This window comes from Suncus etruscus, chromosome 7, assembly GCF_024139225.1.
Source record: "Suncus etruscus isolate mSunEtr1 chromosome 7, mSunEtr1.pri.cur, whole genome shotgun sequence".
NCBI lineage: Eukaryota > Metazoa > Chordata > Mammalia > Eulipotyphla > Soricidae > Suncus > Suncus etruscus.
In genome coordinates, this window is record NC_064854.1 from 56,114,327 (window position 1) to 56,184,976 (window position 70,650).

Genomic DNA, 70,650 nt, shown 5'->3' on the forward strand with positions numbered 1-70,650 from the left:
GTTGCCCAAGTGTAACATAAGCACCTTTCCTGCTGTGCTCTCTCTGCTCCCAACACTGTCCAATTTCACAGTGAACCCCACCTTGCTGGGATTGTAGAGTGCTTGTGTTTCTACACCCCCATGGTGGGGTGAGCATTCTTTGTGAGCTGTGGGTGGCACCTTTGCCGTCCTCGCTTGGGCACTGAGGTCAGCTATCCCTCCTGCTGTGACTGGCTCTCAATGGGCTTGATGGAGGTGTAGATAGGAGAGCTGGCTGCAATGATCATGCATGTGACATGCATGTTCAGTCCCCAGTATCACATGGTCTCTGAATGCCGCTGGGAGTGAGGAGGGAGGGATGGAGGGAAAGACAGTGAGAATGAGAATATGTATGCCCGGAGAAGGTTTCTGTACAATATATGACTAACTCAATCATAAACAGCTTTATCTGTAAACAAAAATAAATCTATTATGAACAACCTTGTAACCATGGTGTTTAAATTTAAAAAATGTATGGGATAAAATAGCAAAAAAATAAAGGCTGAGTGAAAGATGCTGAGCATTAACAAAAGGATTGTTAAGGGGCTGGAGTGCTAGTACATCGGGTAGGGAGCTTGCCTTGCATGCTGCTAATCTGGGTTCGATCCTTACCACCCCATTTGGTCTCCTGAACCCTTCAGGAGAGATCCTTGAGCAAAGAATGAATAAGCTCTGAACACTGCTAGGGGTGGCCAAAATGAAAAAAAAAAAAAAAAAAAAGGCAATAAATAAAATACTTCACTTGCCTTGTGTAGAGCCAATTCTAGTTTGATTCCAAGCACCACATATGAGTACCATTGAGTATGACCCATAGAAATATAAATAAAAACAAAAAGTAATTTGGTGTTGGGGGGCTTGGGGTGTATATCAACTACCTCAAATTAGCTCACCACTAAACCTAACTCTTGGTGTTTGGGCCACACCCAGTGATGCTCAGGGATGTTTCCAGCTGTTGGGGATTCTCCCAGAATCCTGGAGGGAGCATGATAGGGATGGAACTGGGGCTCACCATGTGCAAGGCAAACGCCCTAACCCCGATACTCCAGCTCCTCAAAGTCTAATTTCCTCACCACAGGACCTCTTTTTTTTTTTTTTTTGGTTTTTGGGCCACACCCAGTGATGCTCAGGGGTTACTCCTGGCTATGCGCTCAGAAGTCGCTCCTGGCTTGGGGGACCATATGGGACACCGGGGGATCGAACCGCGGTCCATCCATGGCTAGCGCAGGCAAAGCAGGCACCTTACCTCTAGCGCCACCGCCCGGCCCCACACAGGACCTCTTTTATTTGTCCACTCACCTTGATTGTAATCAAGCAAAATAGAAGCAATTCTGTTGTTTCTGTGAGTTCCATAAGCCAACATTTTCCCTGGGGAGGGGAATGGAAATATACATAACTGATAGCAAATATCAGGAATATCAGTCATGTGGAGTCCGACTTCTGAAGAGTTGATGAGGACTTGCAGAGACTTAATCGCTCTTTCTCTTTAAGCCACACCTAGTTACACGGAGATGATTGAAGACAAATAGGATGTAACAAATACTGTGGGGCCCGGAGAGATAGCACAGCGGTGTTTGCCTTGCAAGCAGCCGATCCAGGACCTAAGGTGGTTGGTTCGAATCCCGGTGTCCCATATGGTCCCCCATGCCTGCCAGGAGCTATTTCTGAGCAGACAGCCAGGAGTAACCCCTGAGCACTGCCGGATGTGGCCCAAAAACCAAAGATAAAATTAAAAAAAAAAACAAAAACTCGAATACTGTGGATTTATGTAAATCGGCTGATTCCCCTCCACCCATTACATCTATCCCCCCATTATTAACACATTTTTGTATCCTTTTTGTTTTGTTTTTGATTTTGGGGTCACATCCAATGGTGCTCAGGGGTTACTCCTGACTCTGTACTCAGAAATCACTCCTGGAGGCTCGAGGGACTATATGGGTTGCTGGGATTCGAACCACCGTCCATCCTGGATAGGCTTTGTGCAGGGCAAACATACTACGGCTGTGCTATCTCTCCAGCCCCACATTTTTTTATCCTTTTATCTGAAAAATAACCTGTAGTCAATCGTGTGACTATAAGAACCTCTGGAGTAATATTTTATCATGCGATAATTTGTCATTGCAATCCCCCAAATAAGATTTTACCAAATAAGATTATAGCACATGGGTTCAACACCATGTACTAATGTTAGGTCTGAGCAGATAACCCAACTCGCTGAGAATCAAAAACCACCTCTGATAATGTACAATGCAAAAGGAAGTTTTTTCAGCTATAGCTGGGTCCTTTGTCGTGGAAGGCCTTGCATGAAACTAACAGACAGTTTCTATAGAGTTAACAGCTTCAGCAGGCTAAATATTTCATTGGTTAGTACAAACAGTTTAACTTCCACAGTATACATGGTTCAGTTTTCATTTTCATTCCAAGTCTATTCCTTACACAGGTCTCTCACATCTCACAGAAGACCTAACTCCTGCCATCCCTCCCCCTTTTTATCTGATGTGATACCATTTGGGCTGAAAAAAAAAATGGCTTCCATAACAAGGAGGCCTTGGCCACCCTTTGGTACAAGCTGACATCTCATTTTTCCAGAATTTAGCCTGGGAATGCAAGAGGGAGAGCAGAGAATTATCTGAGAAGGGAAGGGAAGGGGTGAGTAAATTTTCAAGCTGCTACAGGTTTGATGCTCATTAAGGTGACTTAGAGCTTCAGGGTCTGGGGTCTAGCACTAGAAACCTCTTTAAGAGAAAGGTTATAATTCTAACTCAATTTTGGGGATTGGATGCCTCCAAATTCTACAACATGAATGGCCCATTAACACTTTAACCATGCTATGCTGTTCATGAACATTTGTTTAAAGTTTTCACCTCCTCATTCTCTATCATTTTGGGGAGGGTGGGTTGGTTGGGCCACATCCAGCAGTGCTCAGGGGTCACTGGAAGTGCTTGGGGTACCCTAGTACCCTATGTTGTGACTGAATGAGATTGGGCACAATGCAAGACAAATGTCTTAACCCACAGTATTATCTCTCTTTGATTTTAATTTTTCCAGTACTGGCCATCCTAGCCATCAGAGTCAACAGAAAGTTTAAATTCCTCTTGGACATTTTTCATAGACTCACAAAGCCCAAGACACACAAAATCCAGGGCCTCTGGGACATCTTCAATATAATGATCAGATCATGTTTCCCTCCCAGCGGCCCAACACTAAACTTTTCCGTTGAGAAACTGTGGCTGAGGCAGAAAGGTTCCGGGTGGCTGACGTGGCATGTCAGACAACAGTGTCTGCCAGCTCTGAGCCAGGGTGAACTGTCAATGTGGAATACCACAGGAGACGCTGCCACCAGTTCTGAAGAAGAGGGCGAGAGATTTAAGTACTTCATCTCACCGTGACACAGTGAGCTCCATCCAAACCACACTCAAGAATGCGAAGAAGGAAGCCAGTTTCCACCAGCGACCAGTCCACAGGAACTGGTAGGGGAAGCATTTGGCTGCAAGCCCAGTGGCCAGGCATGTGGCAACCACATGGCCCATGGTTAGACCCCCGCCACACCTCATTAGAGCAAAACCAACTTCATCTGCACAAATGACTCTTGTGAGCCCCAAATCCTTGAAATGGTACAGTGGGGGTTGTTCTCTGTGGGATGAAATGCCTGGGGAAGTTGCAAAGGGAAGTGTGGTTTTAATTTAAAGGGGAATTACAGGCAGGTCCGATTTGAGGAAGATGCAAGGAGATGTAATTGGTGGAGTTTGGGGGCATCTGTGTACTATTTAGAGGTGGCTCATGGCAAGTAGAAAATTCTGTTCACAAGCCGTTAAAGCTGACCAAAGCTGGCCTGGACCCGGATTGAGGTCCGGGGTTAGAGATGGCCAAGCCTGGGGAGGCCAGATCAGGGATGCCCAAGGTCCGAAGAAAGACCACCGTTCAATTGAGGAGACACAAACCTTGGAGGATTCAATTACACATAGGTTTATTCTTTTTCCAGGATCCTGGGGTGTCACCACAAGTCGGGAATTTGTTCTGCAGTGAGACCCCGAAAATCCAAATTCACAAACATTTAAGGGAATTCATATGATAATGAGCATGATAATGTGCATACAGGTCAAAGCATTTCATAGGTTTATACAGTTTGAATCATCCAATGATTTTTTACAGAAAAGGCGCAATTTTCTGTCTGTTTAGCTCCTTCATGACATCATTTACCCCCCAACTCCTAGGCTGATGGCATGCAGAGATATAGGTTGAACCCTTCAGGTGGTCGCCTAATTTACAGAGTGGAGAACACATCTGCTCAGCCCTTTCATGATATCACTTTACCCCATTCCCAGATTGCTGGTATGCAGAGATAGGTGCTAAACTCTTAAGGTGGTCCCCCCAATCCACAGGGTGGAGGACATATTCTCCTGGCAGCACAGTGACCAGAGCAATTAGAGGGAGCCTTGTTCATTATATCAAGTAAGCCAGGGACAGAAGCGAGAATAGTATTAAACTAGATTTTACCCTTATTTTATACCTATGTGTTATTTTATCTATGTCTGTGTTACTTCTTTTTAGTGACTGTTTGCCATTATTCCTCCCTAATCTTCAAGGGCCATTCGTCCTCTGTGGGGATCTCCTTCTCGAGGGTCGAGGTGTTCCCCTGTTGGAATGTAAGATGATTAGTTGGTTTCCCCTCCCTTCAAGGTGTCCAGTGGAAAATAAGATGTCCTTGCATTCCTTGGAATGTCCTTTGTGATTTACAGCCTGGTCTCAGGAATCAGCTCTCTCCTTGGACCTAGTCTCAAAAGTTACACACTGAAATCCAAAGTTAAAAGGCTACACCCCAAAATCAAAAGTCATCTCTTTTCCAGACTTAACATCGCTATGCAGATGCTGAGGACCCACAAAACACTCATATCATGATCCCTTTCACAAAAAGTAGCCCTTGAGATGGGAGAGATTCTACAGCTAGTGGACAGATGCTGGCTTTGAATGCCACTGTTCTGAGTTCCATCCCTGGTACCCCATTTGGTCCTCCCAAGTGCTGCTAGGGGTGATCCTTGAGCACTTCTGAGCATGCCCCCGAACTTCGAGCACCAAAAAGAAAAGTGATGTGTGTGTGTGTGTGTGTGTGTGTGTGTGTGTGTATGTGTGTTTGAACCACATCTGATGGTGTTTAGAAGTTACTTATGGCTCTGCATTTGGATCATTTCTGGTGGTGCTTGGGGGTGCCATATGGGATGCCAGGGATTGAACTTGGGTTGGCCACATGCAAGATACCTGCTGTGCTATCACTCTGACTCAGAAAAATGATTTTATATCTGCTATTTTCCATCTTTATTTTTGTTTGTGGGTTTGTGATTAGCTGGTTCTTTATTCACTTAACTTGTTTTGTTTTTGTTTTGGGGCCACACCCGGTGATGCTCAGGGCTTACACCTGGCTCTGCACTAAGAATCACTCATGGCAGTACTTGGGAGACCCTATGAAATGCAAGGTAGAATCCGGGTCAGCTGCATGCTAGGCTGGCGCTCTCCTTGCTGTCCTGTCACTCCAACCCCTATACAGGTAACTTTGATGTTCAGTTCTGTCAGATTCCAAGAAGCTGTATAAGATGCTCTCCTCCCCCTTCCGTAGCTGTGAAAGACACTGGGTCTTTAGACAACAGGGAGTGAAGTGACAAAAGGTGAGCTTATTGGGCCCCAGTTGATGTGTTGAAAGAAGGAAATCCTTTTTTATGTCCTTCTCCCTTGGGGCAATGTTAGCTACCCAGTCACTCTTTTCTAGAAATCTTTCCTTCAACAAGGACCTTTGTACTAGCCAGTGACCCCATGGTTGTGAGCCAGAGGGGACTGGGTAGACAAAGTTTGAGGAAGTTTGAAGCTTCACTTTATGTCTTGGTGGAAAGGACTTTCTTGGAAGGGTGCAGAAAAAGTCAGTCCCTGGAGCAAGTATTACTCTTGCCTCCCTGCCCCGGGTGCAGGAAATCCTTAAGAATGCAGGGAATTCAAGACTCCCATTTAGGGGAGTCTTGTTCCAGGAAACAACAAACCGAGTACCAGAGTACAGTGGGTAGAGCTTTTTGCTTTGTACAAGCTGACCTGAGTTGAATCCCCAGTATCCCATATGGTCGCCCCGCCCCATCCCCAAGCAACACCAGGAATAATTCCTGATCACAAGAGCCAGCTCCAACAGATGCCATCCAAAATCCCAAAAGAACAAAATGGAAAGAAAACATTAGCCCAAGTAAGTCCATCTCCTTGACAACCACTGCAGACAGACATGCTCAGAAAAGAACTTTCTCCCTTATCCTGTCATGCCCTTCTGTGTCCTCCAGAAATGGAAGCTCGAACTTGGGTCTTTTTTGGGCTTTCTAAGTGGCTCCTATGGAGACCGCCCTGGTGTGCAAAATCCAGCATTCCACGGGCTCTTGACTCTCCCTGTGGAGACAAGGGCGGTAAGGGCACTTCAAGCATCTGTAGGGATCAGGCCATGAACATTCAGGCTATTTCTGTTTGTGGAGTGGCAGGACAAGGGGCCCAGGACTGGAATCACCTTTCTGGATTAACAGGTGGAAAGAGGAGTGAACACAGACAGAACATACCCCATATTTTTGATTCTGTGATAAGATTTATCAGCCAGGTTAGATGAATTTACTGCCTTTGTAAGGCACCCATCATCCTTGTACTTAACATCACTAGAGGCACATGGAAGGAAATTCTTGATATTGTTTTGGGGCCACATGTAGTGGTATTTTAGGTTTCCTCCTGGCTCTGTGCTCTGGAATCACTCCCTAGTGGTACGGGATACCAGGGATTGAACCCAGACTGACTGTGTTCAAGGCAAGAGCTGTCTCCATTGTGCTATTGTTCCAGTTCCTGAGCACTGCCATTTGTATTGGATACCTGCCATGTGCAGGCAAATGACTAAGTGTCTCCTAAGTCACATTATTCATTCATTTGCTCAGCAAGTATTAGCTGAACACATATAAGACCCATGCATGGGTCATTCAGTTCCTTATCCTCCAATGACATCTTTCTGTTTTGTAATTTATATAACCTTAGTTTGTAAGGTTTCATTTTTATTTATTTGATCTATAAGCTTTTAATTGATCTTTCATTGAGTTAAGTTTGGCTTATAAGATAATAAGTATTGGTTTTAGGAGCATCATGTTATCACGCCCACCATCAGGTGCCATTATCCCCCTCTCCATCTTCATGGAACTCTCCACCAATAACCCTGCTACACCCTCATATGTTCAGTTTATATGCTTCAGTTCTGTGGTCAGAGTAGAAGTCCACGAATATTTTCCCTGTGTACTTCCCTTGAGTAGGTAGATTTTTCAGGGAGGAATTATTGGACCCTTGGATGATTCTGTTTCTTCTTATGATATTTCTTCACAGTTACTTTTATTGTAGAAACATAATTTATAAGTTTTCATATTATTATTTTTATTCATTTTTTTCCCATTTTTTTGGGCCACGCTCAGTGACTCTTAGAGGTTACTCCTGGCTATGCGCTCAGAAATCACCCCTGTCTTGTGGGACCGTATGGGATGCTGGGAGATCAAACTGAGGTCTGTCCTAGGTTAGCACATGCAAGGCAAACACCCTATTGCTTGTACCACTGCTCCCGCCCCATATTTTTCTTTTCTTTTAATTTTTTTTAAAAATAAATGTGCCAGAATGCTCAATTTTATGTATTTACTTATTTATTTATTCTTGTGGTTTGGAGCCACATCTGGCAGTGCTCAGGGGTTACTCCTGGCTCTGCACTCAAAAATTGCTCCTGGAAGTATCAGGGGGACCATATACAATGTCGAGGATCAAGCATAGGTCAGCCACGTGCAAGGCAAGCACCCTACCTGCTGTGCTATTGCTCTGGCCCCCAATATTATTATTTTATGTTTTTTTTTTCCTGTTTTTTTTGTTTTGTTTTTGTTTTGGGGTCACATCTGGTGGTGCTCAGGGGTTATTCCTGGCTCTGTGCTCAGAAATCTCTCCTGGCATGCTCGGGGGACCATATGGGATGTCGGGATTCAAACCGAGGTCCATTCTGTGTGGCCGTGTGCAAGGCAAACGCCTTACTGCTGTGCTGTCGCTCCAGCCCCCCCACTTTTTTTTTCTGCACCCATCAATGCTTAGGACTGACTCATGCCTCTGTGCTCAGGGATCACTCCTGGCAGGGCTCAGGGGGCCCGATTCGAACCAGTCCAGCCTTACCTGCTGTCCTGTCTTTCTGGCCCTTCCATATTATTTTATATTGAGTCACCTTCCTACCTCCCCTTCAGCAGACTCAGCTCCGCTGACTGACTCTCAGCACTTGGCTTGTTCCCCTGGATACTGTCCATTGTTTTACTTCATCTCTTTAGAGCTCAGTTATGAGCAAGAATGAAGCTATGAACTCTGCCCTTTGCCCTTTCTGCTTCCGACCCACTTTACTCAGCACCACACCCTCCGGTTTTATCTGAGTAGAAACAAACTGCAAGGTCCCATCTCTTTTCATTGTTAAGTAGTATTCCATTGAACTAGATCACATTATTAATCTCTCTCTCTCTCTCTCTCTCTCTCTCTCTCTCTCTCTCTCTCTCTCTCACTCTTTTGTTTTCAGGTCACATCCAGTGGTGCTCAGTTAACTTCTGACTCTATTCTGAGGGAAGTCTCCTGGGTCAGCTTTGTGCAAGGCCAGTCTCCTCCTCATTGTGCTCTCTCCACCCTCCCTCTTTTTCTCTCTCTTTTTTCACACCAGTGAGCATCAAATCCCTGTACACAGAAGTAACTCTCTGCTTGTTGAAAAGGGAATGAACAATTAGGATTTTTTTTTGGGGGGGTCACACCCAGCTGCGCTCAGGGGTTACTCCTGGCTCTATGCTTAGAAATCGCTCCTGGCAGGCTCAGGGGACCATATGGGATGCCCAGGTTCGAACCAATGACCTTCTGCATGAAAGGCAAACGCCTTACCTCCATGCTATCTCTCCGGCCCCTAGGGCATGTTTTGAATCTGTTTATAGATATTGTTTCTCCACGCCCCGTCCCTCTGTGGTATCTCTGCATACTGGGATGCTGGTACCCTAGGTGTGGTTCCCACACACAGACAGGTGTCTGGGGCGGAGGGTGTCACCACTCACTTTGCAGTTCCCAGTTATCCTGGGATTGAACTCTTTTGTGTTTGTTTGTTTTTGTTTTTGTGCCACACCCTGCAGCACTCAGGGATTACTCCTGCCCTTTGCTCAGAAATTATTCCTGGCAGGCTTGGGAGATCATATGGATGCCAGAGATGAAACCTGGGTAGGCCACCTGAAAGGCAAATGCCCTTCCCTGCTGTGCTATTGTTGTGGCCCCTGGGATTGGAACTCTTGGCCTATCAGGCATCACACTTGCAAGGCAGGAGCTGTGGCTTTGAGCCCCTCCACCTTGGGCTTCTGTGTTGCTTTGCTTCTCTCACTGGCAGCGCAAACATTGTACATGCAACACAACAGCAAGCAAGATATCTTTCGATATCTGTTTCTTCTGATGTGGGCAGGAGCCTTCTCAAGGCTGAAGAAGTAAGTGCACTTTTCTTTTTTTTCTTTTTTCTTTTATTTTGGCTTTTGGGTCACACCTGGCAGTGCTTAGGGGTTACTCCTGGCTCTATGCTCAGAAATCGCCCCTGACAGACTTGGGGAACTATATGGGATGTCAGGATTCGAACCAATGTCCTTCTGCATGCAAGGCAAATGTCTTAGTGCTTGTGCTATCTCTCTGGCCCCAAGTGCACTTTTCTTTTTTTTTTTTTTTTGGGCCACACCCGTTTGACGCTCAGGGGTTACTCCTGACTATGTGCTCAGAAATCGCCCCTGGCTTGGGGGGACCATATGGGACGACGGGGATTCGAACCGCGGTCCTTCCTTGGCTAGCGCTTGCAAGGCAGACACCTTACCTCCAGTGCCACCTACCCGGCCCCCCAAGTGCACTTTTCTAATGTCTGTCCTGTGTTAGGAAACTCAGTGCACCTCATCATCTGTTGGACATTCAAGGTTCCTTTTAGTCCAGAGCATAAGGGACAGAGCCCCCAGGGGAAGCATGAACAAAAAGAGGCCAAGCCACACTCACAGGATTTACTTCTATTTACTGGTTGATTACCCTGTTCCCACCACAGCATCAGGGCATCTAAACTTCTTTTAGGGAGTGAGGGGCTCCAGCATTACTCAGGACGTCTGGGAGTCTGAACTGTGATTCTCGGCCTCCAGTCTGGTGGGCCAGTGTAGGAGGCTCAGGACACAGTGATGTTAGCCCCTATGATGCAGGGCTCGACTTGGGCCATATGGCAGTATTGGGGCCTCCAGGGCTACACCTGGCAATGCTTGGGGGTGACCATGGGCTTCCAGGCATCAAAATCAGTTTGTGTGCAGACCAGGCATGCCCCATAACCCTTGTCCTCTCTCTGTGTCCTTAGCTTATATTTGCAAAGGAAAAGCAAATATTTCTTTGTAGCCAACTTACTTTTTTAAATATGTCTTATTTATTTCTGTGCCACATACCTAGCTGTGCTTAGGAGTTACTCTTGGCTCTGTGCTCAGAAATTATTCCTGGTAGGCTGGGGGACCATGTGGGATGCCAGGGATTGAACCCGGGTTGGCAGTTTGCAAGGCAAATGCCTTACCGCTGTGCTGTCACCCCGGCCCCTGAGCTGACTTATTTATCCACATAGTAAGAGTCAATATTTTTGTTTTGTTTTGGTTTTTGGGTCATACCCGGCAGGACTCAGGGGTTCTTCCTGGCTCCATGCTCATAAATCGCTCCTGGCAGGCTCAGGGGACCACATGGGATGCCGGGATTGAACCAATGACCTTCTGCATGAAAGGCAAATACCTTACCTCCATGCTATCTCTCTGGCCCCTTGTTTAGTTTAGTTTTGGGGCCATACCCAGTGATGCTCAAGGCTTACATCTGGCTCTGCACTCAGGAATCACTCCTTGCAATGCCCTATGGGATGCTGGGGATTGAGCCCAGGTCAACAGCTTGCAAGGCCAGTGTCCTCCTCTCTGTGCTAACACTCCAGCTGCTCCCAAGAGTCGGCCTTAATGATCTGACCAGCTAAAGGGTTTTATATCTCCTGATGGGTAGGAGAAACTTATCTCAGAGCTGGCCTGCCCCAGGGCTGCTGCTTTCCTCCTCCTTCCTGCACTTCTTCCTTGGTGGGGGTGGGGGTGTTTCTGGAGGTGGGGGTGTTTCTCCTGCTGAGGAGCCTGGCTCAGTTCAGAGGCTGGCTCCAGCAGCTTCTGAACAGGGATCAGAGCAGACACTCCCAGGCAAATGCGTGTTTGCAGCAGTCTCAGCGCCGCTGGACTTTGGCCCAATGAATCAGCACCGGGGGAACCGGCAGTTGCAAAGGTAATGACTGGTAGGGCATGGGTGGCCCGGCCAGTTGGTTGATGTGGCACCCACCTGGACTTTGATAGTTCCCAGGAGGTGAGAGCAGCCCGGGCCAGGTTCTTGAGAAGGGACAGCAGCCCTGGCCCTGGAGGAGCAGGTGAGGCACAGAGCAGGTATGAGGGGAGGGCTGGCCACCCCCCACCCTCATTTCCTGTCTGGGACGTGCAGAACCAGCCGGTGCTGGAACTCCTGGGAGCGCTGGTCAGGCTTGGCTATATAAATTGGGTTCCCCCCCCCCCAATAATGATTTGGTTTTGAGACTCAGGGGGCTTCTGGGAGCTTCTCTGGACAACACAAGATGATTATTGGCCAAGGTGGGGGTTGTCTCAGCAGCTGTGGAAGGGCAGGTGAGGTGGGTGGGGGTGGGTGAGGGAAATAGATTTATCAATGTGGTAAACAGGTTCTTTGCTATGGTCACTGTTTCCAGATGGTGACAAGATCCCAGCCTCCTGGGAAGATCTGCTCTGTCTTTCACCATATCTGGGGTTTTAAGTTGACTGGAATTTGCTGAAAAAGACCTTCATGGAGCTAGAGAGAGAGAGAGAGAGATACAGAAAGAGAGATAGAAACAGATAGATACAGAGAGACAGAGCCATAGAGCGGGGAGTGGTGGAGACCTTAGTGGGGAAGGCACTTGGCTTTCCAACTGCAGTTCAACCTATCACTGTACATGTTCTCCTGAGCCCCACCAGGTTGGGCCCAAAAAGACTATCATGGCACATGGCTTTTTTTAGGAATGGGGGCTATGTGGGAACTTGTGTGATGCTGGGGATGGAATCTGGGTCTGTGGCATACAAGGTTTCTCTGCTGTGCTCTCTCTGGTTTCTGAATCTGGAGGGGATCGTCCACTTCTGGGCCCTGCTCTTCTGGAAGGTTCTACTCCCAGCTCTGGGCTGAAACCCAAAGGCCCCTTGATATCTGAGCAGATTGAAACCTGATTTCAACACATGCTCTTTGACCTGTCTCCCACAAACTTTCCCTCTGTGAGGCCAGACATATGGGGAGTTGGGAGTGAGTTGGTTGCAGCAAAGAGTCCTTTGGGAAGGAAACACCGTGGGGTCTGCTGGGCTCATGCACTCCTGACACGAGAGATGCCTCAAGAAAGGATGGGGGGGGTCTGCACTTTCTCTTAGGAGGTGACAGAGGCAAGGCCCCTCACAGGAGACAGGTGGAGGATGATTCTCCAGCTCAGATTTGCAGAAGCTGTGTGGAGAGGTAGTTTGCTGACGGAGAGTCTTACAGAGTTTGATCTCTTTCTGTCTCTGTCTGTCTGTCTGTCTCGCTCTCTCTCTCTCTCTCTCTCTCTCTCTCTCTCTCTCTCTCTCTCTCTCTCTCACACACACACACACACACACACACACACACACACACACACACATTGATGATATTTACAGCTTTCTTCTCCTGGCTCTGCACTCAGGAATCACTCCTGGTGGTGCTTAGGAGAGCACATGGGATTCTAGGTCATATGCAAGGCAATTAACTGCTTTATCCGGAGCCACTGTACTGTCTCACTGACCCAATGTTTCTACCTTTCTTTGGTTTTAAAATCACACCCTGTGCGTGTGCAGGGCTTACTTTTAGTTCTTTGCTCAGGGGTTACTTCTGCCTGTGCTGGGGATCCAACCAGGGTCAGCTCTGTGCTAGGCAAACCTCAACTATCTCTCTGGATCTCTTTATTTTTTATTTACTCATTCATCATTACTTTTTTGGTTTGATATTTTGGGCCATACTTGGCAGTGTTGCTCAGGGCTGACTTCTGAATCTGCACTTAATCACTCTTGGTTATGCTCAATCCTGGATGCTGGGGATGGAACCTGGGTCAGCCATGTGCAAGGCCAACACCCTCCCTGCTGTGCTACCAGACTGTCTTATTTTAAAGCAATATAATGTAATTATCTCTCCTGTTCTTTATGTCATACACCTGCTATGGCCACCCCACCTCCTCCCTGGATGTCTCCAGACCATTCCACTTTGTTTCAGGGGCTTCTTATCCTCATTGGGGCTTTGCTCATGAAAACAAGTCAACTATTGGATTTGAATGTAGCACCTCATCATGTTTAACACATTTCTCTCTCTCTCTCTCTCTTCCCCCACCCCACTTTCTCAACAGGAAGATAACATCATTACGTAACTGACCCCCACACTCAAGAGAAATCCTGGGTGCCAGGGATGGAGCCCAGGGCACCCCAGTGGCCATCTCCACCACTGCGCCCGGAACGTGGCCTTCGGAGAGGTGCCTATTACAGGCCTCAGTCTTGGCATGATGGAGAGAGGGTCCGTCCCCGGCAAGACCTCCGTGGGAGCCCCCAGACACAGCCAGATGCCAGGGCCACATCCCAGCATCCTGCATCTGTGCCCAGGCTGAGGGAGTGGTTCCCACCAGTGCCTGGGGCAGATTACTATGATGCCTCTTACACAGGCCACTTATACCCACAGTAAGTCAGTTCTTTGGGCCTAGACGGGCCCATCCCAGTCCTTATGTATGGGCACACCACAGTTTCCTTCTTCCTCTTCTACTCATTTCTCTGCCTTTTCTTTTTTCTTTTTTCTTTTTCTTTTTTTTTTTTTTTGTTTTTGTTTTTGGGTCACACCTGGCAGCGCTCAGGGGTTACTCCTGGCTTCATGCTCAGAAATCGCTCCTGGCAGGCTCGGGGGACCATATGGGACGCCGGGATTCGAACCGATGACCTTCTGCATGAAAGACTAACGCCTTACCTCCATGCTATCTCTCTGGTCCCTGCCTTTTCTTATTCACCCTCCACACCCATTGGCTAAGCCCATTCCTTTACCTTTCAGTTGGATTGGGAGGCCTGACTGGGGAGAGGGGAGAGGAGCAGAGATGGCAGCCAGGTGCTTGGAAGCACTGAGGTGGCTTGAGGCTTTTCCTGAGTCTTCAAGGCTTTCTAAGGAGGCTCTTTCCTGGGGATTTCCCTTAAAAGTTTCTCGTTGTCTCCTCTCTGTGCTAGTGTGGTCAACCATAATATAAATATCAGGGATAATTCTACTCTTTGGACAGTGTTCATAGACAGATGGACAGGCAGAGAGTGGGCTGGGGAGGATGGAGGGATGGAGGGAAGGATTATGGATTGATGATGAATGGATGATGGAAGGATGATGGATAGATGGAGGGAAGGAGAGATGATGGATGGAGAGAGGATGGATGATGGATAGATAGAGGGACGATGGATAGATTGGAGGGATAACGAAGGTAGATGATGGATGTAGGGAAGGATATATAGATGATGGATAGATAGATAGAAAAGACATGAGGAGATGGAAGGAGAGATAGATGATGGATGGATGTTGGATAATGGGTGAATGGATGAATTATGGGTGAGTGAAGGGATAATAGATGAGTGGAAAGATGATGGAGGAATAATGGATGATGAAGGAAAGGATGGCTATATGATGAATGGGTGGAAAAGAGATGGAGGGAAGGAGAGAAGAAGGAAAAGATAAAGGGAGGGATGATGGTGGGAAGATGGATGGAGGGAAGAATGGATGATGGAGGAAAGGTGGAAGTATAATGGATGAGTGGCAGAAGGGCTAGGTGGAGGGAGGGAGGGCAGTTGATGGATGGATAGAGGAGATACGGAGGGCTGAATGGGAACTTGGAAAGTGTTCTATTCTAGAGCAGATAAAGCTTCAGGCTTCAGGCTTCATGTTCTGAGGGAGAAGGACCAGTAGGACCTTTTTCGGGGGCACTGAGGTTCAACCAGAGTCCTGTTCGTGGTCACAGGGCCGCTGGCTCTGCTCCTGTAATTTCCCCACTGGAGTGAGACCTACAGGCCTGTAGAGTCAGGGCTGAGAAGAGCAGTCATTACTAAGGATTTTGCTCCTGTAAAGCGCCCATGATTTAGTTCCATTCAGAGGCATTAAAGGCGATTACTGATCAATCCCCTGGGGTTGTCACTGGTGGGGGGAGGGTGTTACAGTGGTGCAGTCAGTCCCTGCCCTGTACTTGTTTCCAGAAGCCACTTCCTTTTTTTTTTTCTTTTGGGGACACACATCTGGCAGTTCTCTTGACTCTGTGCTCAGGGTTTATTCCTGGCACGGCTTTAGGGGACTCTATGGGATGCCAGGTATTGAACCCAGGTTGCCACATGCAAGACAAGTGCCCTCTCTTCTCCAAGAAAGTGGCTAGTTCTAAGGTAATGTCTGGTTGATGGTGGGGGTCAGGAAATGTGTTTTTTGGGGATAGAAAAGTGGTGGATAGGGGTTAGAGTGACAGCACAGTGGGGATGGCATTTGCCTTGCATGGGGCAACCCAGGTTCGATCCCTGGCATCCTATAGGGTCCCCTAAGCACTGCCATCAGTGATCCCTGAGCACAGAACCAGGAGTAAGCCCTGAATATCACCAGGTGTGACCCCAAAACAAAACAAATAAAAACCCCAACAACACAGAGAAAGCTGCGGCACAGGGGAGAAATAAATCTGGCCTCGGTCTCCCTGTGAGCTTCTTGTCCTGAGATAAGCAGAGTTTCTCCAAAGAGGTCCCTGCTCAGTTCCATCCTCCTGGTGTAGCAGGTGGGCCCTGCCACACCCCCTAAATGGCTGCCCCTTGGGCTGTTTCAGGCCAAGTCTCGAGACCCTGTACCAGAGCTATGGTTCTCTGAGCAGGGAAGACTATGCATACAGCGGTTACTACCATCAAGGACACCACCCAGCAGCCACAGGAGAAAAGAGGTAGGGGATTCCCTTCTGGGAACCTTTGGGGTGCTGGCTCTGACCATTCATCTGTGCCATTGAGCTCGGTAAAGAATTTTGGTTCCAGGCCGCAGCTGGCCAAGTGTCTCAGAGAACCTCCTAGAACAGGAAGGGAGGGACCATGTGTATGTTTCCTCTGAGGGTGCAGTGCTGGGCAGGGGAGCCCTTTCAGCTGGCATGAAGACCCTCGTGACCACACACACATCACTGAGCAGAGCAGCACCTCGGGGATCCGCAGAGACACTCACCTGTGAGTGTGGACAGGGGACAAGTTGGGGAATGTCGGCCAAGTACAACCAGCGGGGCAGCCCTGAGCCTGGACCCCCATATCCTGACCCCTGACAGCTTTGGTCTGAGCCCTGGGATATAGGGGTGGCCTGGGAGGGAACCATATGACTTTGAGAGGTGACCCAAGTCCTAGGGGGTACCTGAAGTCCACCCCAGAGGTGGCCTTTGCTCCCTTGGATCTCAGAGTGAGGCGTTTTTGTCGAAGTTTTGGGTGGGTCCATGGTGAGTCTATTTGGAAAGCCTGCAGACTTTCCAGTGCCCAGAGTCTGGGCTCTGTCCCCTGAACCCACAATTCTCGGGCTCAGTTCCGGTCATTTCTGGCCATCAGGCCACAGGCTCTTTTCTGTCTGGTCTGGGGGCTGTATCTGAAGCTGAACTGGGTAGAATCCTGTTTCTGGGGTGGTGGCAGAGTATGGGGCAGTGGGGCACAACCCTCCCATTTGACACCTCCTCTCAACTTGCAGACCACAGGGCTGGGACCCGTATTGGGGCAGCCCTGGACCTGGGAGACCCGGACACCTGCCTGCTGAGAGTCTACGAGCAGGGCCCCAAGGAGAGGTGAGATGAGTGGCAGCCTACAGGGTGAGGAGTCCCTAGTGCTCCCCATCTTTGCACCTGACCCATCTCCCTTCAGCTGAGGGCTTTCATTGGGCCCTTGTACAACTTAGGCTCATATTGGTTGGATCAAGAAATTCAGAGCCAGGGGCTGGAGCGATAGCACAGCGGTAGGGCATTTGCCTTGCACACGGCCAATTTAGGACAGACCTTGGTTCGATACCCAGACGTCCCATATAGTCCCCCCGAGCCAGGAGCGATTTCTGAGTGAATAGCCAGGAGTAATCCCTGAGCATCACAGGATGTGGCCCGAAAAGAAGCAAAAAAAAAAGAAAAAAAAAAAAAAGAAAAGCGAGAGAAATTCAGGGCTAGAGGATAGCACAGTGGGGACGGCATTGGCTTTGCACATAGCCAACCCAGACTCAATCCCCACATCCCATAGAGTCCCCCGAGCACCACTAGGACTAACTCCTGAGTTCCTGAGTATAGTCTTACTCTGACCCTGCAAGCTCTTTCCTGTCCAGTAGTCACTCACTCACCAGTGCCGAGGGCTGCATAGCCTTTCTCCCATGTGGGCATTACCCAGAGCCCCTATCCTCCATGCCCAGCATTCTCTGCCTTTGTGGGTCTTCATCGCCCCCTTTTCCTCCTGGTTCCCTCCCTCTCCCCCTACTTGAGGTTTATATAGAGACGGTTGGATTTGTGGCCTCAACATCTCTCCAGAAGGCTTCACTTTCTCCCCATGTGCTCCCCACTTTCTCCTTCAGACTTCTCTGCCCAGCGAGTCCAACCTTCTGGCACAGCAGGAATCAGGGCTCAGTTCCAGCGGCTTTGAGCTCAGCCAGTACATGGAGGATGCTACAGAGATGCGTGGGTCTGCTGTGGCCTCAGTCTGGAGCCCAGTGCAGGCTGGTGGGTGCCAGAGTGAGTCTGGTGTGTGTGTGTGTGTGTGTGTGTGTGTGTGTGTGTGTGTGTCCAATGGGGTGCAGGCTGGTGGGTGCCAGAGTGAGTCTGGTGTGTGTGTGTGTGTTTTTCCAATAGGGGTGCTGGGCCCTCTAAGGAAATTTGCTTGGACTCCACCTGCCCTCATTGTCCCCATGGATTGGGGATGGCTGGTTCTTTTCTTTTGGGGTGAGGGGCACATCTGTCAGTGCTCAGGGGCTACTCCTGGCTCTGAGCTCAGGGATTATTCCTTGTGGTGCTCTGGGGAACAATGTGAGTGCCAGGGATCGGACAGGGATGCAAGCCTCAAAGCCCATTGAGCCATCTCCTGGTCCTGAGAGTGACAGCTTCGGGGACACCATGACCCCCCACTTGTTAGTTGGGAGTGGAAACTCTCAGAAATGCTTTGAAGGCTCTTGGTAAGGAAGTGAAGTTCTGCATCAGCTGCATCACAAAGGGCCTGATGCAAACCTGCTTCATCCAACTGTAAGAGATGCGCCCCTTGCCTGCAAATCTGGGCCCCTAGCCTTCGAATCTGGGCCAACTCCTCTTGTGAGCCAGACCTTTTCAGGTGTTTAACTGGCAGAGATGGCCCATTTGGCTCATCCAGAATTTTTTCTTTTTCTAGGGTTTTGGGCCACACCCAGTGTGGCTCAGGACTCACTACTGACACTGCACTCAGAGTCCCCTATGGGGAGCAAGTGCCTTACCCACTGTGTTATCACTCTGGCCCCTCATCCCGAGTCTTAGCTTGGTTCCACTGGGATTCCAATAGGCAAGTATCTGGGATGTATTCCTAGATATTGTTTCTGTTTTGGGAGAGGCAAAAGGGGGTCCACCCTAAGCTGTACTTTTAGGCTACTGATGGTTTGATGCATGTGGTCCCTCCTGGTGGTGCCAAGGAGGGGGTGCCAAGGATCAACCTAGGCTCCCACATTTAAGGTAAGCACAAAGAAGTATATGAGAATTTTTCTAATGGTAACAGCTAGACAAAGAAAAAATTTTTTTTGTTTTTGTTTTTGGGTTACACCTGGTGGTACTCAGGGGTTACTCCTGGCTCTGCGCTCAGAAAGCTCTCCTAGCTGGCTTGAAGGATCATATGAGGTCCCAGGATTCAAATCACCATCTGTCCTGGGTTTGCTGCATGCAAGCAAACACCCTACCTCTGTGCTATCTCTCTGGCCCCCGAACAAAGTAAAATTAACTGTGCCCCTGTATTATTGAGCAGAGGAAGTTTCAGCTGCAGAGCCCCAGTCCCCCATGAAGTTTTATGTCCCACACACGCCTCTGAGTTTCGGGCCAGGGGGCCAATTGGTGCTTGGCTGCCCCCACATACCCAGAGATGGACAGACAGCGGTGGTGGAGCTGCACAGCATGGAGGTAAAGTGCCCAGGGACTCCAGGCATCCCCTGAACTCCCCTGTGACCTCTAACTTCCTTTACCCACATTTTCCGGCCATCCAGAAATGGGGTGCTCTTATGGGGAACTAGCCATGCACTCCATTCATTGGGGTATGTGTGAATATGTGTGTTTGTTTGTACGCACATGAGGATGAGGACTTTTCTAAAACCAATCATATTAGATTCATTATTTCTTCAGCAACTTGAGAAGTCACTTTTTAAATGGTTTATTTTTTTTTTTTGGATCACACCTGATGGTGGTGCTCAACAGTTACTTCTGGCTCTGTGCTCATAGATCACTACTGGTGGTGATTGGGGAATCATATGGGTTGCTGGGATTGAAAATGGGTCAGCTGCAAGCAAGGGAAAAATACCCTACCCACTGTGCTATCACTCTGGCCCCCAACTGTTTACTTTTTGTTTGTTTGTTTGTTTGTTTTGATTTTGGGGTCACACCCATTTGATGCTCAGGGGTTATGCCTGGCTAAGCGCTCAGAAATTGCCCCTGGCTTGGGGGGGACCATATGGGACGCCAGGGGATCAAACTGCTGTCCTTCCTTGGCTAACGCTTGCAAGGCAGACACCTTACCTCTAGCGCTACCTCGCTGGCACCCTGTTTACTTTTTTTGTTGGTTATTCTCTCTCTGTCCCCCTCCAGGGATCATGATTTAAAAAAAATAAATATTAAGATATCATAATGATGGTGATATTTTTTTTTATTGAGACGCTGTGATTTCTGAAGTTATTTCAGGCAGATGATGTTCCAACAGCAGTTCCTTCACCAGTGTCCTCTTCCCTTTGTAGGTTCTTCTTAATGATTCTGAGGAGCAAGAAGAAATGAGGATCTTTTCAGGACCTCTGATCAGGGTCAGTGATCCAAAAAATGCAGGATAAAGTTTTTGGAAACCCAGAGACATCTCCCTGATCATTCCCCCTCCATCAGAATTAAGGGGGAAATTTGGGCTTCCTTGCAAGAAAATTTTTTCCCTGTGGAGTAGAATTTTCCACATTGCAAGGTAAGAGTGAGTGAAGCTGGAGTGATTTGGACAGGTGCTTGGCTAGCTCAAGGGCAGAGAGAAAACATAAAAGTTCAAAAGTCTGCCTGGAGCCTAGAGTTGGTCTCATGCCAGGAAACTTTAGGGTAGGGTCTCCTTGTATTTAGACCAAGGCTTTCCTTTCCATGTCCCCCATATTTTGGTAGGCCTATGCAAACAATATTTGCCACTTTAATACCATTTTTACTGTGCTCTTTTGACTAACCCTTAAAAAAAACCTCTTAAACTTTTGATGTTAACTTAAACTAATATGCATGTGCATGAAAATATAAAAAATACTATGCCTTCAATGTTTAAGGAGTCACATAAATCTCATGGCTTTACGTTGCTTTGAGTACTGCTAAGAAATGTTATAATGTACTACAATCTGGGGACTTGTGGACAAAGTAATTGTACATGGGTTCTGCCTTATTTTTCTTAATGTTCTTTGACTGTAAGTTCAATATTTAGGCGTCAGCAAGGGGATTTCTTCAGAGAACTCTGTTTATGGGTGATTGTCCTTTCACTGTAACTTTACCTTGTCCTCTTTGATTCATTGTTTTCATAATTAAAAATAAAAAATTAATTAAAAAAAAAGTTCAAAAGTCTGAAATCAATTCTATTTTGAGATAGTGTGGAAGTTTTTTTAGTACTCCCTATATTAGGGGTGAGGAGAAAGCCAACAACGGCCCAGGAAATCGCAGACAAATGGGTCATAGTGGGAACAATTCTTATTTTCTGGAAAACATATGAAAAGGGTGGTTATGAAGGGGCGCCAGTCGTTCCCTCCAGGACAGAGGGAAAAAAAATGCCCAGATTTGTTTGGGAGACGTGCTCAGAGCACACCCTGCTGGGAAGAGCTGGTTCTCACCGGCTCTGTTTTGGAGCCCCAGGCTCCCTAAGCTTTCAAGCAGCCTGTTGGTCTCACCACTTAATTACTAGTTTCTTTAAGACAGTGCTTCTCACTATTTTCTGTCATGCCCCCCCTAGGAAGAAGAAACATTTTTTTGCACCCCCCACGTGACTGTAAATAGTATCTATTAAAAAAAACTTTAACCTGCAAAACAAAAAATATATAAAATAATTTGAGCTGGGGCCCGGTGAGGTGGCGCTAGAGGTAAGGTGTCTGCCTTGCAAGCGCTAGCCAAGGAAGGACTGCGGTTTTGATCCCCTGGCGTCCCATATGGTCCCCCCAAGCCAGGGGCAATTTCTGAGCGCTTTGCCAGGAGTAACCCCTGAGCATCAAATGGGTGTGGCCCCCCCCCAAAAAATTTTGAGCTGATTTTTTAATCAGAGATGATGTCTGGATTAATGACTACAATGAGCTTTGCAGTGCATAGCTTTTCGAAGCAGGGTTTGAAGCAGGACACAGCAACTCTCAGCTCCAGAGACATACAGAGACATAAACACGGGCCTTAGCTAGTTATGACAGTGTTTGCCGAGGTCAAACACGCCTCCTTTTAAGGAGCCTCGTGCCCACCCTGGGGGGAGTGCCCCACTATTTGAGAACCAGATGAAGCATGAACTGTGTCTGGTGTTTGGATAGCAGCTGAGAAGAGGCACTTTTTCTCCTCATTCATTCATTCATTCATTCATCAATGTTTTCCTAACCTGAGCCCCCAACCCCTTTCCAGATGATACCTCCACAGCTCCTCCAATAAAAGTGAAAGTTGTCTGTTGCTAGCATGAGGTAGAGTGAGGCAGGGGAGAGCTGGACATGAGGGTTCTGGCCGAAGTTGGCACGATCTCATAGAATGTTCTTCAGCAACTAATTTATCAAGTGCTTGGTTTTTGTCCCGTAATCGTTAATTCCTTTTTTGCATGTGGGAGTTTGTTTTTAAATCTTGAGGGGGGGGAGTGTTAAGAGTTTTGGAGGAGTAGAGAAGCGGCAGACAGAGTTCACCCCAGCCTTGTCCCATGTTACAGGCTAGCTCTGTGCATTCATTCCCGTCTCTGAGCCTCAGTTTCTTTCCTTTGTCAGAATACAGAAACTAGGGGGCCAGAGAGATACCACAGCAGTAGGGCGTTTGCCTTGCATGTGGCCAACCCAGGACAGATGGCAGTTCTATTCCTGGCATCCTATATGGTCCTCCAAGCCTGCCAGAGGTGATTTCTGAACGCAGAGCCAGGAGTAGCCCCTGAGCGACACAGGGTGTGATGCCAAAACAAAACAAAAACAAAACAAAAAGAAGAACAGAAACTCAGTGCTAGGTATAGCCTGCAATTCTGGGTCTCACTCTGATACCCCTTCCCTGCAGGGAGGAAGTGCACAAAGTGGATATCATGACTTTCTGCCAGCGAGAAGGTGGCACAGAGCAGCAAAGCCGACACATTGCAGAGTCCAGATTCAGCTCTGCTGTGGAAACTCTTGGGTTCTGCTCTGCCGGCAGAATGGGGTAAGCAGGGTTTGGAGTGGTGGGTGGTGGGTGCCCCTTCCCACAGGGCTGCTGGGGATTGGGGCTTTGCTGGCGTCTAAGTAAGCCTTGCTTGGACCTGCTCAAGAAAAGGTCATAAATCTAAGGGGGCCAGAGAGATTGTACAGTGGTCAGGGTGCTGTGGGCTCCATCCTCAGCACTCTGTAGGGCTCTTTGAGCCCTGCCAGGAGTGATTCCCTGAGTGCAGAGCCAGGAGTCAGTCCTGATCAGCACTAAGTATGCCCTTCTCCCAAAATACCCCATAAAATAAAATTAATATGAGAAGTATGTCCCAGCTGAGCTTGTAGCCCCAAACACAGGTTATTGTGGGGTATCAGGTACTAGTAATTTGGAGGGCTCCCACCAAGGATGAAATAGATTATTAAGCATTGCTGGACCTGGTCCAGCATGGTCCTGGCACACTCCCTTTGGTCCCCACGGGGGTCATCACCCCACAGGTCGGCTGCCTAGTCCTACCTGGGTGTTCGGGCTGACCCTGAGTACCCCCTTCATTTCTCCCTCACCCGGTCTCCACAGTCCATGGTGGGTTCAGACATCGCTGAGCTGCTTATGGAGGACTGCAAAAAGCTGGACCAGTACAAGCCGCAGCCATCGGTCGCCCAACCTCATTGGCCCTGGGTGACGAGGACTGGCCGGCGCTGAGCTCCGGAACCCCAAACCTGCTCACCGGGGAGATCCCGCCCAGTGTGGAGACACCCGAGCAGGCCGTGGAGAAATTCACCAAGTTGCTCTACTTCGGAAGGAAGAAGGCAAGTATGCCCCCCTTCAGGGGCTTTTTTCTCCCGCAGTGAGGATGCATCAATGCTCCTGTTACTCTCCTTGTTACTTCTCTTGTTTTTGGGTTACACCCGGCATCGCTCAGGGGTTACTCCTGGCTCTATGCTCAGAAATTGCTCCTGGCAGGCTCAGGGGACCATATGGGACGCTGGGATTCGAACCACCGTCCTTCTACATGCAAGAGAAAAGCGCCTTACCTCCATGCCATCTTTCCAGGCCCCCTATTACATTTTTTGACATATAAAATACCATGTATTTGTTTCTTCAAAGCTTTTTTTTTTTTTTTTTAATTGGGGTCAGAGCAATAACACAGCAGAAAGGACATTTGCCTTGCACCAGCCAACCCAGGTTTAATCCCCGACATTCTATCAGGGTCCTCCCGAGTCTGCCAGGAGTGATTTCTGAGTACAGAGCCAAGAAGCAACCCCTGGGCAACCCACAGGTGTGGCCCCAAAACCAAACCAAAACAAGCCAAACCTTTTTTATTGACAAATTAGTGTCAAATTAAATCATAAGAAATGTCATGGATAGGGCTGGAGTGGTGATGCTAGAGGTTAAGGCATCTGCTTTGCAAGCAGATAGCCTAGGGCAGATGGTGGTTTGATCCCCCGACGTCCCATATGGTCCCCCTGAGCCAGGACCAATTTCTGAGTGCATAGCCAGGAGTAACCCCTGAGAATCAATTGGGTATAGCCCAAAAAATATGTCATGGAATGAATCATTTCTTAAAGGTAGATGGCACAACAGTCACCTCAGCTGTTTTCATGTGTTGGTCAATTTTTTCCTATTTTCGTCTTTGGGCCACACTTGGCTGCTCAGAGCAGACTCCTGACTCTGTACTCAGTAATCACTCTTAACAGGCTTGGACCATATAGAATGCTGGCGATCAAACAGGTCTGCATGCAAGGCAAAACATTTCCTTTGCTGTACTATTGCTCAGACCTCCCAATGTAGCATTTTTATGTGTGTTGAATTCTTTTTCTTTGTGTGTGTGTTTGTTTGTGCGTGTGGTGCATGTGTGTGTGTGTGTGATTGTGTGATTCTGGGGCCATGCATATAGAAGACAAGTGCTTCTGAACCATATCCAGATGACGACTTCTTCTTCTTCTTCTTCTTCTTCTTCTTCTTCTTCTTCTTCTTTTCTTCCTTCTTCTTCTTCTTCTCTTTCTTCTTCTTCTTCTTTCTCATCTCTCTTCTTCTTTTTTCCTTCTTCTTCCTCCTCCTCCCTCTCCCTCCTTCTGCTTCTTCTGCTTCTTCTTTTTCTTTTCTCCGTTCTTTCTTCTTCCCCCCATATGGTATACTGGAGATTGAACTTGAGGTTGATGATGTATAAGGCATACACATCTTTCCATCCTCCATTAATTATTCATTCTTTATTATTATGATGGTTTTTGGGTCACACTCAGCAGCGCTCAGGAGTTATTCCTGGCTCTTACACTCAGAAATCACTCTGGCAGACTCGGGGGACCATATGGGATGCCGGGATTTGAACCACTGGTCCTTACTGCATGCAAGGCAAACGCAATTACCTCCATGCTATCTCTCTGGCCCCCAAATTATTATTTCTTTTTTTTGTTTTGTTTGTTTTTTGGGTCACACCCAGCAGTGCTCAGGGGTTACTCCTGGCTTCACACTCAGAAACGCTCCTGCAGGCTTGGGGGACCATAGGGGATGCCAGGATGTCGAACCAATGGACCTTCGGTATCAAGGCAAATTGCCTTACCTCCATGCTATCTCTCCGGCCCCAAATTATTATTTCTTTTTTTTTTCCCACCCACCCCCGAATTATATTTTCTTAAGACAAACATTTCCCTAGATTTGGGTCCCTAGAACACGCCGCCCCCCCCCCCCCCCCCCGCACACCAACAAAATCCCATAAACAAATTAAAATGAAAATAAATAAAATAGGTAGTTGTAGTCCAAATTGACCTTGAGGACATATTTTGTGAGCTCTGGACTTTTTTTTGTTTTTGTTTTTTGTTTTTGGGCCACACCCGGCGGTGCTCAGGGGTTGACTCCTGGCTGGTCTGCTCAGAAATAGCTCCTGGCAGGCATGGGGGACCATATGGGACACCGGGATTCGAACCAACCACCTTTGGGTCCTGATCGGCTGCTTGCAAGGCAAACACCACTGTGCTATCTCTCCGGGCCCTCCGGACATGTCTTGATGGGTCTGACAAAGGCTGAGGCCAGGGGCTGGCAACAGGCCTGTTCTGTCCACAGGATGGGCATAGCTGGGTCCTTGGGTTTTTGGGACAGGACTAATCATTTGATCTGGATGGTAGAGGCGCTGGAGTGGGCCATGAAGAACCACCTATGGGGCCACGCACTGTTCCTGTCCAGCAAGATGGACCCCAGAACTTACAGCCTGGGGTGATGAGCAGGTGAGTGGGGGGAGAGAGGGGCACCATTACACCAAGGGCAGGGCTAGAGACACCCCGGGATGCCTTCCCAGCGTGTCAGACATGGGTTTCTCTTCTCTTCTCTTCTCTTCTCTTCTCTTCTCTTCTCTTCCTCTTCTCTTCTCTTCTCTTCTCTTCTCTTCTCTTCTCTCTCTCTCTTCTTCTCTTCTCTTCTCTTCTCTTCCTCTTCTTCTCTTCTCTCTTCTCTTCTCTTCTCTTCTCTTCCTCTTCTCTTCTTGCATCTTGTTCTGATGGAAAGGTTTCCCTGGGTTTGTTTCAGAAGCTTCTCTCGGGTTCATGGAGGAATCCTAGCCATCTCTCATATGAGGGGCTATTCTAGAAAGTTCTGGAAAGTTCCATCTGAAAGGGACTAGAGCAACCTCTTCCAGTGAAAGGACACAGCCTTGTGCATGGGCCCAGGCATACTGAGAGGGCCTGTGAGTGGTGTTAGTGGAGGGGTCAGAGATCACAGACTAGACCAGACCTGGCCTGAGGCCTGGGTTCTCTCTCTATCTCTCCACGTGGTCTCCACTCACCGCATCCCCCCATCTCCCCACAGCTTCACCAGCACCCTGGTGCTCAATGACCCCCTGCAGACCCTCTTTCAGCTCATGTCAGGGCGGATCCCCCAGGCAGCCACGGTAAGTGCATGGACCTCCACTCCTGGCCCCCAGCCAGTCTGTATGATCCTGCCCACTCTAAACCTCATGTTGTGAGGAGCAGAGCATGGGAATGAGAGGATGACAAAAAGGAACTCCAGTTCCCCTGACATTATTTTTTCTTAGGTTGTTGGCTGAATCCCAGGGCCATTCTTGTGCTTCTGACAGGCTAATATGGACCTTTCCTTGGGGCTCTGGGGGTTTGGTCTTCCTTCATGAAAAGATGTGTGTTTTGACCTAATTGTTTTCTTTTTTCTTTTCTTTTCTTTCTTTTTTTTTTTTTTTGCCACACCTGATGATTGTTCAGGGTTTATTTCTGGCTATGTGCTCAGAAATTGCTCCTGGCTTGGGAGATTATATGGGATGCCAGAGATTGAAACCAGGTCTGTCCTGGGTCAGGCCGCATGCAAGGCCAACACCCTACCGCTGTGTTATTGCTCTGGCCTCAATCTAATTGTTTTCTTTTTTGTTTGTTTGTTTCTTTTTGTTTTGTTTTTGTTTTTGGGCCACACCTGTTTGATGCTCAGGGGTTTACTTCTGGCTATGCGCTCAGAAATTGCTCCTGGCTTGGGGGGGACCATATGGGATGCTGGGAATCAAACTGCTGTCCGTCCTACGCTAGTGCTTGCAAGGCAGACACCTTACCTCTAGCGCCACCTTCTGGTCCCCTCAATCTATTGTTTTCTAATAAAAATTTTTCTTTTCTTTTTTTTTTCAACAGATTGAACACATGCTTTATTATTATTATTTTTTAAATTTAATTTTATTGAAACAATTGTGATCAATCAGAATCCTTCATGGTTTATTTGAGTTATACAATGAGTTAGGACCTTTTCCCACCACCAGTGTCATCCTCCCTCCACCAATGGCCCCAGAGTGCATCCTATCCCACCATCCTTTGCCCCCTAGCCTGCAGTGTAACAGGCCTCTTTGAGTTTTGATTGTTGAAGTTTAGGACCCTTGATTCTATTATCATTGACATTGGCTTGCATATTTTTTTGATCCTTTCTTCTTAGTTTTATAGAAAAATGTGGAACAGTGTGGTAAAATAAAGTAATTTGTGTCCACAAAGTTTTTTATAAAAAAGGCAGGACCCCAATTTAAAAGATGAGATTAAAAAAATCAAATTATTAAAAAACAGTGTTTTGCAGGTTTTATTTATTTTTTGTTGTTTGTTTGCATAGGCACCACAAAATATGAGGGAAATAGAAAGGAAAAACCTTTGGCATGAAAACAGAGGGACCAGGACTGGAGAGATAGCACAGCGGTAGACCATTTTGCCTTGCACGAAGCTAACCTGGGACAGACCCAGGTTTGATCCTCGGCATCCCATATAGTCCCCCAGAGCCTGCAGGAGCGATTTCTCAGTGTAAAGCCAGGAATAACCCGAGTGCTGCCAGGTATGGCCCCCAAACCAAAATTAAACCAAACCAAACCAAAAACAAACAAATAAAAAAACCCAAACAAACCCAGGGAAACCTTACTTACCCTTAAGCATCCTGGCATAAGACCAACTACAGGCTCCAGGGCATACTAAATTGTTCAACTCCAAAGTTTTTCTCTGTGGTCCCAGCAAAACTTTTTCACAGACACGATTGTCATGGTCAGGTTTCTGTAGTTTAGAGATCCTGGTTTTTGTATAGGTCCTACTCTAATGAAAAATTTTTCTAAAAAAATACTTTTTGTTTTTTATTTTGAGCCATACTTGGTGGTTTTCAGGGGATACTACTAGCTCAGGAATCACTCCTGGTGGGGGCCGGAGAGATAGCACAATGGTGGGGTGTTTTCCCTGCATGCGACCAACTAGGGAGTTTGATTTTCGGCATCCCATATGGTCCCCTACCCTGCTAGACATGATTTCTGAATGCAGAGCTGGAGTAACCCGTAAGTGCCGCTGGGTGTGACCCCAGAGATCAAATCAATCAATCAATCATCAGTCAATAAAATAAATAAAGTTAAAAAAAGGAATCACTCTTGGTGGAGCTCAGGGGTCCATATGGGATGCCAGTGGTTGAACCCAGATTGGTTGCATACAAGGCAAATGGCCTCCCCACTGTGTTATCGCTCTGGCCTCTTTATAACATTTTTGGGGAGACTTTGGAGACGGCTCAAAGGGCTATAGCTTTGTCTTTGCATGTGAAGCCCTGCCTGGTCTGACCACCCTTGGTGCCCCCAAAAGAAAACTCTACCCAGGACAGAACCTAGTTATTTTGGGGCTCATTGTTGATGGTGCTTGGAGCAACATGTACCAGGGACCTAGCTGAGCCACCTTCCTGGCAATTCCCCTTTCCCCTGGGAAAATGGAAAACCCAGATCAGTGAGTATTGGGGCCCCCCAGACCCTCTGCTTCAGGTGTACATCTCTTTTACCAGTTTCTGCGTTGGCCAAACCCCATTCACTCTTCTGTCTTGCAGTGTTGCGGGGACCGGCAATGGGGGGACTGGAGGCCTCACCTGGCGGTGATGCTGTCGAACCAAGGTGGGGACCCAGAGCTGCACCAGCGGGCCATCATCACCATGGGGGACACCCTGGGTGAGCACCCCCACACACACTCGGAGGCTCTTGACAGGCTTTGTGCAATCTGGCCTCATAGAGTGAAGTCTGAGCCTTGGCTTTGTCTTGACCCCATCAACCTCAGGTTTTTAAAGGAAATCCACGGGAAGGGAGAGCTGCTGGTCTGTCCCTTCCTTCCCTCCCTCCTTCCCTCCCTCCCTCCTTCCCTCCCTCCCTCCGTCCCTCCCTCCCTCCCTCCCTCCTTCCCTCCCTCCCTCCTTCCCTCCTTCCCTCCTTCCTTCCTTCCTTCCTTCCTTCCTTCCTTCCTTCCTTCCTTCCTTCCTGCCTTCCTTCCTTCCTTCCTTCCTTCCTTCCTGCCTGCCTGCCTGCCTGCCTTCCTTCCTTCCTTCCTTCCTTCCTTCCTTCCTTCCTTCCTTCCTTCCTTCCTTTCCTTCCTTCCTTCCTTCCTTCCTTCCTTCCTTCCTTCCTTCCTTCCTTCCTTCCTTCCTTCCTTCCTTCCTTCCTGCCTTCCTTCCTGCCTTGCCACACCTGGTAGTGCTCTGGATTTACATGCAGGAATCACTCCTGACAGGGCTCAGGAGACCTTGTGTGGTGCCAGAGATCAAATCTTGGTCAGCTGTATGCAAGGCAAATGCCCCATCCCCCAATCCTATTGCTCTAGCCCAAGATGTTTTTTTGTTTGTTTGTTTTTGGGTCACACCCAGCAGCGCTCAGGGGTTATTCCTGGTTCTGTGCTCAGAAATTGCTCCTGGCAGGCTCGGTGGACCATATGAGGGATGTCGGGATTCGAATCATCATTCATCCTGGGTTGGCTGCGTGCAAGGCAAATGCCTTACTGCTGTGCTATATCTCTGGCTTCGAGCCCAAGATCTTAAAAATAAGAGAAGTTCTGGCTAGTTGGCTAGTTCCATTATCACTCTCCACTCCCCTAATAGAGCCCTAACAAGAGCCCTAACAGAGTATAGCAAATCCTCAATTAGAAGCCCATTAGGGGAAATTATTTGAAAGACCTTATTCTGGGGTGAAGATTGGAAGGGTGTTGGTCCAAGAAGCAGGGGGAGGGATGCAGGGAGGTGTGTGTGTGTGTGTGTGTGTGTGTGTGTGTGTGTGTGTGTGTGAGTGTGTGTGAGGAGGACTGGGGCAATAGCACAGCAGGTAGGGTGCTTGCCTTGCAGGAGGCTGACCTGGGTTTGATCCCTGGCATCCCATATGGTTCCCTGAGCACCACCAGGAATAATACCTGAGCACAGAAACAGGAGTAACCCCTGCATGCCACCGGGTGTGGCCCCAAATTCCTCTCCCAAAAGATTGTGTTCTTGTGTGAGAGACATGCCAAGCACTGCTTATTCTTAGATAACTCCTTGAAATGTTTCCCCTCTGAAGGGAGATGGGACCCAGGGTGTCCACTGACACTTGCTTTGCAGCTTCAAAGGGGCTGGTGGAGGCGGCTCATTTCTGCTACCTTATGGCCCAGGTGCCCTTTGGCCACTACACTGTGAAGACAGACTACCTGGCCTTGCTGGGCAGCAGCCACAGGTACGCGTGCCTTGGGCCCTTATTCTTCCTTGCTGGATTTTTCTGCATTTTCTCACCCAAGTCAGGACCATGACCCGCAACGCCTCATCACACCACTAGGGAAACTAGGGAACGCCCCCAAAGGGATGTAGGACACCTATTTTGCCACTGGGTGGCGCCCCAGCTCCACGACTGGAGTCAAACCAATAAGAAAATCAAACAAGAAACCTGAGCCCAGTTTGCTGAAAAAAGCTGCTCTTTTGCCTGACTGTGGTGCTTCCATGCACAGCCTGCGCACAGGCCCCGCCTGGCACTCTGATGACCTTCCTGTGCCCTTGGCCCTGGCTAAATGGCCCCGGAGCTCCCATGGCTTCCTGCCTAGCTCATTTCTCCTGACTTGCCACTGGGGCCTGGGATTTCTCCGCCTGCCTTGTGCTACTTATTTCCTTTTACTTTCGTCCTGGGCTTCTCAAGCCCTGCTGGGAACCCAGGGACCCCCTGAGGCCCGTTAGTGGACAACTAGGGGGGCTGTGCAATGCAAGGGCCCCAGCAGGCAGTGCTGTGGGTTGACCCGGTCACCTCAGTGGGCCTCCAGGGCTGTCCTGGCAATGCCCTGGGGAAGGTGCATTGCTGGGGTCACAGCTGGGTGGACCACCGCAGAGCAAGACCTTCACCTTCACCGCACATTATCATCTCTCTAGCCTTGAACTGTTTTATTAATTTATTCTTTTTTTTTTTTTATTTTTGTATTATGAGCCATGCCTACGTAGTGCTCAGGGCATACTTCTGGCTCTGTGCTCAGGGATCACTCCTGATGGTGCTCAGGAAACCATTTGGGGTGCCAGGGATTGAACCTGGGTTGGCCATGTGCAGGGCAAGTCCTGTCACTTGGGCCCTTGAGCTGTTTACTTGAAGCTTTATTAGTTTACCCATTGAAGGCGGCCTAATAGTGGTCAGGGCTGATACTGACTCTGTGCTCTTGGTGGGACTTGGGGGACCTTGTGGGGTACTGAGGATAGAACCTGGGTCGGCAGTGTGCAAGGCCAGTGCCTTGACAGTTGTACTATCTCTCTGCCCCCTGGAACTCTTTGGGGGACTTGCCATGAGTGCTCCCCTCTCTGTCCAAACCCTCTGGTGTTTCTTCCCTGGTTGCAGCCAAGCGTTTCTCAAGTTTGCCACCACTGAGGCCATCCAGAGGACTGAGATCTTCGAATACTGCCCGGGTGCTAGGCCGCCCCCAGGTCCTTCCTCCCCTCCTTCCAGGTCAGTCCTCACAGCTCTCCTCAGTGTGGTCACTGCTGACATCCGATGTGGGGTGCAGGGACACTTGCTGTCCAGGTGTGTGAGGGGCTGTAGGAAGGCAGCTGAACCAGAGGGTAGAGGTCTTGCCTTAGAGCCAGGCCTAGGGCCCCTATGGCCTGAGACAGCTGAATTCTGGGGTCTCATCTGGGGCTCTCTCTTATCGTCTGATGACTGTATCCTGGCTTCCTCCTCTTCCTCTTCCTTCTTCCCTCCACCCCTTCTCCTCAACCTTCCCCTTCTCTCCCTCCTCCTTTTCTCTTCCTCCTCCCCTATTCCTCCCCTTCCTCCCCTTCTCTCCCTCTTTCCCTATTCCTCCTCTTCCTTCTTTTCCTTCTCTTCTCCTTGTCCTCTCCCTCTTCCCCTTCCTCCTTTCCCTCTTCTCCCCTCCTCCCTCTCTTCCCTTTACTCTCCCCTTGCAGGTCTATAAGCTGCTGTATGCGGCTCGCCTGGCAGGACCATGGCCTGCATCCCAGGCCCTGCATTACTGCGAAGCCATCAGCCGGGCCTGCTGTACCCAGGCGCAGAGGAGAACCCCAGTGCTGCTGCTGGCAGAGCTCATCAAGGTGAGTCGACAAAAACAACAACAACAACAACAACAACAAAACCCAAAAACAAACAAACAAACAAACCAAAAACAAAAAACCCTCAAAAATTGGGCTGGAGTGATAGCACAGCAGTAAGGTATTTGTCTTGCATGTGGCCGCTCCAGGACAGACCTGGGTTCGATTCCCACATCCATATGATCCCCAAGCCTGCCAGGAGTGCTTTCTGAGCTCAGAGCCAGGAGTAACACCTGAACGATGCTGAGTGTCGCTTAAAACAGCAACAACAAAGAAGTGGGCTGGGCCTGTGGTTAGGGAGTGCTGGGCCTACGTCCCAGTAGCACTGACCATGCACCAGACCTGAGGCACTGAGCAGAGGCAAGGACTCAGTGTAAAGAACCCCAGGGCCCCATGGGCGCATGGGAATGGGGGTTAAGGGTGGCGGTGGGCGGGTTGGGGAGGCCCGAGGACGGTGAGGGCAAGTCTCCGTAGTAAGACCCATCTGGCATCTGTTTTTCCAGAGCAGTAAAATGTGCTGCTCCCTTGCCCCCTGGTAATGATCGGAGTGGGGCTCAGAAAATATATTTGAGTGATTAAAGCAGGAAATGAACCTTATTAAAATGCTCTGAAACGCTTGGGATTCATTTCGAAAGAAAGCAGAAGCAGCCGCCTTGAGTTCCAAGGACGCACATAGTCCAGCGTCTGCAGGTTCCAGTGAACTGAGGGGCAAATCTGGGAATCAGCTGAGGAACAAGAGGGCTGCGGACCAGCAGTTTTTTGTTTCATTCCCCACAAGATCCCGGTGTTGAGAGTCTGCTGTTGAGACAGATGTGGGGATTGTGGGTGCCTATGGGGATGACGCTGGGGAGGCACACATGGGCCCCCGAGTTCGAACCCTAACACTCACTGCTCCTCACAAGCCTGTTGGGTATTGCCTGATGTCTTTGAGCAATGCTGGGGAGTCTCCCTCTCTCCCCAGTCAGTGACAGGGTGGTTGTAGGGAGTTCAGGCCCCAAACAGAGAAGGTATATTGGGATCCTAAGGATGGATGAAAAATGGAGAGACAATATAATGGGGAGGATGCTTGCCTTGCACATGGCTGGACCTGAGTTTGATCCCCGCCATCCCATAGGGTTCTCTGAGACTGCCAGGAATGATAGAGCCAGGAGTAAGTCCTGAGCACCACAAGATGTGACTCCAAGCCCCAAAAGGATGGATGAGGATCCTGTGATGTGCTGGAAAGGTGGCTAGGATCAGGTCCCAAATGCAGAGCCCCATCTTTTCCCTTAGCTCCAGGAATGGGATTCTGTCTTTTTTGCTGGCTTCCCGGGGGTCCCTGTTACCCTGGTTTGAGGAGTCCTGCTGTGAGTGATGGGGCAGGCACACAGCCAAGGAAGGACTTTTGGTTTTCCTTTTACTGGATAATTTAGTATCTTGCCCCTTGCTGGGCTGATTATTTATTTATGGGGCACTTTGAGGAAGATCTCTTCTGAATTTTTCCCGTGCTCGGTTATTATTTACAATCTGATTTAAAGTCCACTTGAAGAAAGATTTTCTTCTTTATTGGGGGCATTGGAAGAGGCCTCCTAATTGGGGCTCAGGAGGCCTGGGGGCCCAATGATGTTTTTTCAGGCTGGCTGGGGCTTCAGTGCCAGGGCTGGAGGGTATGGTGTGGGGACACCCAGGCCATGTGTGTGTCCCAAAATGTGCGGGGTCCCTGTGGTGCCCGGCATGTGTGTCCCGCCTGGAATGAAGGGTCTTTGCCTCACTGCCCCAGGTGGCCCCCCCACCTTGTTGTTCCTGCTGACTCCTCTTTCTCTCTCTCTCCTCCCTGCTCCCCTCTGTGCCCTTGACCCGCTGGTCACCCTGCTCAGCTTGCAGAGAGACTGAAGCTCTCGGACCCGCTGCTGTCAGAGCGACGCTCAGGGGACAGGGAATCCGAACCAGATTGGCTGATGCAGCTTCGCCGCCAGCAGGAGGCGCTGCAGGTGTGAGGGTGGAGCTGGGTGGAGGGTGGGACTTGATGGGGCAGAGCTGGGTTAGGGACGAGCCTCAGGTGGAGGTGCTTTTGGGGAGGGGTGGACCTTGCAGCCACTCACTCTGCTCACTGGCTAAGTACACCTTTGCCACCAGCAAAAACTTTCTCACTGAGAGGTCACCTTTTTATCAGGGGTGGCGAACAGGATTTTGACTCTCACTCAAAATGGCAAAATGCAATATGTGTTTAATCGATTATTGTTAAAATGATATGCTTTTGTGTGAGTGTTTGTCTGTTTTGGCAGGTCACTGCGTGGTGTGGCTCTCTGACTCTCACAGTTTAAAATTTTGGCTCTTTGTGTTGAACTTGTTCGCCACCCCTTTTCATTTTGCTTTTGTTTTGTTTTTTTTTTGGCCACATCTGGTAGTTGCTCAGGGCTTACTCCTGGCTCTGCATTCAGGGGTCACTCTTACTGAATGCAGGGGACTTATGGGGTGCCAGGATTGAGCCTGGGCCACCACATACAGGACAAACACCTTACTTGCTGTACCAACTGTCTACCCCATATAGCTTATTTCTATTCCCCAGAAAACCCCCAAAGTCCATCCATGTCTATTGTCCCACAAGCATAGTCTAATTCTTTTTGATGGCTACATAATATTCCCAGGGTACACACATATACTGACCCTTGGGGCCTTGGGCATGACACATGCACATTGCTGCAGCAAATGTTGGGTGCACTATCTCTGTGACAGCATTCTCCTTTCTCTTTAGAAAAGTACCCAGAAAGGGAACTGCTGGATCCCTCCCCTTTGCTGTTTTCCCATTATGGCTGTACCTGTTTGTACTCTGACCAGCTTTGCCTCCTGTTTTTTGGGGACCAGCCATGCTCACTAGCATGCACTGGATTTTTTAACATTCCCCAATACCTTGCAATACTGAATACTGATCCCAGCAAAGTTCTGCAGCTCAGTTACTTCCCCTGATGCCTCTTTTCCTCTGGGAAATGATGGGGGTCCCCCTAGGTCCCTGTTTCCTGCCAGTCCTGACCTAAGCTGAGACCTGGAAAGAACTGAGTCTCCCCCCCCCCCCCCCGCCACAGTCACTGACAGCTCACTAACAGAGATTTCACTTGATTTTTTTCATAGCCAAAGGGAGTGAGAGATGCCGGGCACCTTTGCTCAGCTCACCCTGCTGGCTCGGGAGTTGGAAGAGTTGGTACAGGCAGCCACATGGATGAGCTGAGTACGTGGACTGCTGACTCTGAGGGCTTGGGAGGGTGTTGTACAGAAAGGTCGGCCCACCGTGTCCTGGGGTGCCTGCTCAGTGCAGAGGGATCCAGGCCTTAGAGTTTCTGGGTCTCTGTTGGGGTTCAAAACTCTTTGTCTCAAATTATAATCAAGCTGTTCACCTGGTTGGGTATTTCCCCTCTTGAGATGGGGTGTCTCTGCCTGCATTTCCTGTTCTCATCCTGGTAAAAGGATGTCCCTCATTGTGAATGATGTGTTGACTATGGGAGGCCTGTGCTGAGTCCTTACCCCATAGGTCAGTGCTCTGGGGGACAGTACAGGGGGACAGGCCCGACTCTAACCTGCTGTGTTTACTTTCCTCAGGGCTGAGGAGGGAGGCAGGGGAGAGCCAGTCACCCTATTATCAGATTTGGAGAAAGTGGAGAGGAGCCAGGCTGGGGAAATTGTTTGTTTTTTATTTATTTTGTGGAGGCAGGCTGGGTCAACTTACAGTGGTCAGTGGTCACTCCTAGTTCTGTGCTCAAGAATTATCCTTGTTGGTGCTCTGGGAGTCATATGTAGTGTTGGGGATTTGAACCCGAGCCATAACCCCTGTAAGCAAAGTAATTATTTTTTTGTTTTTTTATTTTTTATTTTTGGGGCACACCTGGTGATGCTCAGGGGTTACTTCTGACTATGCGCTCAAAAGTTGCTCCTGGCTTAGGGTACCATATGGGAAGCTGGGGATCGAACCACAGTCTGTCCTGGGTCAGCCACATGCAAGGCAAGCGGCTTACTGCTGTGGCATTGCTCTGGCTTCAAAATAATCCCCCCCCCCCGTCACCCTCCTCCCTCACCCCGAAAAATAATTTTTTTTTTTGTTTTTGGACCACACCAGGCAGTGCTCAGGGGTTACTCCTGGCTGTCTGCTCAGAAATAGCTCCTGGCAGGCACGGGGGACCATATGGGACACTGGGATTCGAACCAACCACCTTTGGTCCTGGATTGGCTGCTTGCAAGGCAAACGCTGCTGTGCTATCTCTCCGGGCCCGCAAAATAATTTTTAACTGAACAAAATTTACAAAAAGATGTGAGGAGGCCAGAGAGATAGAATGGAGATAGGGCATTTGCCTTGCATTCAGAAGGATGGTGTTTCAAATCCTGGCATCCCATATGGTTACCTGAGCCTGCCAGGAGTGATTTCTAAGCATAGAGCTAGGAGTAACCCCTGAGCACTGCCAAAAAAAAAAAAAAAAAAAAGGAAGAAAGATATGAGGGGAGCTGGAGCAATTGTACAGCAGGGAGGGTGCTTGTCTGGTACATAGCTGACCTAGGTTCAACCCCCGGCACCTCATATAGTCTCCCAAACTTCACCAGGAGTGATCTCTGAGTGCAGAGCCAGGAGTAACCTCTGAGTATTGCAAGGTGTGACCCCAAGACAAGGACACAAGGGGAGAGAAGGAGAGGAGAAGGAGGAGTGTGTAAGAGGAATGGGCTTCTCCAGAGTCAGAAGCAGCGAAAGAAACATGTTGGGGAAATGGACTTGGAGAGCAAACCCCACCCCACCTCCCAATCCCCTGTGCCCTTTTCTGCAGGAAACTCTCCCTCCTCGGACAGCCAGGGGCTTGGAGGCCACCCAGGAGCTGCCCGTGACAGCTCAGCGCCACGGCCACCCCCGGAACAGCCCAGCCAGGCCTGGCCCAGAACTCAGCAGCCTCTCCCCTTCCTGCCTGGCTCCAGCCCAGTGGAAGGGGATGCGACGCCTGTTGAGACCCCAGTGCCTCTGTACCCCGTTCCCCAGGCACCCGTGCCAGCCAGCTGGGACAGTCGGGCTTTGCCAGAGGCTCCAGCAGGGTTGGGCTTGGCGGAGGCAGCCCTGACCCCTGGTAAGTCCTGAAGGGCTGACAGGAATAGACCAGGATGGGGGTGCATGTGAACTTCAATCACAACTTCATCTGCCTCCCCTATTATGACTGGGAGGCTGGGGGAGGTCATCATGCTTGGTTGTGCCTGAATCCCAGACCCTCGACCCCAAATGCCAGACCCTGAATTCCAGACTGTGGGTGGTGTCAGAGACCAAACTTGGGGCTTGTGTGCTTTGCCTTGTAGCCACCTCTGGCTGGGATCCCATATTCTCCAGTAAAGAGACTGGGGGTGGAGAAGGGGGGATTCTATCATGTTTTTCCTGTAGGCCACTCTGGGGTCAGTCAGCTCAGGGGCCTTGTCCTGAGTTCAGGCCCACTGAATCGGGATGGGCAGAGTGAGGGAGCCCAGGGCAGCCCCAATCTTAGACCTGTTGGATTCAGTGTCACCAATGGATGGGCACCAAGATCTGGCTGGAGATGACTCTGACCTCGGGACAGTTCAAGGAAGAGCTGACCATAGTGTTGGGAGCAGAGGGTGCAGTCAGCACGTGCTGAGTGGTATGGGCTGAGAGGGCCTTGGCCTGTGTCTTCTGAGGTGGTGCTGTGGTGTCCCATTGGCCCTGGGCCCCAGCTCCAAGAGGTCTGTTTCAAGGTAGGGCAGATGAGAACAAGGCTGTTTGTATTTTTTGTGCAGGGGAGCCCACCCCTCCGGAACCCTTCCAGCCCTTGTATGGGGTTCAGGTGCCGCCAAGCACGCAGGTGAGATGGACCAGAGGGACGGGACTGTCCACCCCCATAGCTTTAGATGTAGTCCCTTGACTGTGTCCTCTGTCCCTCCACCCCTCCTCCCTCATATCTTTCTATCCCCTGCCCTTTCTGCATCTCCTTCCCTCTCTCTCTCCCTCCCCACCTCTCTCCTTTCTTCCTCTCTCCCTCCCTCTCTTTTTCCCTCCAACTCTCTTTTTTCTTCCTCTATCTATCTCTCTTTCCCAACAGTGTCCCCCCTACTCCTGGACCCACTGGTTCCCTCCCCCTTGCAGCTTTGCCTGGTGGATTCTTTTCCTATCTCACTTTCTCCAGGAAGCTTCAGGCTTTAAACAGCTTTTATGATTTACCTTTGATTTTCAGACAGAAAAAGCAGCACATCATTGTTTATGGGTGAGCAGAAGAATAAGGACAAAGTATCATGTAAACACTCCCATGTCTGCCATAATTCATCACTGCCTTTCCATATTCTGCACATATGTGCTTCCCCATATGGACACACACATCAGAATCTGTGGTGGTAACTCACTTATAAGGATCTCTGAGTATGAGTAAATCCCTCTATAGTCAGAGGCATGCCTAAAGATGCATGCATACATATATATGCACACATACATAAGTGTCTAAAAAGACACATCATGTAAACATGCAGGGAAACACTTACATGTGTTTTGGTGGTTAGATCAAGCACCTTTTAAGTGAGTTTTTTTTTTTTTTTTGAGGGGGCATATCCAGAGCCACTCAGGGGTTCCTCTGGACTCTGTGCTTAGGAATCATTATTGGCAGGCTTGGGGGGACCATATGGGATGCTGAAGATTGAACCCTGGTAGGCTGTGTGCAGGACACATGCCCTTCCTGCCGTTCTATTGCTCCAGCTCCTGAAGATGCTTTTCTCTGTTGTGGGGTGTTTGGATGAACCCAGAACTTCAGTGTGCCTGGTCCATGCTCCACTGATCCTTCTCCAAACCTGGTTCCCATTTTATAGCACCCACCTCCTGGGGCTGGGTGAGGGCGATGTGTGATTTATGTTCCCAGTGTCCATCACTGGAGCAGCACAGGGCACTGCTCTTCGGTGGGCAGGCGGCCCTGTGAACTCTCCTGTGCCAGTGAATGAAAGTTCCTTCCATGTATGACCCTGGTTTTCTTTTCTTTTTTTTTTTTTTTGGTTTTTGGGCCACATCCGGCGTTGCTCAAGGGTTACTCCTGGCTGTCTGCTCAGAAATAGCTCCTGGCAGGCACGGGGGACCATATGGGACACCGGGATTCGAACCAACCACCTTTGGTCCGGGATCGGCTGCTTGCAAGGCAAATGCCGCTGTGCTATCTCTCCGGGCCCCCCCTTTTTTTTTAATTAAAAAAATTTTTTGGGTCACACCTGGGAGCATTTAGGGGTTAATTCTGGCTTTGCGCTCAGAAGTCCCTCCTGGCTGGCTCAGGGGACAATGGGATGTTGGGATTCGAACTACCATTCGTCCTGAATTGGCTGCGTGCAAGGCTAACGCCCTGCCACTGTGCTATCTCTCCAGCCCCTGTCCCTGGCTTTTCTGAAGGGAAATGAGGCATTTGGGGGGGGGGGCTGCTAGGAGGGAACATTATGCAGCTCAGTGGTTCCCCTCCACACAGGAGTATATGTTAGGAGGTGTTGAACTTGCCAGGTCTTTAGGGACAGGGGTGGCTCACTGTTAGGGCCACAATCCTGTTGTCCTCTCTAGGTGACTTCGAGTCCCAAAGCGCCAGGTTTCCTCGAAAGTCCTGCCAAAGAGGAGCAAGGGGAAGAGGAGGAGGAAGATGAGAAGGAGGAAGAGGATGAGGAGGAGAAATCCCTCCCAAATTTTGCAGCCAGAGAGAAGCAGGGAGACGGCAAAGGAAACCCCAAGGTGGGGCCTGTTCAGATTCTCCTTTCCCCACCTCTGCTGGGTCAGAGCTGGCCTTGGGGTGTCCTCTCTCCTCACTGCCCCTCATGCCCTCCATACTGGAAGCCTCCCTACTCTCATTCTAGGGCTCAGGCTTCGGCTGGTTCAGCTGGTTTCGCTCCAAGCCCAGCAGCTCTTCATCCTCTGGAGATGAAGATTCCTCCCGCTCTGACTCTGAGGTAATGCCCAAGGAAGCTGCCTGGAGACCAGGGCTAGGGGGTGGGTGGGTTTGGGGGGGACAGTCAGGGAACAGACCCCATCTGAGAGGCAGGTGGAGGGTGGAATAACTTGGTCCTAGGAGTGTTGGCGTGATTCAAGAATCTTATATTTTTGATTTTGGGCCACATTCAGCAGTGCTCAGGGCTGACTCCTGTCTGTGCTCCGGGATTTTTTCCTGGTGGGACTCAAGGAACCATTTGTGATACCGGGAATGAAAGCAGAGTTGGCAGCATCCAGGATTAGAGTCTCTTTTTTTTCCTTCAAAGTTTTGGACATCTACATCCAGCAGTGCTTGGCTTATTCCTGGCTCTGCACTCAGGGATTACCCCTGCTAAGGCTTGTGGGACCCAATGGGATGCCTGGGATCGAACCCAGGTCAGAAAGTGCAAAGCAAAGTCCCTCCTTGCTATGCTATTGCTCTGGCCTCTAATTCAGAGTCTTAGCAGTGATGGGGAAGGGTCTTAACTGTAAAGTTGCACAAAAGGGGGTTCAAATGAGCCACTTAGTGGAGATGTGGCCCAGGAATCAGAGTCTTGGGGTGAAGGATCCAGGCAGGATTACAGGCCTGCAGGCATCCTTGTAGTAGCACAGAGGTACCCCGGAGGCTGTTACACCTCGATGCATGAATGCAGCTGGCATAGCAGTTCCATAGTGATGCAGAAATGCAGCAGATGCTGCTGTGCACCAGACACGCTCATGCAAAACCCCAAAGGTTCTGGTGCACAAATGCACTCATGCTGTTCTCTCTCCTTCAGGAGACCCCTGGGGCACAGAGTGGCCCCCTAGCTAACCCTGGCCCCTCGCTGTTGCCTGCCACAGAGTCCCAGCCACCGATGGGTATCAGCACAGGTACTGTCCTGCTGGCCTCTGGGCCCTGAGTCTGCCCTGTCCCACCCAGGGATTGGGGCACTTCCCAGGAAGGAGCTTCTCTGTTCAGCACATGTACCTCTACTTTGTAGGTGAAGCCCCAGGAGCACTGGCCGGTGGGGGAGCAGCCAGGGTCACAGGGAGCGGAGGCCTTCCTGAGCTTGCGGTGAGCCGGCTGGAGTTTGGGTGTCCAGGGCTCCCAAGGGGAGCAAGGTACAGGTTGCAGGGCACTTTGGGCCTGTTCTGGCTGAGATCAGATGGAGCACCCCAGGGCCTGCAGACTAGGGGATGCAGGGATGGCAATAGAAGCTACTTTAGTCAGTTTAGCTACTTCAGGCTTGGCGTCTGCTTATGGCTCAGTGCTTAGGGGTCTCTTTCCTACAGTGCTCAGGGACCCTGGGGTACCCAGGGCCAAATCCAGCTTCCTGCATGAAGAGCCTGTGCTCAGCCCTGGAACATCTTTCTGGTCCTGCAAAGAATTGCTTATCTTGTCTCAAATACAGACTCTGGGTCTGACTTTGCAGTGTGCTGAGCTGGGTCCCTGGTGTCCCCCAGGTAGTCTCTGCTCTGTCGTTCCTGGGCTCAGAGACTCTTCTTCACAGACACGGGTCACAGTGGCTTAGGGTCCCCCGACCCCACTCCTTCATGGCTATTTTGACATCTCAGGATCTTTGTTGTGGTTGTTCTCTTAATTTATTGAATCACAGGGCCATAGTGATAGCACAGTGGGGCAGGCACTTGTCTTGCACACAGTAGACCTGGGTTCGATTCCTAGTATCCCATAGGGTATCCCAAGCTTGCCAGAGTAATTCCTGAGCACAGAGCCAGGAAAGACCTCTGAGTACTGCTGGGTGTGGCCCAATAACCAAAAAAATATTGAATTACCATGAATGATCAAGTCACAAAGTTGTTTGTCTCTGAATAATGGGGGTACAGTGATCAAGCCCCCATTCCTTTACCAATGTCCCCCTCCCTCCATCAGTGTCCCTAGTTTCCCTTCTGAACCCTCATCGGTCACCTTTTTTGCAGGCCCCCATTTTCCTTTTATTTTTTATTTATTTTTTGTTTGGGGGAAGGTTTTTTTTTTATAATTTTTATTGTGATCAACATGAATTACAAGTCTTTCACAGTAATATTTAAGGTACATGGTGTCAGTCACCACAAGCACAAAGCTCTAAAGTTGTTATTGACTGAGTTTCAGTCAGACTGTGTTCTAGCCCTTCCCCAGGGTTCCTTTTCCTGCACCCATGTCCCCACTTTCCTTCCTGCTCCCCAACCTGTCTCTATGGCAAATAACTTCTTTTTTCCTTTTAGACACTGGGGTTTACAATACTGTTACTAACAGGGGCTCCTGCATATCACTTTTCCTCCTTTCAACACTCAGTTTCTGTCCAGAGTGACCACTTCCCTTTGGGGCCAGAGTGATAGCACAATGGGGAAGGTGTTTGACCTGCATGCTGAAGATCTAGGTTCGATCCCCAGCATCTCCTCATCCTTACAGGAGTGAATTCTGAGCTCAGAGCCAGGAGTAACCCCTGGGCACTTCTGGGTATGGCCTCAAACCCAAAAAACTAAAGCAAAACAACCTAGAGCATTACTTCCTACCTCACCATCCTTGTCCTAGTGGTTTCTTCTCTGCTCTGTTCTTCCTTCCTACTGAGCACCAGCCCTCCAGACTTTATTTCTGTCATCTTTGGGTATTATTCTCCTCCAGTGTTTCTTTAAATTGCTCAGATAAGTGTGATCATTCTCTCTCCCCCTCAGGCTCCTGTTCTCTAACACATTTGGGCAAGAGTGGGGTCTGGGGTATTGGAATCCAGCATCTTTGGTTGGGCCCTGAACTGTTTTATTTTGTTTGTTGGTTTTGGTTTTGTCTTCGGGTCACCCCTGTTGGTGCTCAAGGGTTACTCCTTGCTTTGCATGCAGGGATCACTCCTGGTGGGCTGTGGGACCATATGGGATACCAGGATCGAATCCCAGTTAGCTGCATATAAGGCAAACACTCTCCCTGCTGTGCTATGGGCCCCCCAGATCTCTTCATGGCCACCAGGATTGATTGTACCCCCCAGGTTGGCCTGGGATTCCTGGGGTCCCTCCCAGCTTCCTGGGTCCTGCTCTGGTGTGACGTCACTCTTCATCACAGGCCTCGCCCCCCGAGCTCTCCTTCACTCCTGGCTTCCTGCTCCCTCCACCCAGCTTCCAGGGAGGTGTCCCTCTCTACAACCCAGCTCAGGTGCCACAGGTAAGGGGGCTGTGGGGGCGAAGGCGTGGCCATTATCCCACCAGGTTGGATGCTTCTGTGCATGGGTTGAACAGTGCAAAGGGTGCCCTGCAAAGCTGGGATTGAACTCAGGGTCTTGTTTATTCTGGGCATGCATTTGAGTGTGTGTGTATATGTGAGCATGTGCGTATGTGTGACCGTGTGTGAGCTCATGTGTGTATGAGTGCTTGTGAGTGTATGTGAATATGACCATGTGTGAATGCACATGTGTAAGTATGTATGTGATTTGTGTGCATGTTTGTGTGGTTACATGTGCACACACATGTACTTGTGAAAACAAGTGAAAACATGCATGTATGTTCCCGAGCACTGACTTTGCCTCTTTCTGTCTCTGTTTCCACATCCAGGAAAGGGGCGAGGGGTCCTTTTATGGGTAGAACATGCTCAGGCCTTGTCAAGCACCTTTGTACTGCTCTTGGCCTTTTCTTGAGCCTGACTTTGAACACCTCTGGGGCAGGAGTGGCTGTTGGGGGTCACCAGCTCCTGATCCACTCAGGGTGAAGCCCAACTTCCCGCTTCTCAGCTTCAGGACTTGGGGTAGACTCTGGGTCTTCTGGGGACCCCTTGTTGAAAAGCACGTACTCTCTCTCTCTCTCTCTCTCTCTGTCTCTCTCTCCCCCCCCTCTCTCTCGCTCCACCTTTACAAGAGGCGGTGGTGGGTGAGAGTGAGCAATAGGGACCCCACACTGGCGAACCCCAAGCAGTGCTGGGCCTGCAGACTCTCGGGGGCTGGGGTCGGGGGCTCACCACGCTGTGCCTGTTCTCTGCTGCAGCTCTCCCCGAGGACCGGCCAGAACCGACCCAACCGCCTGGCACAGCGTCGTTATCCTGCACAGCCTGCCCAGCTATGACCAGGCACCTCTGTCCAGTCTTTCTTCCTGCGTCCCACCTGGCCAACGTTTTTCACCCTCCCCTATTGGCCTGAGGATTCCTACATGTCCAGAGCAGAAGAAAGGAGAGTCTTTCTCTAGCTACTAGCATCAGGACCATGGACAGTGCCAGGTGCCAGTTGAAGTGGCACAGCTGGAGATGGCACGTGCATGGTTTAAAGCCAAAGCCCCAGGCCTCTGGCAAGTCCAGATGTGGGAGTGGCTGAAGCTCCAGACTTGGTGGTAGCCAAGAATGATGGAGCCAGAAACACTTAGGGCTATGGGCAGACATGGACTCTTGGCTCTATCTTCGCTCCATTTCTGGCTCTGTGAACTAGAAAATAAAAACCTGTAGTTTTTATTTTGGGAGGGGGGAGTGGTATGTGACCACCTCCAGCAGTGCTCAGAAGCTATTCCTGACTCTACACTCAGGGATCCCTCCCACTGTCCTCAGGGGTCCCTAAGCAATGCCAGGGATTGAAGCCAGGGTTGGCTGTGTGCCCACCTGTCTCTTAGGCTCCAAGGGGAGCCCTGTTTGGATGGGGGAGTCTTGTCTCTCATTTCTCGTGATCACTTGGCTCTGCCTTCCTTGGTCCTCTTGGGGGACACATTCTTCTGGTGCTCTCCAGTCTCATCTTTCTCCTGCTCTCTCCTCCTCATTCTCTTTCCCATCCTGGCCTCTGGTTAGCCAGTCCCACTGCTGGAAGCAGCTTCTTACTGTGATGATAACTGATGAACCTCCAAAAGCTGTTGGCAGAACAAATCTGTCAATAAAGGATGGAAAAGAGGTAGCACAGCATGGAGGGCACTTGCTGGCACATAGCCGACCTGGGTTCGATCCCTGGCATCCCATGTGGTCCCCTAAGTAAAACGACCATGAATGATTCCTAAGTGCAGAGCCAGGAGTAAGTCCTGATCTTCACTGGGTGTGGCCTCAAAAACAGACAAAAAAATAAAAATCATATGTTCTTATTACTAAATCAGAATTTTATCCTGGTCTTTTCACCCCCAACCCCCGAGTACCAGGCTTTGCCTCTGGGTGCTGCTAGGGAAGCCCTTGGAAAAGATTGAGCCTTGATCACAGAGTCACACCAGGCTCTGTCTCCTTTGTCTTCTTTGAGAGTTTTCTGGAGTGAACAGAGAGGTCAGCTCTGCAACTGAGGGCGCCCTGGCTGAATTCACTTCCTGGTAGAAGGATTTCTCCATACATGTGATCCCAAGAGGACAAATCTGGGGGTTTGAGGAAACAGAATGGGAGGGTCACTGAATTTGCTCAGATCCATGGTGAGGCTGGAGTTTGGGTGAAGCCAGAATGCCCACAGGGTACAAATTAGTTTCTCAGCCTTTCCTTCTTACATTTCCTTCCTGGGACCCCTGTGCACTGGTTGTTGACACCTTAGTCTCATGCTTTTTATCCTTCAGATGGTCTCCCCCTTGTATGTGATTTTTTTTTCTTCTGTGGCATCCTGGCTACACACAGGGGGACCCAGGGTTCTGGTTCTGAAATGCCCTGAACTGATGCCCTTGTCTAGTTGCTGGAGGGATATAAGTCTCTTTGGGCTGGCCATTGTCACCAGAGCTCTGAGTTGTTTACCTGTATTTTCTTTCTTGGTACCTTTCATGGGAATTCAATTGCTTGAGCTCAGGACTGTTTTGCAGTTGGAGACTCAGGGTGTTGAGACAAAGGAAGGGCTGAGAGGGGAGTGTTGATTCTCTTTTCTGAGCCAGTAGCTTGGAAGAGGAATGGTGGGGAAGGAGGTACCCATGGACACTGGCTCTAGCCTGGTCCAGGAAAGCTGGCATGGATGTGGCCACTAGTAGCAGAAATCTCCACACTACTGTGTCCAAAGCAGTAGAGTCCTTAGAGTGCCATGATTGAGAGTCCCTGTAGGGAGGATTCCTGTGTCCCAAATTGCACAAGGGGCCAGCAAGGACCAGTGATCACATTCATTGTCAGCCCTTTCTGAGCCATTGGGAAAGAAGGAACAAACCAAATCTTCCCTCCCTCCCTGCCTCCCTCTGCCCTCCCTCCCTCCTCCCTCCCTCCGCCCTCCTTCCCTCCTCCCTCCCTCCTCCCTCCCTCCCTCCCTCCGCCCTCCTTCCCTCCTCCCTCCCTCCTCCCTCCCTCCCTCCTCCCTCCCTCCCTCCCTCCGCCCTCCCTCCCTCTGCCCTCCCTCCCTCCCTCCCTTCCTCCCTCCCTCCCTTCCTCCCTTCCTCCCTCCTTCCCTCCTTCCCTCCTTCCCCTCCTTCCTTCCTTCCTTCCTTCCTTCCTTCCTTCCTTCCTTCCTTCCTTCCTTCCTTCCTTCCTTCCTTCCTTCCTTCCTTCCTTCCTTCCTTCCTTCCTTCCTTCCTTCCTTCCTTCCTTCCTTCCTTCCTTCCTTCCTTCCTTCCTTCCTCCCTCCCTCCCTCCCTCCCTCCCTCCCTCCCCTCCCTCCCTCCCTCCCTCCCTCCCTCCCTCCCTCCCTCCCTCCCTCCCTCCCTCCCTTCCTTCCTTCCTTCCTTCCTTCCTTCCTTCCTTCCTTCCTTCCTTCCTTCCTTCCTTCCTTCCTTCCTTCCTTCCTTCCTTCCTTCCTTCCTTCCTGGCACACCTAGTCATGCTAAAGGATTTACTCCTAGCTCTGCACTCAGGGATCATTCCTGGTGGTGCTCAGGGAATGATTGTATGGAATTTTGGAGATCAAATTTCTGGTCAGCTGTCTGCAAGGCAAAAACTGTGCTGTGCTATCACTCCAGCCCCAATTTTCTTAAAAAAAAAAAAAATAAAAAAAGGGCATCATATAAAGACACTGTTGGGAAGGGAAGTGCTGGAGATATTACTAATGGGTAAGTTTATTTTCCCTCCTGCACCTTGGTAGGGTGTGAAGGCAGAGAAAGATACTATTACTTTCGGGAAATAAGGAAGCCACGTCCCTCCACCCCCACTTTAAATAGTGAGGCGGCATCGTGCCCGTTTGCAGGGCTGCTCTGCACACACAATTTAATATTTCTGCAAAAACATTTAAACTTAATGTTCACTAATTTGGAAGGGACCAAACCGTTAAATTCCATTTACGGGGTCTGGAGCGCATTATTACCATTTCCAGTCTAACCCCCAAGTGGCTGTAAAACACATTGGACCAGAGCCTGGATTGTCAGGGCTCCCAGATGCACCCCACCTTCTATTCCTAAGGCCAATAAAGCCTTTAGAGCATCTCCCGAGCACCCCCTCACACTCCCCCCACCCCCCAGCCGCCTCATACCAAGAAATCCATCTCTTTGGTCTGTTCCTCTGAGCCACCAGGAAGAAGAGCAGAGAAATTGCATCTATACCCCCACCTTCTGGTCCCTCCTTCTCCAGGTGAGAGAGATTCTGCCAGAACTAGGGTGACCTCCGGGGATAAACGGGGGCCAATGGTGCTAGCGTGGCTCCTTGCTTGCCTTCAAGAACAAGGGTGTCCCTTTGATGTTCTGGTTTTGAGACCACCCTGGTTGAGCTCAGGGCACACTCCTGACTGTGCTCAGGGCTCACTCCTGGCTTTGTGCTCAGGGATCACATCTTGGTCTGTGCTTAGGGCTCACTGGTAGTGCGCAGGGAACCATATGGGGTACCAGGGATGGAATCTGGGTTGGCTGCATGTATGCAAACACCTTATCACCTGGACAATTTCTTCAGCTGTTCTCCTTCATTATTCTTTTTTTTTGGTTTTTCGGGCCACACCCATTTGATGCTAAGCGCTCAGAAATTGCCCCTGGCTTGGGGGGACCATATGGGACGCCGGGGGATAGAAACAAGGTCCTGATCCTTGGCTAGCGCTTGCAAGGCAGACACCTTACCTCTACCTCGCCGGCCCCTCCTTCATTGTTCTTAATTAGAGTTGGGAGTTAAGCTGGCTCAGTGCACAGAGTTGCAGTACTGTTGCAGTAACCAAATCTTCCAAATGTCATGAAAAGGGGCAGCAGCACGTTTGAAGGGCTTGCTGTGTGGCAAGCTCTGTGCTGTGTGGTGTGGGCAGGTGGGAACTTCAGTATTTCATTATGTGAGAAGGGAGGAAGCAGAAACGGGAACACGACACAGAGAGAGAGAGAGAGAGAGAGAGAGAGAGAGAGAGAGAGAGAGAGAGAGAGAGAGAGAGAGAGAGAGAGGGAGAGGGAGAGGGAGAGGGAGAGAGAGGGAGGAGAGGGAGAAGAGAGAGGGAGAAGGAGAGGGAGAAGAGAGAGAGGGAGAGGAGAGAGGGAGAGAGAGAGGGAGAGAGGGAGAGAGAGAGGGAGAGAGAGAGGGAGAGAGGGAAAGAGAGGGGGAGAGAGAGGGGGAGAGAGAGAGGGAGAGAGAGGGGGAGAGAGAGAGGGAGAGAGGGAGAGAGAGAGGGGGAGAGGAGAGAGAAAGGGGGAGAGGAGAGAGAGAGGGAGAGAGAGAGGGAGAGAGAGATTGAGCAGTTTGTCAAAGGCAGCCCAGCTAGCTGGGGCGGGAGGGCAGTAGTTTGACCTGAGAATCTGGGCTTTCAGCCACGTGTCCCTGGGCTTCTGTACATTTTCCACTTTGTCATCAAATATTAATTCAGTGATGGGTCAGGTGTGAAACTGTTACCCCAACTAAGATGATCTTGGCTCTCGAAATACTTAATCTTGTCACTTACAAACAGAAATTGCTTTGTGGGGATGGGGGAACAGTCTTTATTATTATTATTATTGTTGTTGTTGTTGTTGTTATTTATTTATTATTTTGGTTTACAAGACTGACTGTGCTCAGGGATCAATCCTGGCTCTGCACTCAGGAATCTCTAGGGACTGGTGGTAGAGTGGGTCAGGGGCTCCCAAGGAGTTGGTGTGTCTTTGAAGACTAGTCTAGATGCTTCTAGAAAGATCTCGTTGCTCAATTACCCTGCTGCCAGGCTTCCTTGGATAATTGCGGGATACGAGGCTGCCTGGGTTTTGTTAAATTATAGAGTTTGGCTCTCTAATAAATCCCCTCGAGCACCGCCCCTCAAGTAATAGCCTCCCTCGCCCCTCCACGACACCCTAATAATGGGAAACTCAGCCATCTGCCAAGGAAGCTAATGTGATCTCAGAAATCACAGGGACAGCAGCATCCCCAACTCAAAAGGGGTGGAACAGCTGTCACCTGGCTCCAAAGAGAAAATTGTTTAATATTTACCCCAAAGAGAAAGGAGAAGGCCCTGTAACCCCACAGCCCTCCCTATTTTCTGCGGGGGACAGTGGATGGGGGTGGCGATGACAGACCCCACCATATCAGGGACATGGGAAATCTGCCTGACCCCCCCACCCCCAGCCTTGCTGCCGACTCATGGTGTGACCATTCCCCTCCAAGTCCCCAGGAGACCATCGGTGTCATTAGGGGACAGTGAGCATAATTAGAAGCAGTTCTTGGGGACCTTTTGTTCTTTCGTTTTTTTGGGGGGGGTTCCACCCAGTGAAGCTCAGGACTTTGGGGGGGTCCCAACCAGTGAAGCTCAGGACTTGCTCCTGGTTCTATGCTCAGAAATTACTCCTGGCAGGCTTGGGGGACCATATGGGATACCGGGGATCAAACCTGGGTTGGCCACATACAAGGCAAACACCTTCCTGCTGTGCTATCTTCAGTGGTGGTTCTTACAATGCCTTATTGTAAACTAAGAGTCTGACTTGGCCTTAGCAAAATATCTTCATTCTCTGTAGGCAAGAGAATTTTCCAGTTCTAATCAGCCAACTCGACAAAAGCCTCTGGGAAGTGGGATACCAGGAGGACTGGAGCTCTTACTGTGGGACTAGAGTTCACTTTAGCTCTGGACTGTGAAGGTATGAATGTCTTTATATCATCTTCTTTTTTGTTTATTTGTTTACTTATGGTTTTTGGGTCATACCTGCTACTTCTGTCTCTGTCAGGAAACCCTATGATCTGGATGCCCAGATTGAATTCGGGTCAGCTGCATGCAAGCAAATGCCCTCCCTGCTGTGCTATATCACTCCGGCTCTCTACCCCACCTTCTGACCATACCTCCTGGCACTTGTGCTACTTGAATGAAGTTGAGGTTCTGTGATTTGCAAACACGGCTCCCACGCACACAATTCCAACACCACACCCATCGCCAGTGTGCCCCTGTCCTTCATCCCAAGGACCTCAGCATCCCTTTAATCCTACACCCCAAATAAATTGTGGGTGTCAGAACTCTCATTCTGTTGCCTTTGGCCCTTTGTTACCCCTTTGCTGTGTGTCTTGCATTCCCCTGGGACCAAGCACTCTATTTCTCACTTTCCTTTGATTGACTTGGCACTATTTCCCTCCAACCCCGGCCCATCTGTGTAGTTGTAGTTGGTGACATTTTGTTTTCTTAGAGCTGCATAGTATTTCATTGTGTATATAAACCACAATTCTTTTTTCTTGAGGCCACACTTGGTAATGCTCAGGACTTGTTCCTGGCTCTGTGCTCAGGATCATTCCTGGGTGTGCTGGGGGACCTATGGGATGCTGGAGATCAAACTTGGGTCAGCTGTGGGCAAGGCAAATACCCTCCCCACCGTACTATGACTCCTGACCACACATTTTTTTAACTCACTTTATTTAAACGCTGTGATTATGAGGTGATACATGATAAAGTTTTTTTTTTTCCACAGCTACTAAATTGTCCATGATTGAGTTTTAGTCATGCAATATCCAACATCCTTCCCCAGGGAGGCAGGTGAGAGGGCATTTTATCTTTTTTTTTCTTCCCTTTTAGATACTGTGGTTTGCAATATTTCTATCGAAGAGGTACCTTGCATATCACTCTCCCTCCTTTCAGCACCCAGCTCCTATCCAAAGCGACCAGGTCCAACTATGACAGTCATAGTTACATCACAACTTCTTCTTTTTTTTTTTTTTTTTTGGTTTTTGGGCCACACCCAGCGGTGCTCAGGGGTTACTCCTGGCTGTCTGCTCAGAAATAGCTCCTGGCAGGCACAGGGGACCATATGGGACACTGAGATTCGAACCAACCACCTTAGGTCCTGGATCGGCTGCTTGCAAGGCAAACACCTCTGTGCTATCTCTCCGGGCCCACATCACAACTTCTTGATTCATTTATCAGCTTTGTCCTTTGGCAACTGTGTTCAAGGCAGGATGTGCTCATGGGCTTTGTATGTTCTTTGTGGCAGTTTGGGATGTGGTCCCTAAAGCAAGAGGTGTGAACAGCGGGATGGATGTGTGGTTCTGTGGACGGATGAGGCCTGGGAACACAGCACCAAGAAACAAATCAGGTGCATATGCCCTGTTGCTCCTTGACTTTGCTGACCAAGGTAAGATAGCAAAGGATGGATCCCTCTTGGGGCATGTAACTCAGTGCCTGCCTGCCAGTGAGGACATCTTGTACCAATCTGCAGGACAGGAGCTGAAGAAGGCCAGGTCGGGAGCTTTCACAGGACTCAATGGTGTTTCTGGTAGAATCTGAAGTTAGGGGCAGGGAGTTGGTGCAGCATTTATGGTATGTGCCTGGCACCAACTGGTTTCATTCACCTCTGCCAGCTGGGCCAGCAGCTCAAATCCCATTAGTTCCCATGGCCTTGTGGCATGGCCCAGCCCTGGCTTTGTTCCTAGACATATGTTCCCTGTTTTATAACTAACCTATCTCACCTCTAGAACCAGATGTGCTACATTTCAGAATCTCATCATTCATGGATCAATGTTTTCTTTCTTTCTTTCTTTTTTTTTTTTGCCTCCCCATCTCCCTGTGGTGCTCAGGGCTGACTCTTGGCTCTGCCCTTAGGGATCACTCCTGGAAGGGACTGGGGGACCCAAGGATAGGACTGGAATCAGCTGTGTGCAGGACAAACATACTATCCATTGTACTATTGTTCCAACCTGGAACAACAGCCTTCAGCGATTTTTTTTTTCTTTTCGCAAATACATTTTTCCTGGGAACCATGGGCCTCTCCTCGTTCAACAGGGGTCAGAAAGAACTAGAGATTGTGGTCCTGGGTGGGTGCCAGTGACCCTGAGTCTCCCAGTATCAGGATGCTTGTCACCTTGGAAGGACCACGAGCATCATTAACACCTAACAATACCGCTGCCTTGGAAAACATTATAAATGTGAAACATTGTCATGACAGGCGGTCTTTGGTTTTTCACTTTTTCTTTTCTTTCCCCCTCAAAGAGGAGCAGCAGGAAGATGATGGAAAGAACTGGAGAATCGGAGGAGGCTATGGCTTGTTCTTAATTCATGACGACTTTGATCAGAAAGGCAGAAGCAGGAGAAAGGAGGTCTTAGCGGGCAGAAGGTAATTATTCTGGCTGCAGGGCATGGGCTGTCTCTTTCTTCTCTTCCCACCAGGGGCAGGAGGAGGGGGAACAAGAGAAAGAAAAAGGCTGGGAGAGCTAATGCTCTTAAGAAAGGAGATGATTTCTCCAGGCCTGGCCTGGAAATTGCGTTTCCTAAAGCAAATGCTACAATGGAGGCCGTTTTCACAGACAGGAGTGGGCACCATGCTGGCTTTGACTCTGAGCCTGTTTTGGAAAGAGCTGGAAGAAGAAACCAGTATGAGTTTAAAAAAAAAAAAAAGCAGTAATATTGCTTTACAGCAGCAATTTTTGATTGGTTTGTTTTGGGACCACACCCAGGTGATGCTCAGGGCTGACTCCTGCCCCAGCGCTCAAGAATTACACCTGGTCATGATTGGGGGACCCTGTGGGATTCTGGAGATCAAACCCAGGTTACCTGTGTACAAGGCAAACACCCTTCCTATTGTACTATCTCTCGGTCCCTCAAAGCATTGTTTTTCAACCTTCTGCCTACATCCAGCTTCTGACATTGTTTTCTTTCTCTGCCACTCTCCCCAGTTTCCCACTACTGATTGACCCTCAATCTCATCCTGGGACACCCTTCCATGATGCAATTTCTGCCTGTGGCCCCCTTGGAATATCTTGGGGGGGCCCTCCGAGGGGACACACACATTTCGGTTGAGAAAGGCTGGTTTATAACCTTAAACATTTTTCAGGTGAAAACTTATCCCAAAGTATAAACGTTGTGTTTTGTTTGGTTCATGGCCAAAAGTTTAGTTTCTGCCCTTCTCTGGAAATGGAATTTTTTCATCCTATTGTCACTACCCCCTCACGGCCACATCTGGGTCGCACTTTGGTTCTCTGGTCTCAAGAGTTTGTTTATGGTCTCGGAGAGATAGCACAGCGGCGTTTGCCTTGCAAGCAGCCGATCCAGGACCAAAGGTGGTTGGTTCGAATTCCGGTGTCCCATATGGTCCCCCGTGCCTGCCAGGAGCTATTTCTGAGCAGACAGCCAGGAGTAACCCCTGAGCACCAACGGGTGTGACCCAAAAACCAAAAAAAAAAAAAAAAAAAAAAAAAAAAAAAAAGAGTTTGTTTAAGCCTTCTGCTTGCTCTGTTGGCTTATTTGTTTGGAATATTGCACTGGCCTCATTTTTCTCAGCTTCCCCTCTGCGGGGCCATCACTGACAGTTGTCAGGGCCCAGCCAGGCTTTCGGATTGTGTAAATGCTGTTTCTTCTGGAGCCCGGTGTGCCAGCACTTTTCAAAAGCCTCCTTGGCTTTCTAGAATGTTAGGAGTGAAAGGATTCTGGGAGATCAAATAACTCCTACTTCCAGGGGCCTGTGATGCTCCTGGGAAACATTCTGGGATGTTCCTGGGGCTGAAATAACAAATCACAAACCTGCCGAGTCACAATTCCTATGTAGCAGCTTGAGACCTGGTGTCTGAAATGCATCTTAGGGGCTCAAAGATTTCAGCTGAGCTGGTTGTTTCTGGAGGGCTCCTAGCAGGCTCAGGGGACCCTACGGGATGCCTGAGATTGAACTTGGATCAGCCACATGCATGGCACACACCCATCATCACTGTACTGTTGCCCTGACCCCTAAGGGGAACAGTTCTAAATCCGTTTGCAAAAAGGTTTGAGCTTGGGTTTTTTTGTTTGTTTTGTTTTGGTTTTTGGGCCACACTTGGTTGTGCTTAGGTCTCACTCCTGGCTCTGTATTCAGGGATCACTCCCGGCAGTGCTCAGGGGACCCTGTGGGATGTTGGGGATTGAACCCTGGCTTGTCTGTCCGTGGTGCCCAGGCACCCATTCTAAATCCCTGTTGCAAGAAAGGTTTGAGATTTGAAGGAGAAAGAGCTGTGATTCCATCATTGGTCTCTTGTCTGAATAGTTCTCAGTCTGGGTTCTGCTGGCACAAATGACCTTGAAACAACCTTTCTCTGAGGCAGGCAGCGTCTTGGAGCTGATTTCCAGAGCTGCTATTTAGGCAGCTGCTGTTTGGTCCCATTCCAAGTGGAAGGAATGTTTGTGTTGCCTCTTCCTTTGGATGTCACTGGCTCAGGTGAGCTCCAGGGCCTCGGGGAACATCGCTGAACCTTTTGGCTCAAGACTCACTAAAGAGGAAGTTGGGGACCCAGGGCACAGTTGTTGGCAACTGCGATGGCTGGAAAATCACCAAGGCCTGGGGAGATTCTCTCGAATGCAGCCTGTGCGGTGCCTCCCACAGCCCAGAAAGGTTTTCCTGGGCCTCTCGAAAGCTGTTTCCATCTTGTTTTTTGCCAAATCTCAGTGTGCCAAATCTCAAATATTAGAGAAATTTGTTTTCCTAGGCACATGGGTGACTATTTCCCATGTAATTTTTATTTTTTATTTTTTGGTTTTTGGGTCACACCTGGCAGCACTCAGGGGTTACTCCTGGTTCTATGCTCAGAAATCGCACCCGGCAGGCTCAGGGGACCATATGAGATGCCAGGATTCGAACCACTGACCTTCTGCATGCAAGACAAATGCCTTACCTCCATGCTATCTCTCCACCCCCAACCCTGTAATTTTGATCTTTTCTTTCCTTTCTATTAACTTTTGTCTGAGCAGAGAGCGCCCCCACCCCCAATCTGGACCTTTCCCCTACTCACCTCTCTGAGGTCGTCCTTCGAACAGATTCTTCTTTTTTTGTTTGTTTGTTTGTTTTTGGGCCACACCCGGCGGTGCTCAGGGGTTACTCCTGGCTGTCTGCTCAGAAATAGCTCATATGGGACACCGGGATTCGAACCAGCCACCTTTGGTCCTGGATTGGCTGCTTGCAAGGCCAACACTGCTCTGCTATCTCTCTGGGCCCACAGATTATTCTTTTTTCCTTTTATTTTTTTGGGTTTTGGATTACACTCGGCAGTGTTCAAGGTTTACTCCAGTTTCTTCACTCAGGTATCACCCCTGGCAGTGATAAGGGTACCCTTAGGAATGCCAGGGATGGAACCCAGGTAGCCATATGAAAGGCAAGTGCTCTTCCCACTGTATCTCTCTGGCCTCAAAGATATTTTTTATTGCCTAGATTTATTTATTTATTTTTGTTTTGTTTTTAGGTTATATCTGGAAGTGCTCAGGAATCAGTCCTAACTGTGCTCCAGGGACCCTATGGGATGCCAGGGATGGGACTTGGGTCAGCTGTGTGCAAGGCAGGTACCTTCCTTGCTGTCCTATCACCACTCTGCCTTCCACTTTTTAAAATTTCTTTTCCTTTTCCCTTCCCACTCTTGGTGCTGTCTGAGAACCCCTTCTCTCTCTCTCTCTCTCTCTCTCTCTCTCTGTCTCTCTCTCTGTCTCTCTCTGTCTCTTTGTCTCTCTCTGTCTCTCTGTCTCTCTCTCTTTCTCTCTCTCTCTCTCAGCTAGGGCTGGGGTGCTCATGTGTCATCATGCTGCTCACTGCAGGGCCATACTTTAGTCGTAGTGCCCATATTCACTCACCTCATGTGTTCAGCTGAAGTGCTTGCTCTCCATTTCCCTGGCAGTGGTTCCTGGGGGTTACATCTTTTGGGGGTAGGTGGGTGCTGGCACATACCTGGATGAGCTGTGGCCAGGGTATCTGGGGCTCCCAGGATTGAAGCTAGCTCCCTGCTCTGTGTCCACAACAGCTGCAAGCTCAAAAACAAGCTGTTTCCACCCCTTCAGTGCTTCCCAGCTCTCTACTGACCTTTTATCTATTCTCATATTTATTTTTCAGTGACCTCCCTAGCAGTGCTCAGTGTGTGGAACCCATTAGAGGCCTGTTCTAGGCATTCTAGACTCTGGTCCTGGGGTTACCTGGGCACCCCAGTGATGTTTGGAAATCTTCAGAATCACACATACAGAACTGAAACCAGGGTCAGCAGCATGCAAAGCACTTTTCCTAATCTCTAGACTATGTCTGAACCCTCTTCTTTATCTTGGATATTTTAGGGGGTCACACCCTAATGGTGATAAGAGCTTACTACTGGCTCTGCCCTCACATGATCCCTGGTGGGGTTGGAGGAACCATAAGGGATGCTGGTGATCAAGGAGAGGCAGTTGTCAGGCTAGCTAGGACTTTTAGGTAAACAAACATTTTAATGTTGGTCCAAAATTAATTCAGTTTCCTGCTCTCCTTCCCCATTTCAGCGTCAATAACTCCACTTTCTGAATTTCAAGAGGAGGATTTGCATTTGGAACCAGAGAAACAAGCAAAAAAAAAAAAATCAATGCTTAAAGGCTTCTCTTTTTTTGGAAGCCAATTTGGTAGGATCACTTCTAATCTTGTATTGTGTGGGAAAGTTTTGTTTTTTTGTTATATAAGAATATTCATGCAACCAGTATTTACTCTCTGCCTTTGGGGGATAGTGTTCATCCATGTCTTGCATTGGAGGTGGATAGAAAAGTAGGTGCTAGGGCCAGAGTAATAGTATAGCTGGTAGAGCATTTGCCTTGCACAGGCTGACTCAGGTTCTATTCCTAGCATTTCATATGTTCCCCAGAGCACCACCAGGAGTGATTCCTAGGTGCAGATCCAGGAGCACAGCTGGGTGTTTCTTAAAAACAATAATATAGGGGCCAGAGAGATAGTATGGAGGTAGGACATTTGCCTTGCATGCAGAAGAATGGTGGTTCGAATCCCAGCATCCCATATGGTCCCCCAAGCCTGCCAGGAGTGATTTCTGAGCATGGAGCCAGGAGTAGCCCCTGAGTGCTGCCGGGTGTGACACAAAAACAAAACAAAACAAAACAAAACAAACCAATAATATGGGACTGGAGAGATAGCATGGAGGTAAGGAGTTTGCCTTTCATGCAGAAGGTCATTGGTTCGAATCCCGGCATCCCATATGGTCCCCCGTGCCTGCCAGGAGCAATTTCTGAGCATGGAGCCAGGAGTGACCCCTGAGCGATGCCGGGTGTGACCCAAAAACAAAACAAAAAAATTAAAAAACCCAGGAGCGATTTCTGAGCGTGGAGCCAGGAGTGACCCCTGAGCGATGCCGGGTGTGACCCAAAAACAAAACAAAAAAATTAAAAAACCCAGGAGCGATTTCTGAGCGTGGAGTCAGGAGTGACCCCTGAGCGATGCCGGGTGTGACCCAAAAACAAAACAAAACAAAAAAAAACCCAATAATAAATATCTACATATTGTCATTTTTGCATCTACATAGAGAATATAAATTACAATCAAATAAAGGATTCATCACACCTAAAATTTGGGAACTATCCAAAAAAAGAAAGAAAAAGAAACTAAAAACTGAACTGATAAGATGGGTTAACTGGCTGGGCACATGATTTGTGTGTAGGAGACCTGGGTTCAACCCCCAGCATTGCATGGCTTTCTGAACAACCCTGAACACTGAACCAGGAGTAATATCTGTGTGTGTGTGTTTTGCTCAGTGAGGTATGAAGAAGCATTTTCCTTTCCCTCCTAGGGACAAACATAGCTTGTTGTTGCCTAAATGTGTCTCTCTTTGTTCAGAACAAATCTCTTAAGCTACCCCCGGTAAAGGCACCCTCGCACCCCTTGGGAGTCCCTATTATTGAGGGTTCCCCTTGTCCTCCTGTCCTGTCTTCTCCACTAGCTGTGAGCCATTGACTGAATAATTCAACCTCAGTCCTTTGTCAGCCTACCATGGTTACAGTTAAACTTAGGGTCACTCCGGCTCATGGAAAGCAAGCCCAGTCCAAAACTGCTCTGTCCTTTCACCAAAATGCTTTGTCCCTTCTTTCTCTCTCAAAAAAATTTTTTTGGGGGGCCGAGTGGTAGCACAATGGTAGAGTGTTTTTCTTGCATGCAGCTGACCCAGGACAGATGCATGTTTGATCCCCGGCATTCCATATGGTCCCCTGAGCCAGGAGTGATTTCTGAGTGCAGAGCCAGGAGTGTACCCTGAGCACTGCCAAGGGTGGCCCAAAAAAAACCAAAAACAGACAAACTTTTTTTATTAACCATATTTGGACTATATTCAGGTCTTTTTTTTTTTTCTCCCCTGCCCTCCCTGCCCAACCATGTTCAGGTTTTACTCCTGTTTCTGCACTCAGGAATCACTTCTGGTGGTGCCCCGAGGACTCTATGGGATGCCAGGGATCAAACCTGGGTCTGTTGCTTGCAAACTCCCTCCCTGCTATACTACCACCCTGGCCACACATACTTTGTGTTTATATTTGTGGTCTACACCTGGCAATGCTCAGGGTAATCCTGGCTCTGTGCTCAGAGGCCCATATCAACCTGGATTGGCTGCACACAAGGCAAATGCCCTACCTGTTGTGCTATTGCTCTAGCCCTGAGAGAGAAGCAAATTTTGATCATGAGGAATACCAGCCCCAGCTCCCCCAACTTCTTCGGGGTAAGGGTTTCTGGTGCATCTGTCAGGTCTCATCCTGGACCCCCAAAGTTCACATCTCCCCTACTGGAAAGGCAGTGTGGATCGAAAAAAGAATCCTGCATGCCAGGAACATTCTCAGCCCACTGAGTAAGGGCGCCAGAAACAAACAGAAGCACCAAGAGCTAATGCACTTTATTGCAGTGCTGTGGAAGAGGGTTCTAGAAGTTTCCATGGGGTGTGCAGAAGCAGCTCTCACAGTAACTGGACAGTGTGGTCCCTGGAGTGGGTTGAGCAGGGAGGTTGGGCAGTCTTGAGGGGCTTGTGTGTGAAACTTTACCAGGACTCCAAGGTTCTGCATAGAACCAGACATTCCTCTGGCACTGCCAACACTTACTACAAGACACCCCTTATTTCTATCTTGTCTGTACAGATGTGAGATGTCTAAGGCCCCTTTCCTGTACCTTCTAAGCTGTGATTTTAGTCAATCTATAAAGGTGGGGCCTCTCCCCCCAAACTCCACCAGACCCAGCATGTTTCACAGTTGCTCACTCTGCAGGGGGATCCCCCTGCAGTCTGTGTTCTCCACAGGGTCTTTGGGGGATCTTCAAGAGGAGAGAGTGGGGCATGACTTCCACCTGCTCACCTTGTCAGCTCTCCCCAGAGGCCCCTTGGGGTCTGGGGTCACCACCCTGTGTGCTCAGAAAACTTCAGGTCATTTGCTTCCCTGCCTAATGATGTGTTACAGAAAACAAGCTTCTAGTACTTGCAGAAGAGTGCCGGGAACATGAATATTAATAACTCCCATGGGGCCCCTGCAAACATTCATCACGGCACTCACAAGGCTTGTTCTGACTTGCTTGGCATGGGGGTAACTGCTCCAGAGAACCTTCATAAAGCATTCATGAACCCAGCTTAGGCGGAGATATCCCCACGCCTTTGAACTCGGGCCTCCAGCTGGGCCCTCCAGCGTTTCCAGTGGGGAGATGTGAACTTTGGGGGTCCAGGATGGGATCTGATAGATGCACCAGAAACCCCCACCCTGGGGAAGTTGGGGGAGCTGGGACTGGTATTTCTCATGATCAAAATATGCTTCTTGGTCAGGGCAAGAGCAATAGCACAACAGGTAGGACATTTGCCTTGTGTGCAGCTGATCCAGCATCCCATAGGGTCCCTGAGCACCACCAGGAGTAATTCTTGAACACAGAGCCAAGAGTTAATCCCTGGGCATCATTGAATGACTCCTTCTCCCTGAATTCAGGGATCCCCCTGAATTCACTTCTCTTCAATGACAGCTGCATGGCAAGGGGCAGATCTTGTGATGGGAACCAGAGGAAGGGAGGATGGAAGGTGGAACTGAGGAACTAGCTCAGCAGAGACCAAGAACTCAGAGGTCAGTATGGGGAAGAAAGGAAGGCCACATGAGGCAGAAGAGAAAATTGTGGCCAGGCCACGAGTTGAGAATATAGATTTGTCTATCATCCAATTCTGAGGACATCAAGAGGCCATTTTTGGTTCTTGGTAGAGGTGACAATTCTGGAACTCTGCCCATAAAATTTGGGGAGTCTCCTTTTGCCCTGAAAAAAATCTCCAAACTCCTGTCATTTTCTGTTTGTTGGATCTCTGGGTGTCTTCTCAGGATTTCATAATGTTCCCCCGAGACTGATGAAGCTGGCTGTTAGCCCTTCCCAGGCAGGGAATAGCCAGCATATTGTGGCCCCCAAACCAGAAGCAGACTCCTAGCAGGCTAATAGTGCTGTGTGAGAACAAGGAGCTCAGAGATCCTAGGTTGGAGTGACAGGATGGCCCTGTTTTGGGGGTTCTGTTTCTCAGAAGGTCTTTGAGCTCCTTTTTGGATGTGGTCATGAAAACCCACCATGTAGGTTCCTTTGTTGAGAAACTACCTTTGGGATTTATTCACATGTGTGTTGGCTGTTCATTTGTTTTTCTACTTCACATATAAAACTCATTTTTTTATTGTTGTTTGGTGGTGCTCAGGGGTTACTCTTGGCTCTACACATAGGAATCCCTCCTGGCAGTTTTCAGGGGACCCTATGGGATGCTGGGATAAAACTGGGTTTGCAGGGTACAAGGCAAGCCCCCACCCCACCTTTGCACTGTACTTCTCTCCAGCCCTGAAATCCATTCTTGTTCCTTTGTAACTTATGAGAAGAAGATATTTTTGGGGATCATCGAGAGAAACATAACTTCTTGGGTCATTTCAGTGGGGATCAAGGTTACCCCTCTTTTGTGAAACACTTTTGTGAAACTCTTACAACTTAAGAGTTTCATGAAAATGCTTGTTTTTCACGCAGAACTCTGTCAATTATTATAATAACAGAAGAGAAAATCTTCCTATGCCTTCAGCTGTTATATTTTCTGTGCTGGGATTCCAAAAACCTGTGTGGCAGAGTGACCATGCAAATAAAGATAGAGAGTGATACACATAGGTCTTCTACTCATATGGTGCGCAGGACTCTCTGCATCATTATAGGACATGACAGGACACTCTATAGCAGCCTTCTATCAATGTTTACTTGGAAAGTTTGGGAAGGAGCAAAAGAGTTGGGACCAGGAGTCCTCCAAAGCAACCGCTGGGTCTGAATAGACATTATGTCTATGTCCACCTTGCCATTTCTCCATCTGTCCAATAAAATTAAAGAACTGGATGCTGAAAGGAGATAAAGTGATATACATGGTACCCCTTCAGTAACAGTAGTGCAAACCACAGTGTCTAAAAAGAAAAAAGGAGGGAGAGAGTGCGAGAGAGCGAGCGAGTGAGAGAGAGTGAGAGTGAGAGTGAGAGTGAGAGAGATGTCTATCCCAGAGGTAGATGCAGGAGGTAAATGGGGGACATAGCTGGTGGGAAATGTGCATTGGTGGAGGGGGTGTACATTGTATGACTGAAACTCAATCATGAACAACTTTGTAACCCCGTTTCTTAAAGTATTTAATTAAAATATTAAAAAATAGAAACACTGTCTCATAGAATTGTCCTGAGGATCTCATGAGACTTTTGATGGGAAAGGGCTTTCAAGATTGTATTCCTAAAACCTTGTGTAGTGTATATAATTAGTCATACTTTGCTAGGATTATTACAAAACAGTCTCGAATCAGCTATAAAGTTATTGGTTAGGCGCATTAAAAATGGATCCTCTTGGGGCCGGTGAAGTGGCGCTATGAGAGAAGGTTGTCTGCCTTGCAAGCACCTAGCCAAGGAAGGACCGTAATTCGATCCCCCGGCATCCCATATGGTCCCCCCCAAGCCAGGGGCAATTTTTGAGCGCTTAGCCAGGAGTAACCACTGAGCATCAAACGGGTGTGGCCCCCCAAAACAAAACAAACAAACAAAAAGGATTCTCTTAAAAACAACAACAACTTTTCCAATCATAAGGACAAGAATTGACTGGGGATCAGGGCACATAATTGTTGGTTCTATTACATAATGGATTCCTCCCTGATTTCTTCGTGCTTCTTGACTCTCTTTGCATAGCCTCCTCACTGCCTATATCCGTATCCCTCCTGGCCATGGGGTCCCAAGCGAGTTGGGCTTGAGAAACAAGTCTTGCTTGATCCAAACCTTCAGTTTGGTTTTTAGGCACACTCAATATGGCTCAGGGATCACTCCTAGCTTTGCTGGGTGGCCCTAGGAGGTGCCAGGGAGAGAACTCAGGTGGGATGCGCACAAAAGCAAGCGCGCTCCCTGCAGTACTGTCTCCTCACCCATTTTGAGCTTTGTTGGACCAGAAGCACCTAGAGGGCAAGTTAAATGATATGACTGGGGGGCCCGGAGAGATAGCACAGCGGCGTTTGCCTTGCAAGCAGCCTATCCAGGGACCAAAGGTTGGTTGGTTCGAATCCCAGTGTCCCATATGGTCCCCCGTGCCTGCCAGGAGCTATTTCTGAGCAGACAGCCAGGAGGAGTAACCCCAGAGCACCGCAGGGGTGTTGGCCCAAAATAACCAAAAAAAAAAAAAAAAAAAAAAAATTACTGGACTGGGATTCACCCCCTGAAGTATCTGGCATGCCTTTATCCCCCTCCTAAGCGAGGAAAGCGGAACACCAAGGGGAAGAGTCTCCTCTCTACTCCAGGATGGAGCATTTGGGGGGAAAGCTGAGAAGGTATTGTGGCATCCAAGGAATACACTGCTGGCCTGTCCCATCCATTTCCAAGCTCTTGCTTTGGGGCCATTGGCATTGGGGGTGTCTGTTTTCCTTCAAGTAGTAATTTGATGGTTTACAGCCATTTGGGGACAGATGGAGAAATGGCAAAGTAATGTGATGTGAATCTTTGAGCTTAGTGTAGGGAGCTGGGGAGAAGAAGCCTGATGCCGGCTCAACCTCATGGGGACAATCAGGAAGGGCCAGAGTTGGGATCCAGACCAGCCCCAACTGTAGGGGCACACACCGTCACCTCTGGAAAGCACACCGAGAGCTGCCAGGCTGGGACTACCTTTAGGGTACGGCCAGCCCTGGAGTGAGCTTGCGGTATGAGTGGGGGCTGGAGGGTGGGAGTCCCAGGTCCGAGTTGTAGGGTGCGATTGTACTCTGACTAAGAGTTTCAACCAGAGGACGCTTCTTTTCTTAGTCATTTTTTGGGGGGGGCTCCTTGAGCCATCCCTGGGGGTTCATTCAAGTCAACTGGATGTGCTAGTTCAAAAGTTGGGACCAAGGTGATGAATTCACTTGGGTCAGGTGGGACTTTGGGCAGCCTTGGAAACACACCAGGGGGAGGGCCTTGAGGATGGGTGCTAATGCAGGGCCCTTGAGCTGTGTCCCTTCTGTACGACTTTGTTTCTATGAAATCTTTGCTTCCCAGAGGGTCCCTAGTGGGCCCTGTGATGGTCTTTTTATTTTATTTATTTATTTATTTATTTTTACCAGTAAAACGGTTTTTATTATACAAACTGCTCCTATAACTTGATATAAAAAACAAAAGCAACTCCAATAAGTATTTCAAGGGCAAAGGACATGTACTTTTAATCAACGAGGAAACACAGCTATTCAAACACAATATTTAACCGCACTGATGATCAGGGAAAAAAATATTGGAATGCCACTTAGTGCTTAATGTACAAAACTAGCAGCAATTTTCTACTTTTCTAGCAGTAGTTTTATTTTCTACACTTACCCAACATGCTGGTTTTTTTTCTTTTGTAATAAAAATGGAATGTCGCTCAAACAAAAACAAAAACAAAAAACAGCCAAAGGTAGGAAATGTGAAAATATCTTTCTATATAGAAATTGGGAGGTATTAAAATGAATCAACACTTGTTTTAGTGGTATTTTTTATTTTTATTTTTTGGACTCTGATAGGCTCAAGGGTCATTCCTAGAGAAGCTCAGGGACCATTCCTGGCTGGCAGAGACACCAGATCTCTTTGCTTTTGAATCCCTATGCTAAGAAATTGGGATCAAAGGAATTAGTTTAGAGGGGATGTCTGATGTTCAAATTGGGTGGAAACCCAGTTACACCTCAAGCCACCTCTTTTCCCTCTTTGCTTGGTTTCCTACCCAATACCTCCAGGTGGTCCTATTTTCTTTCTCAGGCCAGCAAAGGTCTTGCCCCTATGGGACAGCCATTGAGACAGTCAGTCAGTAGTGAGGATTTGGGTGCTGATCAATAAGGCTTTCATGCAGTGAAAACCAATAACCCAGCCAGCACTCCAGCTGCCTCCAAAATACTCTCTAAGTTTTTTTTGCCTTTGGGGAGCACAGAAGGAGAGAAAGAGAGGTTTGTAGGTGATGAGAAGGTGATGAGGGAGCTTGAGCACAATCCTCTCGACCTTGCAGCGGCCCGAGGCACTGGGTAATCCCCCATTACAGCATCTCATTAGCCTGGATCTGGTGTACCCAGGAGTCTGTATTGAGCAAGTAATTAAATGTGACATCCAAGCAGGCACAGGGATTAGGGACAGACCCAGGGGTTCCTCTGGGAAGCCAGGGAGGCCTTTCCTGTGGAGAGGGAGTGGAGAGGGGCTTAGTGCCTTTAGAATGAGGGGTGTGTGGGTACAAAGGCACCGATTCTGGGCTTTGTCTGTGATCTGGGGCAGCGTGCCCAGGAATGGCGTGTGGGAGCTCATGAAAGGACCTTTCTGGAATCTACTGCTCCTTTGGGAGGTTGCATCACCCCCAACCCCCCGGCCAGGCTTTCTGCAATGCACGAAGAACAAAACAATATATGTTCTCAATTTTTTTCTTTTTTTTTTAATAGTGTCTATGTGATGCTGATTTTCAGAGCTTTCAAGGCTTGGAGAGGGATGCATGTCATTTCCTTTCTGTTTCCAGAAAGGTGGTTTTAAAATTTTGCTCAGCTTTCCCACCCCCCACCTGAAACTCAAGCCTATTTTTCAAAGTCCACCAAGAAAGACATTTCTAACAATTGGTTTGGAAAGAAATTCAGCTTTCTGTCAGCTCCGAATGAATATAGATCGAGGCCGGACTGGATGCAAGGAATTAGGAAGCATGAGATGAAAGGCAAGAGAAGACGGAAGCTTAGTAAAGGTGCTCACGAGAGGCACACAGAGCAAAGAGGCACACAAGCGCCTACAGCATGGCTGAGTCACTGCAGGCTGGAGGAAAGGGGGACACAGTGGGGAGAGGACAGGTTTGAGTGGTTTGGGGGCTGGGACAGAGGGGGTGGTTTGGTGACAGAAGTGTCACTTTCTGTTCTTGCTGTTATTTTTCCTCTGTCTCCCCAATCGCTTTTGCATCCTCTGCAATCCCTTCATCCCTGCATCATCTTGCAGTATCATCTTGCAGCAGCAGTGCAAGTTTCCGTGGCCACCAGACACAGCTCAGTAGCGGCCTGGAGAAGAGTCTTCAAGGACTGGTGGAAATTTCTAGAAGCTGTGACTCATGCCTCATTGCTTCACTCCTTGACTTGAAGGGCCCTTGCTTGGCTTCTGGCTGTTGAGAATTTGGGAGAAGAGAGATGTGTGAACCTGCTTTCTAGATTCAAAATTTCTAGAGACAGCCAAGGGTTGGCTAGGGGGCTATGAGGCTTGAGTGTGGGGAGACCATGGCAGGAAGGGGCTCGCTCGGCACTGAGGAGAGGATGTGGGGAGAAGTTCCAGTCTAGGTAGATGGGGAATCTAGTGCTTTTGGGCCCAGTAAGCTTTGATCGGCTAGGCCACCTAGGGAAACACCTTCCTGGGCTGGATGTGACTGAACTGGGGGCTATTTGTCAGGGGTCCCAGTGGAGGGCCCACTCCTGCTGATGGTGGGGTGGGAGTTGTGAGGGCTGGCTAGGGGGCTGTTTATCTGTGTGAGAGGGTAGGTCTGTATCTGAGTGTGTCTGAGTATAAGAGTGTATATGTGAGTGAGAGTACTTGTCTGTGTATGTGAGTGTGTGAATGTGTGTATTTGTGTGTATGTGTGTATATGGGCATGTGAGTATGTGTGTATAAGTATGTCTGAGTATCGAAGTGTGTGAATATTTGAGTGTCTGAGTATCTGATTATCTGAGTAGCAGAATATGTCATCGTGGATTGTGCTGGATCATGAGGAGTATTTTGAAAACGTGAAAATCATCTTTGCCGTACTTCAAAGAAAAAGATGATTCTTATTATAAATATGTCACTTAAGTAATTTCACCCTTACATTTTTCTTTTCTTTTTTGGTCTCTGTAGGTGCCAGCGATCACTTCTTTCTTCCCCAAGTTTTCTGAGTCATTGTGATCATTTGTTCTACAATTCAAACATCGGAGGAATTCGACAGGTTTCAGAGAGAAATGGGGCGAAGCTCTCAACTTGGTGCCCCAGACCTCCCCCACACTCCTCTCCAGTTTTCCATCCTCCATTTGACTCCTTGACCTGGTCATCCCCTGTACTTGTTCTTTTGCTTTGTTTTGGAGCTGCTTGTGGAAGGAACCATGAAGGGTCAGGGATTGAACCTGGGACCTTTGCAGGCAAAGCACTTACTGACCTCATGATGGCTCCAGCTCTAGAATCATCAAAGCTTTGATGCTTTTTTTTTTTTTTTTTTTGGCCTGTCACTGTAGAGTCAGTGCAGCCACTTCCTGGGCTGTGTGGGCCAGCTGGTCCAACAGAACCAACACTTTGCTCATGGCCTCCCTTGTTTCTGTGGTGGGGGTAAGCACCCTATGGGCTGCAGAAAATCTGCCGGGGTAGGGTGGGGGTGGGGTGGGGGTGGAGTGGGGCCCACAGGCCCTGATTTAGCATCTCGCATTTCTCATTCTTTGCAATGACCCTCCAGCTTCAAAATAGACTATCCTTTGTGTTTTTCTTTGAAGCTTGAATTTGGTGTGTGCTGACTGGGATGTGCACACATGTAATTGGCTTGTAAGATGTGCCCTCACTCCCCAAACACCAGTGCATCCCATGCCTTGACTGTGCCTAAGATTGTGGGTGAGGAAAGTGAGGTGACAGTTGTTCTTTTTGAGGTGAAGTGTGGAATTCATCAGGGCCTTGGGAAGATTATTCTTTTTTTTTGGGGGGGGGGGCGTCTTCCAGTGGAGACCAGAAGGCCTGCTGGACAAATTCTAAAAGAGCTGTAACACTGGGAAGATTATTCTTGACCCCTAGGCCTTGGGGGGAGGGGATATCTCATTTGCAGTAACATGGAGTACTCGTCTGTGCTCTTGTCTGACTTATCTGGATGTGAAGAAATAACATTTTTTAATCAGTATGTAAAAAAAGAAAACAAGAGAAAGGTCCTGAGCAGAAAATACAGACATGCTTACATTTCTTTCATATTTTTCTGCATGAGCACGCAGACCCTGAAGCCAAGGGCCACCGTTTCTTCAAGTTTGCATTCTAAGGTCTTTCCTCTTTTTATTTTTGGTTTTTGGGCCACACCCAGAAGCTATCAGGGGTTCCTCTGGCTCTACACTCAGAAATTACTCCTTCAGGCTCAGGACCACATGGGATGCCCAGTCTGGCCCACCTTTTTTCTCCCCTCCCCTCCCCTCCTCTTCTCATTTCGTTTTTAATGGTTTTTGGTGGTGCTCAGGTGTTACTTCTGGCTTTACATTCAGTTATCCCTCCTGGCAGTGTTCAGGCAATCCTGTGGGATACCAGGGATTGAATCCGGGTCAGCTGTGTGCACGGAAAGTGCCTCCCCTCTGTGCTTTCTCTCTGGCCCCTCTCTTTTTTCTATTTGGTCAATGCCGTTTTCTCTTTCCTTTCTTTGGTGAAAAACTATATGAATTGTGCCGTATGCACCCTGAAAATAAGTTCCTGCGGTCTGGTGGCACAGTCTGGATTGTGACATTTCCCCTAGGAAAGGAATGAGAGAAAAAGCCACTTCTTAACTCCTGGGTGTCTGCACGAAGTGTTCACCCCCAATCTGGCGTTTGCCTTTTTGTTCTCTCTCCCATCTGTGCCCTTGGTGTGGGAGCCCAGTGTGTGTTCTGTGGGGTTCCAGTAGGAAAGAGTGCTGCCTGCTGGGGGACTTGACTGCTGTGCGTCACCCTCTCCCAATTCGGAGAGCCGCTGGGGGCTCCATCTTGAGGGCCTTGGGCTTTCTAGGGAAGCTGGACAGTGGGGAAGAAAGGAGCCTGACATTGGAATTCTGTGCCTGTGAATGAATGGGAGAGCTGGAGCAGAGAGAGACCTGTGATGTGGGGTGAAGGCAGAGAGGCTGAGGGGGTACAGAAAGGGGGGCCAGGACCAAGGCCAAGTTGTCCAGACACCCCAACAAGGGAGGATTTGTTTTGGGGACTGGAAAAGGGGCTTGAGAAGAAGAAAAGTCCAGACTGGGGGAGATTGGAAACAGGGCCCACGGGGAAGGAAAGGAGCTTCATTTCACACAAGTTTCATTTTAGCTTTTTAGATTGTGTGAAAAGGACCAGGATGGAAATTTTCTTTCTTTTTTGGGGGGGTGGGGATGGGGAGCATACTCCACAGTGCACAGGGCCTACTCCTGACTGTGCTCAGAAATCACTCTTAGTGGCGCTCTACGGCGATATGAGATTCTGGGGATTGAACTCGGGTCTGCTGTGTCAAGGCAAGCTCCCTATCCTCTCTGCCTGAAATGTCATTGTTATTGCCAAGAAGTTTTGATTTACTGCAGCCATTTACTTCCTTTTATCCCTACTTTGTTTTCCTTTTTGGGGGAGGTAGGGAATGCTTCTCAAGCAATGCTTGAGGCCTGAGGGGCCCACATGAGAGATTTTTGGCCAATCAGACCAGCAACTCAGTGCAAGAGTCTGAGGTTATATATGGGTCTGCTTTTGTCCTGTGGTGCTGGAGATCACCTGGGTGAAATCAGTGGAACTAAGGCCCCTGGGCCTCACTCAGAGATGCTTGGGATTGGGAGGATGCAGTAATGGGGATCATCCTGAGCTGGGCTCAGTACTCACACCAGTGAACTCTTCCCCTTTTGATTAAATATGAAATATAAAGTCCACGTGTTGGGTAAGGCTACCCTAGGGCACCATGTTTCTAACCTATCAGTCAGGGTCTGATGAGGCAGGAATGGTGGAAAAATAATTCACAGTCAAAAAGCTTCATCTGAGTCAGCTTGCTTTATTCCCTCATGGCTTTTCTTCACTATGAGTCTCTGTGCCATGCCTGCCTAACTCATGTCTTTCTTTCTTTTTTTTTGGTTTTTGGGTCACACCCAGCAGTGCTCAGGGGTTACTCTTGGCTGTCTGCTCAGAAATAGCTCCTCGCAGGCACGGGGGACCATATGGGACACCGGGATTCGAACCAACCACCTTTGGTCCTGGATCGGCTGCTTGCAAGGCAAACGCCGCTGTGCTATCTCTCCGGGCCCTCATGTCTTTCTTTCAGGAGCTCTGTCTGCCTCTCTTGCTGTTTCTCTTCACCTTCCCCCAGCCAGCACCTTTTATTCTTTACTTAAAACACCTCACCCCATCCCAGGTATGGGTGGGTCTGACCATCCAGGTGGGATTAATATCTCAAAAGGGTGTTGGGGGAAATGTTACTTTACATTCCCCAATCCATACATGCTCCATTTTTTTGGGGAGGGCACACCTGGTGTTGCCCTGGCAGTGCTGGGAGGGGGGAACCATATGGGAAGCCAGGATGGAACATGGGTTCGCTGCATTGCAAGGCCAATGCCCTCTCTGCTGTGCTATTGCTCAAGCCTCCCACCCCCCATACTCTGCTTTCTTTCTTTCTTTTTTTTTTGAGGGGAGGGGTCACACCTGGTGATGCTCAGGGGTTACTCCTGGTAATGTGCTCAGAAATAGCTCCTGGCGTGGGGGACCATATGGGACACCAGGGGATTGAACTTCGGTCTATCCTAGGTTATCTAGTGCAAGGCAAACACCCTACCACTTGCGCCGTTCTGGTCCCCCATACTCAGCTTTTAAGTAACACTAGCACTATTTTAAAAAATTTACATAATAGCCACACCCCTCTATTTTGCAAAAAAAATTCATAAAACTATGATATGATGCAGCAAAAGTAGGGTCCGTAGAGACATAAGCGTGTTATTTCCCTGCAATCAGGGCCAATGGGGCAGCCTTAGAATACCGAGGCAGGTAATTATCTCCTTCCTTCTCGGGGCCAGTGATGCTGTCTAGGCTGGTTCCAGTGGATCAAAGCTCTGCATCCCTGGGGAAGAAAGCTGGGGAAGGAAGCTCCAGCGACTGATGATGGCCGGTTCCCCCTGCTCTTGGGTAATGCTGCAGGGGTGAGGTGGGGGTGTAACCTCA

General features: G+C 49.0%; 1 protein-coding gene and 1 non-coding gene across 2 annotated transcripts; one reads left to right on the top strand and one right to left on the bottom strand.

The window, feature by feature from the left end:
• The first annotated feature begins 13,517 nt into the window (after positions 1-13,517).
• On the top strand, positions 13,518-44,787 carry SEC16B (SEC16 homolog B, endoplasmic reticulum export factor). Its single transcript, XM_049777586.1, is given in 28 exon segments — positions 13,518-13,841; positions 15,983-16,093; positions 16,867-16,960; positions 17,725-17,869; positions 19,128-19,279; positions 20,104-20,166; positions 22,596-22,631; positions 22,633-22,704; positions 22,706-22,729; positions 23,285-23,368; positions 23,371-23,521; positions 25,831-25,918; positions 26,507-26,588; positions 29,021-29,138; positions 30,545-30,656; positions 31,791-31,863; positions 31,866-31,898; positions 32,357-32,500; positions 34,354-34,467; positions 35,606-35,702; positions 37,282-37,572; positions 38,246-38,310; positions 40,029-40,193; positions 40,316-40,408; positions 41,204-41,297; positions 41,408-41,481; positions 43,459-43,557; positions 44,370-44,787. Coding segments are annotated over 28 exon segments (3,018 nt in total). The 5' UTR covers positions 13,518-13,575; the 3' UTR covers positions 44,448-44,787.
• Positions 44,788-67,462: 22,675 nt separating this feature from the next.
• On the bottom strand, positions 67,463-67,526 carry LOC126014585 (U7 small nuclear RNA). Its single transcript, XR_007497607.1, has one exon. It is a non-coding gene; the product is annotated as a U7 small nuclear RNA (small nuclear RNA).
• Between the last annotated feature and the right edge of the window lie 3,124 nt (positions 67,527-70,650).